Source organism: Dendrobates tinctorius, unplaced genomic scaffold (assembly GCF_039654945.1).
Source record: "Dendrobates tinctorius isolate UK_male_01 unplaced genomic scaffold, ASM3965494v1 ptg000071l, whole genome shotgun sequence".
NCBI lineage: Eukaryota > Metazoa > Chordata > Amphibia > Anura > Dendrobatidae > Dendrobates > Dendrobates tinctorius.
In genome coordinates, this window is record NW_027361739.1 from 12,326,038 (window position 1) to 12,398,126 (window position 72,089).

The window sequence follows — 72,089 nt, forward strand, 5'->3', positions numbered from 1 at the left end:
GTCTGACGGGAAAAACTCTCGTTCTCTGCCTGACCAAGAAAAAGGTTAAGGTGCGCTGTATCCATGGGGTCACTATGGACTATACTGTGGACACAGTCTTTATGAATATGTCCAGAAGTGACGAGTGCTAAGATGGCGGTATAACATTAGACTCGTCGTTTTCATTTGAGAGGAACCAGGACTTTGTGAGCTTTGCAGATCTGGTGGGTTGCTCAGAGGTGGGAGTTCCTGTTAATGAGAGGTATAAGGGAGATGGAGACGTTTCCACTGTTGGGCTAACAGACATTGAGACGGTGACGCTTACTAAAGTGGACGGGTCAGATGTAAGGGCGACCGGAGGACGGGATGCATCGGCCCAACTTACTTACCTGAGTTCCCCGGAAGTATATGACAGTGGACATGACACCCAGTTAGAGAGTACCTTGGGGGTTTGCCATACTGTGTGGTGTGACTGTGACGGGTTATTGCCAGTAACAACCACTAGGACTGAATCTAATGCTGTGCAGACGGAAACTCAGACACAAGGGAATGACAGTTTCCACCAGGTAGAAGCACGTGTCCAAAGCTTGGAGCAAGGGCGCGAAGAGATCTGTCAACAGCTGGCGTCGGAATGTTTGACGGTCGCCAGTATAGAAGTCGCCAACTCCATGCAATTAGAGCGGCTGCGCCACCTAGTGTCCGAGCTCTCGGCAGTCAAGGCCCTGAGACAAACAGCCGAGCACAGAGTGGAGGAGCTGGAGAAGGATGTCTCTGAGCTCAGAGGTCACCTGATAACGTGGCAAGGTGTGAACAAGACCCTTAGCGAAGAGATGGAAGAACTCAGAGGAGTAGTAAAAGGTCTTCTGCGGAAGAAGAGCTTGGACGAAGATGTACAGTGGCCGGGCCCAAGTGATAACAAGACGGAACTGCCAGTACCCATGTTGGCAACAGGTTGTGAAGAGATAAAATCTCATGAAGATTGTGAGCTACGAACTGAAGAAGACAGTCACCCGGTCGGGGCAGATGTCTTGAGGGAAGCTGCCATGGTAAACCAGGAGCCGTCTCTCCATGAAGAGAGTGAGGCTTCGCTCTTTAAGTGCATGGTGGAGGTACCCGAAGATGTGCGAGAAGGATGTGCCAGCGAGGGTGTGCATGAGTCCTTTAAAAAGGCAGTAAAGGCCTATAGTGTGAACTGGGCACCAGAGACGGGCCAGTTGGTAATACTAGCAGAAACGGAAGACAGAGAAGAGGGTAGCAGTCCTGAAAAATATGCATCTGCAACGTCTCCACGCTAAGCAGTGGTTTAGGCACAGTAATGTGAAAGCGGCTCGACACCGAGAGCTAGCAAAGGAAGCAAAGAAACGGCTGGGCTTGGGAGAAGATATAATTCCCGTACCCAAAAGTCTAATTGGGAGAATCATTGGAAGACTTGGGAACGTAATGCAAGACCTTGTAAATATCTCCGGTGTGGCGAGGGTGAGGATCCCTCCGGATGATGAAATCCAGGGTTCAGGTGACGAGGCCATGGTTCCCATCACTGTGGTTGGCTCCATGGAAAGCATGAGAAACTTTTGGATGCTCTTGGAGTATCGCGTGGTGTACCTGCTAGAGATTGAGCAGTTGAGGCTGGACCGACTGCGGATCAATAAAGAGGTACGGAACACCAGGTGGCGGCAGCCTTCAACCCAAGAGGTAAAGACCCGAAGAGGCCCACCAAGAAGTGACGTGGCAAGTGGCAGTTCGACTGGCAGGACGAAGCTGAGAAACCATAACTCTGAGATGTTCAATGGGTCAGACTTAGACCGGACAGTTGGCGTAGTTGTAAGGAGACATGCGACCGCACCAACCGGGAGAGCCGGTCGGGGAACGAAACAGACAGAGAAAGGGTGGAAATTAAACAGTGTCTGATGACGCAGACAGACTTTGATGTAAAGGCCAAAGCCCAAGGCCGATATTCTGACCTCAGGGTCAGGGGAGGCCTAACAGAGATTTGAAGCCGCATGACAGACAAAACAGCCAGAGACGGTTCTTTAGTCTGATAGGGCAAGGTGACATGAGTGCCCGGTCTCGAGGTCCCGGGGTGAAGTCGTATGTTCAACCCCATAAGCTTGAACAGAGGGGGGAGGTATGTGGTGTATTGACCACTGTGTCCGCTAGGGGGCGCTGTGTGGGTGTCCCAGGACGAGTGTATAAGCATTTCCAGGCTGCTAAAAGGAGTAGGATGCTGAATGATTGTAATGTATCTCAAGGTGGGTGGCCTTGGGATGAAGGCTTGATTATGTGCTGATCAGCAGAGCTGATCTTTCATTCCAGTGTGTCAGGGAGAAGCCTTCAGGTGGTTGGTGAGACGGGTGGGATCAACCACCTACAAAACCCACCCAGAGGTGTGTCTAGAACGCCTTTGTAAAGTATGTGTATGAGTGCTTGAAGGACCTGTGATGAGGTCATATCCATGTGATGCGGTGGGCATGACTATGCGCCATATAAGGTGACCAGGGTAGGTCACATGGGGAATGCTTGGACCCGGTTGGTCCGTTGTGGAAGGTCTCATCTGGAAGATGGGGCTGCCGTCCTGACAGGACATTAAGTGGCTGTCTGCAATGGCTGCAAGTATCTGAGAGTTCCCTGGAGAGAATGGACATGTGCAGTGTCGAGAAGCAGCCACGAGGTAACCCTGATGGGGTGAGATAAATGTGAGGCTAGAAAGCCTGCATATTAGAGATAGCAACAGCTCTGGGACTACAGGGATTACAGAGCAGAACTCTGTCATGGACGCTATGCTGTTTGATATGAACTTTCATGTTGCTGGTCATGGTTTATGATGCCTGAATAAACCGCATGCACTGTGTTGTTTTATGGAAAACCTGTGCCCGATATGGTTATTTGGCTGCAAAGCGAGTATCCCCTACCTGCATAATAAGCGCTACCAGAGCGAATCCCTACAATATAGCTATAGATATATGGATAGATATATCTATCTATCCCATATCTATCTATCTATCTATCTATGTGTGTGTAATGGACTGTGGGTTGGACAAATGTAAAAGAGGAGGTTGGACAGAAATGACATCACAAATCTTTTTTTTTTGTTAAATAAACTATCTTTATTTAGCTTACAAAAACGCATACAATCCGTAGGCAAACCCGCACTGAAAAACCGCATCAAATCCACAGCAAAAACGCACCTGCGTTTTCTGCCAAGAGATGCGGATTTTGTGCGGAGAAATCTGCAGTAGAATCCGCAACGTGTGCACATACCCTAACACAGATTTAGACATATTTGCAAACAGGCAGAAATCCTACGGAATTCTCGGATTCCTTCTTCAGGGATTTGCATATCACCTGTGTACAGTTTAGCACAAGTTAACCCTATATATTTTAATTTTAAATCTCCATCTATTTTTTTACGAAGGCAAACACAGATAGCATGTATTTGTCTGTGATACCAGCCGGTACACGGTAGAGTGTGAGGAGCGTACAGCTCTATACGGTGTAGGTATGGAAAAATGAAAATCTACGTCCATTTTTTTCTGTAGTCACACACAGACGCTGTCTCTGTATAGATTTGACCATATTCAAATAGCAGATATAGGATACTGTTTGACAAGCGGACAGCTCAATATGGTGTATTTAAAGGGAAGGTGCCATCCCAAAAATTTTTTTCAGCAATTGAAAAAATGTAAAGAATTAATGTTTACATTTTCTTAAAAAATATTATCATTTGTTTTTAATTTTGTAAAATATGAAAAATAATTTTAAAAAGTTTGGCATTTCCACTTGTTAACACTAGGGGGAGCAGCTACTGAAGTTTGGCACAAAAACCTAGTGTACAACTAGCTCACATTACTGTCCTGCAGTAATCATGGGCGTACAGTGTCCATGATGTTTGATTTTGATATATGATCATGCCCTAAAATGGACACTGTATGGGTGGAATCTGCTGACATGGGTGTGGTGTCACTCCTCTCCTCCCCTACTGGGTGCTTGCTAAGGGAAAAGAGAGGATGACATTTAGGAACACAGTGAGCAGCCACTTTGATGGGGCCTGCAAAGTTATACTGACTGTCTTTTCATGTAAAGTCTGGATCAGAACAGGTCATCAATCAGCAGAAATGTTTCCTGGATTTCTGTGGAGCAGACAAGAAGACGGTCCATCCATGTGTATAAAACACAGCGCTCCATGTACAATCCCTGGCACCGAACAGGGTGCCCCCCACAGACCAGCACACTGCTCTCCTGAAATACTCTGTGCTGCTGTCACCCTGCTCCTTCCACCATACATCTCCCTCTGTGACCCCCCCATAGACCAGCACACTGCTCTCCTGAAATAATCTGTGCTGCTGTCACCCTGCTCCTTCCTCCATATATCAGGCCCCTGTCGCCTCGCTTTCACACATCGCCAGGACAGGATCTGAGGAGAGGAATGGGGTCTTCGGTCACTGAGGATGGCAGGCAGCAAGGATTCTGGGAGCAGGATGACAGCAGCACAGAGTATTTCAGGAGAGCAGTGTTCTGGTCTATGGGGGGCACAGAGAGAGATATATGGTGGAGGGAGCAGGGTGACAGCAGCACAGAGTATTTCAGGAGAGCAGTGTGCTGGTCTATGGGGGGCACAGAGGGAGATATATGGTGGAGGAGCAGGGTGACAGCAGCACAGAGTATTTCAGGAGAGCAGTGCGCTGTTCTATGGAGGGCACAGAGGGAGAAATATGGGGGAGGAGCAGGGAGACAGCAGCACAGAAATCCAGGAAACATTTCTGCTGATTGATGGCCTGTTCTGATCCAGACTTTGCATGCAAAGACCCCATTCCCCTCCTCAGATTCTGTCCTGGCGATGTGTGAAAGCGAGGCGACAGGCACAGTCCGGGGTGACACTGGGAAGCAGGCTGGGGGGGAATGGAGCCATACAGTAACGATAAAAATGAGACCCCTCTCTTCAGCTGCCTCACCAGCCCTCCCCTGACTGCACCTATTACCCCTGACCCGTGTGCAGGTGCTCAGCCAGAACCACCCTAGAATGGGTCCCCTTTTAGTAGATCACAAATAATACCGCCATATACTTCACACACAATACCACCATAGAAAACAAAAAGCAAAAAACACAAATATCCTGAACTAAAGGGTAAAAAATATACTGCAAATAATGCATAAAGGTAATAATAATAATAAGGGTATTTAGTAAACATAATTTTGATCAAAATAATGTACAAGCCATCCCGCCACGTCACGGCAACCCTTGTGGGACAGTCCCTACTCTAGTATTTAAAACCTTTTCACTTGCCATGTGGCGTGAATGTGAATAAGGGTCGAGCGGCTGAACCACTAGTAACAGCTTAGGCCAGACTGGATGGCTTTCCCAGCTCAGAAAGAGGGCGGTCACACCCCTATATGCACTGAATGCACAATGAAATGAATAAAAAACAAATCTGAACTGAGAAAAGTAAGTTAATGTGTATGCACAATGTAAGTGCATATTAACACATGACCATTAACCAGAGAAAACAAAAAGCAAAAAACACAAATATCCTGAACTAAAAGGTAAAAAATATACTGCAAATAATGCATAAAGGTAATAATAATAATAAGGGTATTTAGTAAACATAATTTTGATCAAAATAATGTACAAGCCATCCCGCCACGTCACGGCAACCCTTGTGGGACAGTCCCTACTCTAGTATTTAAAACCTTTTCACTTGCCATGTGGCGTGAATGTGAATAAGGGTCGAGCGGCTGAACCACTAGTAACAGCTTAGGCCAGACTGGATGGCTTTCCCAGCTCAGAAAGAGGGCGGTCACACCCCTATATGCACTGAATGCACAATGAAATGAATAAAAAACAAATCTGAACTGAGAAAAGTAAGTTAATGTGTATGCACAATGTAAGTGCATATTAACACATGACCATTAACCAGAGAAAACAGAAAGCAAAAAACACAAATATCCTGAACTAAAAGGTAAAAAATATACTGCAAATAATGCATAAAGGTAATAATAATAATAAGGGTATTTAGTAAACATAATTTTGATCAAAATAATGTACAAGCCATCCCGCCACGTCACGGCAACCCTTGTGGGACAGTCCCTACTCTAGTATTTAAAACCTTTTCACTTGCCAAGTGGCGTGAATGTGAATAAGGGTCGAGCGGCTGAACCACTAGTAACAGCTTAGGCCAGACTGGATGGCTTTCCCAGCTCAGAAAGAGGGCGGTCACACCCCTATATGCACTGAATGCACAATGAAATGAATAAAAAACAAATCTGAACTGAGAAAAGTAAGTTAATGTGTATGCACAATGTAAGTGCATATTAACACATGACCATTAACCAGAGAAAACAAAAAGCAAAAAACACAAATATCCTGAACTAAAAGGTAAAAAATATACTGCAAATAATGCATAAAGGTAATAATAATAATAAGGGTATTTAGTAAACATAATTTTGATCAAAATAATGTACAAGCCATCCCGCCACGTCACGGCAACCCTTGTGGGACAGTCCCTACTCTAGTATTTAAAACCTTTTCACTTGCCAAGTGGCGTGAATGTGAATAAGGGTTGAGCGGCTGAACCACTAGTAACAGCTTAGGCCAGACTGGATGGCTTTCCCAGCTCAGAAAGAGGGCGGTCACACCCATATATGCACTGAATGCACAATGAAATGAATAAAAAACACGGTTCAGCAGACAGTATCACACAGGAGAGGATGAGATACACGGTTCAGCAGTCAGTATAACACAGGAGAGGATTAGATACACGGCTCAGCAGACAGTATCACACAGGAGAGGATGAGATACACGGTTCAGCAGTCAGTATCACACAGGAGAGGATTAGATACACGGTTCAGCAGTCAGTATTACACAAGAGAGGATTAGATACACGGTTCAGCAGTCAGTATAACACAGGAGAGGATTAGATACACGGTTCAGCAGTCAGTATCACACAGGAGAGGATTAGATACACGGTTCAGCAGTCAGTATCACACAAGAGAGGATTAGATACACGGTTCAGCAGATTAGATACACGGCTCAGCAGGCATTATCACAGGAGAGGATTAGATACACGGCTCAGCAGACTATCACACAGGAGAGGATTAGATACACGGCTCAGCACACAGTATCACACAGGAGAGGATTAGATACACGGCTCAGCAGTCAGTATCACACAGGAGAGGATTAGATACACGGCTCAGCAGTCAGTATCACACAGGAGAGGATTAGATACACGGCTCAGCAGACAGTATAACACAGGATAGGATTAGGTACACGGCTCAGCAGTCAGTATCACACAGGAGAGGATTAGATGCAAGGCTCAGCAGTCAGTATCACACAGGATAGGATTAGATACACGGCTCAGCAGTCAGTATCACACAGGATAGGATTAGATACATGGCTCAGCAGGCAGTATCACAGGAGACAGTATTACAGATATGCCCACACTGGTGTAACTGCCCCCCCCATACACTAGACTATGGGCTGTATATGTCACTGTGACTATAAAAGCAAAGGTGTCAGATTACTGGAGATCACTGGGGCTGTGAGTGAGGAGGCGGAGACAGAGCAGGAGGACAGTGGAGCTGGAGCAGGAAGCACGGTGCAGAAAGTCGAGCTCAGCAGATAGCACTGGGCTACAGTAAAATGGCACCCAGCCACACCTACAGCAGTGAATGGTGCAGCCCACAGGGGCGTGCCCAGTTCACTGCTAATGAGGCTGCATGGTGGGGTCGGGAACCGACCGCAGTCTCCTATGTCCAGGGACGGCCATATTTGCAGACTGTATGAGTCCTCCACAGATCTGCAAATCAAGATGGCAGCGCCTAGTGGCTACATTAAAACATTATTACAAACAAACCATAAATCCTAGTTAGTACAACATTTGCTTTAACAACATGTTTTGTTACTTACTATTTTTTTGCAAATTATATAAAATTGCGGCATCTTTCCTTAAAAAATTAAAATTTCCGTATATGTATTTACAGGACGGAGTCTCACACACACACACGCTGTCTTTGTATAGATTTGACCGCCATACAAACAGCATATATACAATACTGTTTGATAAGCGGACAGCTCTATATGGTGTATGTATGGAAAAATTAAAATCTCCTTCTATCTTTTTACGGAGTCACACACAGATAGCATGTATTTGTCTGTGATACCAGCCGGTACACGGTAGTGTGTGAGGAGCGTACACCTCTATACGGTGTGTGAAAAAATGAACGCTCGCTAACTGTGCAGACAAAAGGAATACAAGTTTTTTTGCTTTGAAAAAAGCAGTCTGCACAGCAGTGCGCACACAGCAGTGCAGCTATCAGGTACCCTTATAAGGCAGCCTAATAACCACCAGCGCTGCTGCACATAAAAGTGTGAAAAAATGAACGCTCGGTAACTGTGCAGACAAAAGGAATACAATTATTTTTGCTTTGAAAAAAGCAGTCTGCACAGCAGTGTGCAAACAGCAATGCAGCTATCAGGGAGCCTTATAAGGCAGCCTAATAACCACCAGCGCTGCTGCACACAAAAATATCCTCACCTGTCACTGCACATTAACTGTTGTGTTGAACAGTGAAAATCGCTATCAGCAGAAGCAGTTTTTTTTTTCCTGCCCAAACACTCTCCCTATTGAGAACGAGCAGCAGCAACCTCTCCCTATGCTAAGATCGGCAGAATTAAGATGGCGGTCGGCGTTCAGGTCTTTTATAGCCACTGTGATGCCACACAAAGCCAGACAATCACTGCAATGCCCTTCTCTAAGATGGTGCTGGCCGCTGCCCATGTCATTGCATTCCCCACAGTGTGCGTCCTTGATCATTGGCTAAGAAAACGCGCTGGAAGCATTATGGGAAACGCGACTTTGGCGCTCGAGTCAGCGACCTCATGGCCGACCTCACGCTATGGTCGGGTTTCGATCGGTTAAACTTGACTTTAGCGAAAGTCAGCGACTTTTGAATTTGACCGACCCGTTTCGCTCAACTCTAATGGTGACGGTTATGTCATAATGGTTGCCATGGTGACGATGATGTCATAATGGGTATATGGGCATGGAACTATGAAATCGAGGATCTGTGATGGGTACATACATGGGCACTGCACTATGGGATGGCGGATATGTATGATGGGTATATGGGCACGGGACTATGGGATGGCGCATGTGTATGATGGGAATATGGGCATGGGACTATGGGATTGAGGATATGTATGATAAGTATATCGGCATGGGACTATAGGATGGTGGATAAGTATGATGGGTATATGGGCACGGGACTATGGGATGGAGGATATGTATGATGGGTATATGGGCACGGGACTATGGGATGGCGCATGTGTATGATGGGAATATGGGCACGGGACTATGGGATTTAGGATATGTATGATGAGTATACGGGCATGGGACTATAGGATGGTGGATAAGTATGATGGGTATATGAGCACGGGACGGCGAATATGTATGATGGGTATATGGGCATGGGACTATAGGATGGTGGATAAGTATGATGGGTATATGGGCACGGGACTATGGGATGGAGGATATGTTTGATGAGTATATGGGCATGGGACTGTAGGATGGTGGATAAGTATGATGGGTATATGGGCACGGGACTATGGGATGGAGGATATGTATGATGGGAATATGGACACTGGAATATGGGATAGAGGATAGTCATTATAATTTGTTATAACTAACCGTAGTTAGTTACTATGCACGGACAGCGCCGGGCTCTTCAGCTAGTTCTATATAAGGGACACAAACCATTTCTTGAGCACTTTCAAAGACTTTACATGGCAACATGATTTCCTTTTGGCTTCCACTGATGTTAAAAGTCTCTACACCAGGATTCTCTATGACGGAGGTATTAATGCAGTCCAAGACATCCTGTTTAACACAAATGCAAATGAATAATTCATGGAATTAGTGAAGCATTATATTTCATGTTTACTGATAATGCTCTTAAATTCAATGATATCATCAGGAGATCAGCACTGCGATAGGTCCCCATCACATGTATTTACGACAATCTTTTATGGCTATTTTTGAAAAGAATTGTATTTCAATCTAATGTAATGCGTTCATCAAATATATTATTTTGTTCATGTTCTGGTACTGACTAACAGTTCAACCAGTTTGTTAATGATTTAAATTACTTAAAACAAATAATATCGAATTTACTAGAAGGGTTAATGATATCATCATAGAATTTTTAGACATTTCAGTCTTTATAATAACAATTAAATCATCACTAAAAACTACAGAAAACTCTTTCTTGCATTAAGAAAGTGCCCATCCTCCACATGTAAAAATCCAATCCATCCAGTGAATTCTTGTGAATACGATGTACAAATAATATTATGGAGAACTTTACAGAACATGACACGGAATTAAAAGAAAGATTAACCAAAATAGGGTACTCAAAAAATGAAGTCACAGATGCTCTGAAGATACGAAGCTCCAGTGGCCTTCCATATTCTAAAGATGAAGAAAGAAGAGAAAATTGCTTTTGGTTATCATTTCAACACAGTCCTTTACATGCAGCTATAAAATCAGCCATTTATAAAAAAAGAAAAAAAAATTGGCACATAATTGATAATTATCCAGATTTTAAAGTAATGGCCTAAAACTATTTAGCCCCATGAATGGATTAAGGCATGGGACAGAACGACAAACAGGTATGGTATATTGTGTATTTTTTTATTTTACTTTTATTACAGGAGATCCAGGCCTTCACTGGGATTAAGCGTAATAATAAAAATGGAAAACTATGTTTTGTTTTATTTCAAATAAATTACTTTATTCTTGCTGTGTGTTTATTTAACATGTAACTATAGGATTAGTAATGTATCAGTGTTTTATAGACGCTTCTCTATTACTAAGCCATGGGTTTGATGTCACCTAACAATAGAAAGGTGACATCAACCCCACAAATATCAACTTCACTTGCCACCGCTACAGGGCCAGCGGGAAAAGCCAGGTAAAGCGCCAGAATTGGTGAATCTAATAGATGTGCCTTTTCTTAGCAACTGTGGGCTGCTGTTTTTAGGCTGGGGGGCCTTTACCCATGGCTCCTTACCAGCCTGAGAATAGCAGCCCTTCAGCTGTGAGCTTTAGCAAGCCTGATTGTCAAAAATGGGAGGGATCCCCACGCCATTTTTTAAAATTATTTATTTAAATAATTAAAAAGCAGTGCAGGTACCTGGTTGGATAAAAAAATAAGGGGGAACCCACGTCTGATTTTTCATTCATTCATTTAGTTATCGCAGGTGGCGGCTCAGGAATACCCTGATCATCCGCTCCTAATGTCACTGTTATTTGCGGCACCAGGTGTCGGATGATGGGAGTAAGAGTCCCAAAAGCCCCCACCTGCTGTCATCTATCTGACTTTAATATAACTCTCATCATTCTCCTCTGCTCGCACCGATCGCCGGCAGAGCATGGGAGAATGATGAGAGCCGTCTTCAGCATCTGCGGCCAGGGAACAGTGCTTACTGTAGTGTTTCTTCTCCGGCGCTGATGCGTAACACATGGATTACATCCAAGTGTGTTCTCCGCGTGCCCGTGCGCGGTACGATTTGCGGCCCGCGCTGCTGGAAAAAAGCGGACATCTCAGAGTGTTTTGCCCACAGTCCGTGGAAACACACTACCATGTGCACAGACCCATTCATTTGAATGGGTCTACCTATGTCAAGTGTCTCCGGTACATGTGAAAACTGTCACCACACGTACCGGACACACTGACGTATGAAAGAGGCCTTATAGAGTGTTCAGCACTGCCCCTATGGTCGTATATCCTGGGAGATCCATTATATACATGACACAGCTGCTCTCCTAATGCAGCCAAGTGATTTCTAACGTCAGACAGATTCATTTCACTTTTTTTCCTTGCATTAATAATATAGTAAGATTACATCCATAGAGAGATAAAGTCATGAAACTACGCATCCTATGGCTCCTGCAGGGTATAATATCACTGTGGACAAAACGCCAGTGAGTATAGAAACCATTGGGGAATGTGGAGATTTTACATACTGTTGTGTGTAGATGAAATGTCACTGTGGCCTCTACACAACACAGGGCTGTTCCTATTTTCACTCATGTGCATCACTGAAGATTTCACCCATCAGCCATAACATAAAAAATACCTGTCTAATATTCTTGGTACTCTGGAGACTCCGATTGTTATTTTAATATGTTTTTCTTCATATATTATTTTAATGAGATTATGTCCAGCAATTTTGCATACTGAATAAAGTAACATTAACCCCTTTCCTACATTAGACGTACTATTCTGTCCATTTGACCTGGAACCTAAGTCCCAAGGACGGAAGAGTACGTCTAGCGCGATCAGCTGCGCTCACGGGGGGAGCGCAGCTGATAGCGGCCGGGTGTCAGCTGATTATCACAGCTGACACCCGTCACTATGTGTCAGGGGCAGTCATGGACCGCCCCCGACACGTTAAGCCCTGGCACACTGCGATCAAACCACGATCGCAGTGTACCGAAGGTTTAGGGAAGCATCGGCAGGGAGGGGGCTCCCTCCGTGCTTCCCTAAGACCCCCACAGCAGCGTGATGTGCAGCGCTGCTGCGGGGGTCTCCTTCCCTGCAGGTCCCCATACCGCCAAACAAAAAGTGCAATAACGTGCGATCAAAAAGACAGATATAAATAACCATGGTACCGCTGAAAACGTCATCTTGTCCCACAAAGAACGAGCTGCGATACAGTATCATCAGCGAAAAAATAAAAAAGTTATAGCTCGCAGAATAAAGCGATGCAAAAATAATTATTTTTTATATAAAATTGTTTTCATTGCATAAAAGCGCCAAAACATAAAAAAGACATAAATGAGATATCGCTGTAACCATACTGACCCGAAGAATAAAACCGCTTTATCAATTTTACCGCATGCTGAACGGTGTAAACGCAGCCCCCAAAAGAAATTCATGAAACACTGGTTTTTGTTCATTCTGCGTCCCAAAAAATCAGAATATAAAGCGATCAAAAAATCTCACGTGCCCAAAAATGGCACCAATAAAAATGTCAACTCGTCCCACAAAAAATAAGACCTCACATGACTCGGTGCGTCAAAATATGGAAAAATTATAGCTCTCAAAATGTGGTGATGCATAAACTATTTTTACAATAAAAAGCGTCTTTTAACATGCGACAAAAATAAAAACCCACCATAAATAGTAAATCAAACCCCCCCATTATCACCCCCTTAGTTAGGGAAAAATAATAAAATAAAAAAAAATGTGTTTATTTCCATTTTCTCATTAGGGCTAGGGTTAGGGGTGTGTTGGGGTTAGGGTTGGAGTTAGAATTGGGGGTTTTCCACTGTTTTGGCACATCAGGGGCTTTCCAAACGCGACATGGCATCCGATCTCAATTCCAGCCAAAAAAGTCAAATGGTGCTGCTTCCCTTTCGAGCACTGCCATGCGCCCAATATAGTGGATTACCCCCACATATGGGGTATCAGCGTACTCAGGACAAATTGCACAATAACTTTTGGGGTCCTGTTACTCTTGAGAAAATTACAATTGGGGGTGAAAAGATCATTTTTGTGGAAAAAATATGATTTTTTAATTGTATGGCTGTACGTTATAAACTTCTGTGAAGCCCTTGGGGGTTCAAAGTGCTCACCACATATCTAGATAAGTTCCTTTGGGGGTCTAGTTTCCAAAATGGGGTCACTTGTGGGGGGTTTCCACTGTTTAGTCACATTAGCAGCTCTCCAAACTTGACATGGCATCAGATCTGAATTCCAGCCAATTTTGCAGTGAAAAAGTCAAACGGCGCTCCTTCCCTTCCGAGCTCTGCCATGCGCCCAAACAGTGGTTCCCCCCCACATATAAGGCATCGGCATACTCAGGACAAATTGCACAATAACTTTTCCAGTCCAATTTCTCCTGTTACCCTTGGTAAAATAAAAAAATTTGAACCTGAAGTAATTTTTTTGTGAGAAAAAGTTAAATGTTCATTTTTTTTTTAAACATTCAAAAAATTCCTGTGAAGTACCTGAAGGGTTAATAAACTTTTTGAATCTGGTTTTGAGCACCTTGACGGGTGCAGTTTTTAGAATGGTGTCACTTTTGGATATTTTCTATCATATAGGCCCCTCAAAGTGACTTCAAATGTGATGTGGTCCGTAAAAATAAAATGGTGTTGTAAAAATGAGAAATCGCTGGTCAACTTTTAACCCTTATAACTTCCTAACAAAAAAAATTTTGGTTCCCAAATTGTGCTGATGTAAAGTAAACATGTGGGAAATGTTACTTATTCAGTTTTTTGAGTGCCATATCTCTGTGATTTAAGAGCATAAAAATTCAAAGTTGGAAAATTGCGAAATTTTCACAATTTTCGCCAAATTTCCATTTTTTTCACAATTAAATGCAAGTTATATGAATGAAATTTCACCACTAACATGAAGTACAATATGTCACGAGAAAACAATGTCAGAATCACCAGGATCCATGGAAGCGTTCCAGAGTTATTACCTCATAAAGGGACAGTGGTCAGAATTGTAAAAATTGGCCCGGGCATTAACATGCAAACCACCTTTGGGAGTAAAGGGGTTAATTTATTTCTTTGTTTATTAATATTTGTATTTAACATAGCCAAAGAGCAGGGATGGGCTATACACGGGGGATCACCACAGACAATTGATTGGCATTTAGATAGACAATTTTTATTAGACATGTATAAACCACACACAGATTAAAAACATTAAAAAGTCACACATGTGACTTAACAAACGCATAACTGGCTCGCAATAGAACCTACACCCTGTAGGTGTACTCCACAGGAGACCTGCCTATATAAACAGCATACCAACTGGTGACCAAGTGTGAAAGATGAACTATAAATGAGCAGGTTATAATGCCCCTCAATCTACATACCCGAAAAGATTCAAAGGATGTTATACCCCCTAAATGGGTTTGATGAAGAAAATACACTTAGTCACCATCGCCCACAGTGCCCATCAAGAAAATAGAACATGCATATAACCATCATCAAATGGGTGCATCCTCAAGTTCAGAATAGAAACAGACAGGCACATGAACACTGGTAGATGGAATCAATATCCATAAGTAATGGTATGGAAAATAACATGAAACTGCAGAGCCCATGTGGAGCGACCTCAGGGAGAAAAAGTGCCCGACGCGTGTCGCCACCCACAGTGGCTTCGTCAGGGTGGCGACACGCGTCGGGCACTTTGATGATGGTTATATGCATTTAGGGGGTATAACATCCTTTGAATCTTTTCGGGTATTTAGATTGAGGGGCATTATAACCTGCTCATTTATAGTTCATCTTTCACACTTGGTCACCAGTTGGTATGCTGTTTATATAGGCAGGTCTCCTGTGGAGTACACCTACAGGGTGTAGATTCTATTGCGAGCCAGTTATGCGTTTGTTAAGTCACATGTGTGACTTTTTAATGTTTTTAATCTGTGTGTGGTTTATACATGTCTAATAAAAATTGTCTATCTAAATGCCAATCAATTGTCTGTGGTGATCCCCCGTGTATAGCCCATCCCTGCTCTTTGGCTATGTTTTGTACTGTTCTTTGAATGGGCTGAGTTGGATCCCACTGTGCTATTTATTGACGGTGGTGCCCCTACTCTTGGTTTGCATAATCTTTGTATTTGTTGCTACATCGGTTCTTGCTTTTTTCTCAGTGTTTACAGTTTTTGAATAGTTAGATGCAAAACACTTAAGGGTCCTTCAGTAGGATCTTAAAAAATGCCAAGTATGTTATTACGAAAAACTAAACTATTCTTATACTAGGTCATTTGATTGTGTCAAACTCAGTCCTGCAGCAGCCGATGACATCATCAGTTACACTCTGGCTGATGATGTCACAATGGTGATGATGTCACAGTGGTGATGATGTCACAATGGCAATGATGTCACAATACTAGGTCACTGTTAGGCTAAGGATTCCAATATCACTTCTCTTACTTTACCTTCAACCATTGGAGAGTGAAGAAGACTTTTGCGCACTTGGCAAATTCGTTATTATTGATATTACCTTATCATGGAACGAAAAAGGAAGTGTGTTGAAAAGAATAAGAGATGTGCTAAAAAGAGATGCACGGAAGAGAGTTTTTCTCAGAGAGGAGAAACTTCTCAGGATATTGTACAGGACGTACCTGTTGAGAAGACAGATGATCCCTGTACAACATCTTCTGGACATCCACCAGAGATAAAGACCCTTAAAAAGGGGAAAAAAAGAGGGAACACATCTCCTGAGAAAGGAGATGAAACTCCAAATAAGAGAAGAAGAAGAAAGGTGGAATCTCAGACCACCAGCCCTTCAGAGCAAGTGACTACCTGTCTTTCCCTGGAGAGTTTAATCTTTACCAGGAAGCTTGGAGAAGGCAGTTTTGGCAAGGTGATGCTGGCGACACATCAACCCAGCGGAGTTCAGCTGGCGGTCAAGATGGTCAGGAAGAGGGAATTGTTGGAGAATGCTAAAGACACCCTCCGCTTAGAGCGAGAGGTCCTGGAAATCACTGAAGACAGCAGATTCTTCACGCACGCCTATGGCACCTTCCAGACAGCGGTAAGAGACTCCTCGCCTTCTAGAAATTCTCTCCTTTATCCTTATCATGTCCAGTTGCTTCCATATTGCAAATTCAATCTTTGCCTGTGCAAATGAAGAGACCTGCTGCATGCTCTGTGTGCCTGTATGCCCTGAGCGCCATTACTGATTAGAGGATTTTGACTTTTCACCCTGGACACCTCTCTGGTGTGTGCAGACACAGAGACATGTCTTCTGAACATACAGTATAGGTCCCAGAGCCATAGTAAATGAGTAAATGTAATCAGGATGTATAAAATCTGCATTATTTACCATCATCTTCCCTCCTCTCGCACAGGACTATGCATTTTATGCCATGGAATATCTGCGTGGTGGCGAGTTAACTGCACTTATCAAATCCAGAGCCCCCCTGCATGTCGGGACGTCCAGGTAAGAGAGCAGCCGCTCTGTGAAATCTTAGAGGAAGAGGTGGGCACCTCACTTAATATTAGACAGTAAATTAACTGGGTGTTACTATGTGCCAACAACAATATGAAGGAAAACAAGAGGCAGAAGCGCAGACAACAGTGCACACACGGGTCAAATATGTATATAAAAAGGTTTTATTAAACACCAATGCCCGACAGACAGAAAATATATATTTAAAACACCATAAAATCACACAAACATGGACAATTCCAACCTGATAAGGTAGAGCATGAGGGCAATCTAATATATAAAGCTCAAAGTGTGTATGCATGTATGTGTGTATGTATGTATGTCCGGGATAGGCATCCGCACCGTCGCAGCTACAGCCACAAAATTTGGCACAGTCACTCGTCTGGACCCCGAGAGCGTCCTAAGCTATGTTGTGAGGCGAAATTTTAACCCCGTGAGTTCCAATTCACCAAACAATTTTGACCCTATCTACATACTGGGGAAAAAGTGTGTGCGCATCAAGCCCCGCCCCTCATTATGAAGTCATAATGCCCTTATTTGCATAATGGGGAAACAGTGTGTGCGTATCAAGCCCCACCCCTCATTATGATGTCATAATAGTTGCCATGGCGACGATGATGTCATCATAGGTTGCAAGCCCCGCCGCCGCTCATTATGATGTCATAATGGTTGACTATGGGATGGCGGATATGTATGATGGGTATATGGGCATGGGACTATGGGATGGCAGATATGTATGATGGGTATATGGGCATGGGACTATGGGATGGAGGATATGTATGATGGGTATATGGGCACAGGACTATGGAATAGAGGATATGTATGATGGGTATATGGGCATGGGACTATGGGATGGAGGATATGTATGATGGGCATATGGGCACGGGCCTATGGGATGGAGGATGTGTGATGGGTATATGGGCATGGGACTATGGGATAGCGGATATGTATGAAGGGTATATGGGCACGGGACTATGGGATGGCGGATATGTATGATGAGTATATGGGCACGGGACTATGGGATGGAGGATATGTATGATGGGTATATGGGCATGGGACTATGAGATGAAGGATGTGTGATGGGTATATGGGCACTGGACTATGGGATGGCGGATATGTATGATGGGTATATGGGCACTGGACTATGGGATGGAGGATATGTATTATGGGTATATGGGCACTCGACTATGGGATGGAGAATATGTATGATGGGTATATGGGCATGGGACTATGGGATGGAGAATATGTATGATGGGTATATGGGAATGGGACTATGGGATGGAGGATATGTATGATGGGTATATGGGCACGGGCCTATGGGATCGTGGATATGCATGATGGGTATATGGGCACGGTACTATGGGATGGAGGATAATTATAATTTGCTATAACTAACCACAGTTAGTTACTATGCCCGGGCAGCGCCGGGCTCTTCAGCTAGTATTAGATAAAAGTGCAGCGGTAAATATATGGCTCACACATTAATCACTGCCAGGGTAGCACAGTTTATATTAAAGCCAAAATATAAATAAATGCTGTGTCAATTTAAAAAGATATTAATGTTGAATTATATAATAGTACAGCAATATTATATCAAATGACTAATGTCCTGAAGTCATTAGCGCCCTTTAGCAGAGATCATGTGCTATACACATATATACAACAGAATAAATACAACCCATGCAATATTGTTTCAAATGATCAGTGAATAGAAAACAAATGAGCCACAGATGGGGCACTCTGTATTATTATACCTGCTCTGATAGCTACAGCATATAGAGAAATCATTTATGTACATAGCCAATATCACATAGATTAGTGCTGTAGCCCTGAAAAACGAGTATATTGAATCTTAAATGATTAATTGCCAGATACACCACAGTATTTCAGAGCAGTAATAATACTATTCCAGCAGCGCCCTCAGCAGTGGCCATATGTTGCATATAGACACATGCATGAAGAATTACAATTAGAAACACACTGCGATCACATAGTTACCCATAGCCCAAGTCATGCCATCAGCTCTGTCCGGTCCGACTCGTGTCGCTGTCCCCACGACAGTTTTGTCAGGGAAGTAGTCTCCAAGTCAGTCCAGGCCCCTTATATGTATTGCAAATGCATTTGCAAATGCTTAGGGACGCGCCAACACCTGTGTGCGGCGCCTCCCAGGCATTTCCGATCAAAGTGAAAGCGAAACTTCAAGATTTTATCTGCGCATGCGCTAGATGCGGTTCAACAGGTCTCAACATGGCGCTGGTGCGTTCCACTATAAGAAAGTGATCTTCATGTGGTAAGGAATCTACTGCTCATGTGCTAGGAGTGGTTCAGCAAGTCTCGACATGACACGGATACATTCCATTATAGGGAAGTGATCTTACTATAATGCTGACTCCACTGCTCATGCGCTCAATGCCATGCATCATGTCATTACCTTAGCAGCAAAGCACTTCTCCGTAAGAAAGTTATAAATAGCAGCATCCATGACAATCCACCCCTTCCTGCCCAGAACTCCATAGGCTCCTCAAGCTGCAATTACATCACTAATACTTAGCCAATTACTCCCTAAAGAAAGAGGACATTCATACATACAGCCTTCGGCTATATCAAGAAAGGCTACATAGCGAAGTACTAGTTTGAGGCTATTACATCCCATTTTTAGGCCATCACATATAGATGTAACACTTATTATATGTTATCACTAAACAATAATACAATTCTCTATAGCAAAATGATAACAGCCTATTTGTATATACGGCCTTAATAAGCTTCGTGGAAAAAAATCTTTTGGCAGCATTTAAATACTACCAAACTATCAATATATCAGTATAGCATAGTATCCCTTTGAACTTATACTATATAGAGACTTCTTAGGTTTTACACTCACAGTATATAATGAATGTTCCTATCTATCTATATTTCTATAGTTAGCCACGAAACATAATAAAAGGCCCATCTAAACAAGAATCTCCGCCTAGAATTTAAATATCTATACGACCAACGTTTTATTTTTGGCTTAGTATAAATTCCAGCAGAAGAACCCTTTCCATAGAAATAAGAGCTCAATCTAGCAGGACAAAGTCCAATACTCCCATGTATAATATAGCCAATAGAACATCTCATGGATTTTTTGGCCCACCGCTTAAATATCACTCCTATGCATCAATATACAATATCAGTCGCATATACCCAACCCCTTACACACATGTAGAAATAAACACATACACACAAAAACGTGTGCATCCGTCTACATATACATGCTGGTCGCGTATCTCCAGCCACAGAAACTCTGACTAGGACTTAGTCCATAAGAAACCCAGTAAAGCACAGCTCTTCATTCAATCTAACTGAATTAAGCTTAAAAATCCATCTCGATGCCTGTCTTAAAAGTTCTCCGTGTCGATCCGTTTTTCTGATGTTGGTCTTAACGTTTTGTAGGCCAACTACCTGTAAACCCTCAGGCTGTGATCACACACAGCGTTTTTTTTCCGCTTTTTTTTGCGGATTTACCAAAAAATTGACTTAAAAAATGCTTAAAAGAAGCATCCCATTCATTTTAATGCATTTTGCACTTTTTGTGCATATTGATGCGTTTTTTTTCAACGAAAAAAACTCTTTGCGGTAAAAAAGGCAGCATGCTCATTAATTTCGCCGAAAATTCCGCATTTCTGGCTATTTTCTATATGGCTGGGGAAACGTGGAAAAAATCGCGTCAAAAACGCACAAAAATTGCGGCAAAAACTCTCAAAAATCGTGGTAAAAACGCGCGGGAAAAAAACGCGCATTTTCTGGGAAGGAGTCCTGTTTTTATGCAGAAATTTTCTGCATACGTGTGCACATAGCCTGAGTCTTACCATTGTGACACTCCAGAAAATGCTATGCCTATAACGCTCTCGGGGTCCAGACGTGTGACTGTGCAAAATTTTGTGGCTGTAGCTGCGACGGTGCAGATGCCAATACATACATAGTGAGGCAGTTTATTGTAGAACCAGAAAACGTTTCAGTCAATATAGACCTTCATCAGTTACTAGTGTGAAAAAAATAAATAAATAAACAAAAATAAATAAAGTATGTACAACAATCACATAAAATGCAATTCGGTCGTGGATATATACAATATTATACAAGAAATACTACAGCAAAAAACAAAAAATATATCTTGGGTGCTCAGATTGAAGGAGAAAAGGATAAGACATACCGTGCTAGTATGTTTGAAAGTAGCTTGAAGGAGGTTGCTTTTTATGTTATTCACTGATATCACCTAAAAAGAAGTGATTGGCGCTGTTAAAGTGTATCCATAAGGTCAATTAGGTGGTGTTACAGAATGGTACATACCAGTAATCAAATGGTCAGAATGCTGCTGTAACGTAGGATAATCTGTAAGGTAAACGTCATGTAGGATGACATAAGACAGCGGTAAAGTATGCTGTATATCAAAGTTGTGAGTGTCGCTATAAATGGCGAGGTAGTTACCTTAATAGTTGAAAGTATCAGCGCAGCTTGTTCCTCCTGGACGTGGGTAAACACCACTTGTCAGTGGAGACAGAGGCGAGCTGAGCTTAAGTGGAGGAAGGGCGGGTCTATGGCCTTGACACCATGCCTCACCAAGCATTAAGTTGAGTGCCAGGTTATCATTTTATCATATATGGTTTGGGAACCTAACTTGGCACCACTACAGTAGTGCACATGGTGTTTTCTACTAAACGTATCTCCTTTACGTGTTTGCACACTGCCTGGTCATGACCACTTCCTCTACCTTCTCTTACAACGTTGATGAGACCTCGAATATCTTGGCTCAATCCAAATTTTCTAGTGAATTTCTTAAGGTACCACCTCGCGAAACAAGGGGTAGAGACCTTGAGCGAGAGCTACGTCACCACACCAACTTAGAACTGCACTGCGCTACTCTCTCTGAGTACCTTCGGGTACAAAGAATCCCACGGGGCCTATGAGTTTCTCTCCGACCAACACTATTTCGGGATACCCCTGAATTTTGCACCAGATATGAGCAAATTCTTAATAAATGTTCGTTTGATTTAATGACCCTCACCATAGAACATCTACAGAAGGCCATTGAAACCAGCACAGAAAAAATCAAGAACATTGAATCACAGCTAGGCTGTCTCTTTTCTCCTTCAATCTGTGCACCCAAGATATATTTTTTGGTCTCTGTTGTAGTATTTCTTGTATAATATTGTATATATCCATGACCGAATTGCATTTTATGTGATTGTTGTACATACTTTATTTATTTTTGTTTATTTATTTATTTTTTTCACACTGTAGTAACTGATGAAGGTCTATATTGACCGAAACGTTTTCTGGTAGTACAATAAACTGCCTCACCAAGCATTAAGTTGAGTGCCAGGTTTTCATTTTATCATATAAGGTTTGGGAACCTAACTTGGCACCACTACAGTAGTGCACACCGTGTTTTCTGCCGATACATACATATACTTTTTCCCCATTATGTAGATAGGGTGCAAAATTGTTTGGTGAATTGGAATGCGTGGGGTTAAAATTTCGCCTCACAACATAGCGTATGACGCTCTCGGGGTCCAGACGTGTGACTTTGCAAAATTTTCTGGCCGTAGCTACGACGGTGCAGATGCCAATCCCGGACATACACACATACATACATACACTTTTTCCCCATTATGTAGATAGGGGTAAAATTGTTTGGTGAATTGGAACGCGCGGTGTAAAAATTTTTCCTCACAACATAGCCTATGATGCTCTCGGGGTCCAGACGTGTGGCTGTGCCAAATTTTGTGGCTGTAGCTGCGACATGCGGATGCCAATCCCGGACATACACACATACACGGTGGCTCAGTGGTTAGCGCTGCAGCCTTGCAGCGCTGGGGTCCTGGGTTCGAATCCCACCAAGGACAACATCTGCAAGGAGTTTGTATGTTCTCCTCGTGTTTGCATGGGTTTCCTCCGGGCACTCCGGTTTCCTCCCACACGCCAAAGACGTACTGATAGGGAATTTAGATTGTGAGCCCCATCGGGGACAGTGATGAAATGTGTGCAAACTGTAAAGCGCTGCGGAATATGTTAGCGCTATATAAAAATAAAGATTATTATTATTATTATATACACACCCACATTGAGCTTTATACTGTATATTAGATTTGAACCGTGTGTGCACTGTTTTCTGTGCTTCCTTCTCTTGTTTTCCTTCGCTCTGTGATATCTGTGGCCGCTGTCTCCCCTCATTGTTATTATAGTGGTTCAGTAGAACAATTAATGCTGATAGGATTTTTTTCTTTCTTATTAGGCTCCTTGCAGCAGAAATCTTGAGTGGAATAGAGTTTCTCCACAGTCGGGGGATTATTCACCGGTAATAAGTCATTTATTTTTTTATACATAGGGAAAGATTTACTATGGGAAATAGTTAAATGTGCCAAAATTGTGGTGTTATTTGTGCCAAAAAATCTGGTGAACATGACGTGCACCCCATTTATGCAGTGCTGTAGACACTTTTTGGGGCTCACTTGAAGAGGGGACAAGGCTTTTATGGAAATGGGAATAGGTTGATAGGAATCCATGTGGCCTACAATGTCACAATGTGCAACACAACTAACCAGATTTTTGAGAAAATTATTGGCTCTAAGTAATGAAAACAATAGTGGTGTAACATCAGACAAAAGTCTCTGAAGATGCTCCTAATTTGTCACACAGCCTCTGTGATGAATTTGGCGCGTTTTCAGACAGCCTGGTTTATGTCTACACAAGATAGGATTAGTGAATCTTCCCCGTGTTTAATGAGTGGTCCTGTGAAGACCCCACAGTAACCCAAGCACTACAGCTGATCTATGTCTGATTCAAAGAACTATTTTTCTTTCTTTTTTTTTTAGGGATTTAAAACCAGACAACATTCTTCTGGACGGTGATGGACACGCTAAGATTGCTGATTTCGGCCTTGCTGCAATGAATGTATTTGGCTCTCAGAAGATCAAAGGCTTTTACGGCACTCCTGGCTATATGGCTCCTGAGGTGACTACTAATATCTCATATTTTATTATCCACCTGCAATTCTCACTTAATGTGGAGCTTGTGGAATCACAGATCTATCACCACGGTGGCCCACATTTACTAACGCTATCTAATAGATGGATGGTGTAAGGGTCCCCATACATATTAGACTAAATTCAGGCGAACCAGCCAACATTAGAGGGATCAGCCAACCGTCTACTGTGTACTGGGGCCCCTCGACGCTACAGACGGGAGGAGAAGGATCTAGCACATTGGATTTCCAATGATCAATCCTTTATTCTTCAGAGTTTGGCAGAGTTTCTCTAAGGCCGGGGTGACACTAAAGTTGAATACCGACGAGTGCTATGCGAGAAAATATCGCATAGCACTCGGACCACTGTTAATCTATGGGGCAGCTCCCATCACCGCTATTTTTCTCGGGCGTATTCAGCGTGCAAAACAAATCACAGCATGCTGCGATTGTATGCGAATATCAGCCGAGTCTCGCCAGTGCAAGTGTACGGGTGCGAGAAAAAATCGGACACCACACTGACCATCAGTGTAGCCAGGACCATTAGTGTAGCCTGCGAGAAATACGCACACATTTTCCTCATTTCAGCCCATTTAATGCAATGGGGAAATCAGTGAGAAATGTAGCCATACGGATGTCACATGGATACTTAGATGCGAGGAAATTGCATCATCGCACTGCAAATGGATTCCACACGGATCACCATACGGAGAACATTCGTGCGATTCTCAGCCGACAGAATTGGTCCGATATTTCATACGGCAAGTGTGACTCCGGCCTAATAGAGAACATTGGAGTCTTGGCCGAACCGTGAGTTCCTGTTAATGGCAGAGGTAGCTATCAACCAAATGATCTTTTGGCCGACATGTAATAAGAATGGGGGCTTAGGCATGGAAAAACACTACCAGTAAACATAGACCACGGTTGTTTTCTCTCTCCCAGGATGCACAATGTACTAACTTACTCTCCTAATCTTATGTTTCCACAGATGATCCATCGAAAGCCCTTTAATTACACGGTCGACCTGTTCGCTTTTGGAGTCATAATCTTCCAAATGGCCACAGGATCTCACCCGTTTTACGATGGTCCTTGTTTTCGAAGGATTGCCCGTTCAGTGGCACATGATAAACCTAACTATCCATACACCATAGATTCTCAGATCAAGGATGTCATAGTGAGAGTGAGTAAATAGACACTTATACCTGGAGACATAGGAAGGATAGCCCAGTCATGAGTTTTGATAATACACCATACATTTCATCACCACTGTGTTGGGTATTTCAGCTTTATCCAATAGAAGGAAGTGGGACAATGCTGGAGCCCCAGGACAGCCTCTCCTATATGTACAGTGTTCTTATCTACAGGCCAATATATACAATAAAGAGACTGTGGAGCTCACCAAAACCTTTTCACACAGCTAATCATCAGAATTATTGTGTATCGGCCCCTGACTGATCGAGTTCTGATGGCCTATCCTGTACTAGTCTATCCTGTATTATCCTATCCTGTACTGTCCTATTGTATCCTATCCTGTACTGTCCTATCCTGTACTGTCCTATCCTGTATTGTCCTATCCTGTACTGTCCTATCCTATCCTGTACTGTCCTATCCTATCCTGTACTGTCCTATCCTGTACTTTCCTAGCCTGCACACTGTCCTATCCCGTACTGTCCTATCCTGTACTGTCCTATCCTGTATTGTCCTATCCTGTACTGTCCTATCCTGTATTGTCCTATCCTGTATTGTCCTATTCTGCACTGTCCTATCCTGTACTGTCCTATCCTGTACTGTCCTATCCTATCCTGTCCTATCCTGTACTGTCCTATCCTATCCTGTATTGTCCTATCCTATCCTGTCCTATTCTGTACTATCCTATCCTGTACTATCCTATCCTATCCTGTCCCATTCTGTACTGTCCTATCTTGTCCTATCCTGTACTGTCCTATCCTATATTGTCCCATTCTGTTCTGTCCTATCTTGTCCTATCCTGTACTGTCCTATCCTATCCTGTACTGTCCTATCCTGTACTTTCCTAGCCTGTACACTGTCCTATCCCGTACTGTCCTATCCTGTACTGTCCTATCCTGTACTGTCCTATCCTGTATTGTCCTATTCTGCACTATCCTATCCTGTACTGTCCTATCCTATCCTGTCCTATCCTGTACTGTCCTATCCTGTACTGTATTGTCCTATCCTATCCTGTCCTATTCTGTACTATCCTATCCTGTACTGTCCTATCCTATCCTGTCCCATTCTGTACTGTCCTATCTTGTCCTATCCTATCCTGTCCTATCCTGTACTGTCCTATCCTATCCTGTATTGTCCTATCCTATCCTGTCCTATTCTGTACTATCCTATCCTGTACTGTCCTATCCTATCCTGTCCCATTCTGTACTGTCCTATCTTGTCCTATCCTGTACTGTCCTATCCTGTACTGTCCTATCCTATCCTGTATTGTCCTATCCTATCCTGTCCTATTCTGTACTGTCCTATCCTGTACTGTCCTATCCTATCCTGTTCCATTCTGTACTGTCCTATCCTATCCTGTCCTCTATTATCCTATCCTGTCCTATCGTATTTGTTTCTTGCAATGGTTGTTTTAATAAATTCATATTTCTATAAGAAAATGGGAAAACAATTCTGTAACTGCTGTTTTTTTCTGAAATTTTTTATATTATTACTTGTGATATAATAATGTTTTTTATATATTTGCAGCTCTTGTGTAAATCACCAAAGAAGAGGCAGGTTCTTTGCAGAAATCTAAAAGGACATCCATTCTTCTGGCCCATAAACTGGGAGGAATTGGAGGCGGGAAGGTCACGTCCACCATTTACAATGAGACCTGTAAGTACACGGCGTTATTTTATTATAATGTCAGCTCCTCGTCTGTGTAATGTGATAATATGTGTAAGAAATACTCAAATAATGAGTAACAATCCTACCTAGTGTAGGCCAGAATGTTTTTATCCTCCTCTGCTGGTAAATGGGTGGAATTACAGTATAGGACAGGATGGACAGGATTTTACATATTGCTCAAATGTGTAATTATTGTCCCCGATTCTTCAGAAGGCCACTTAGTGAATAACTTGGATCCATTAGGCTGCGTTCACACTGTGCTTTTTCTTTGCAAAAGAGCCATAATCTCTTGCCATTTTTAGGGAAAAACCACAACAAAAGTATGATACAGCATCAAAAGCACCCGATGTGTTTGCAATGTGTCAACACAGCTTTATGGTGCAGTAGTAACAGATGTGGATATCACAGATTGCCAGGCAGCACCAGTAGTTGATTTGTTCTCAAGCTGCAGGTAACAATGCATCATGGAGATTAGCGGTAATCTGCACATGGTTACCACGGCTCATCCACAATCTGTAAAGGTGACAGATATAATAAAATACATAATGAACTAACCAGACAGATTTGTCTTCTATAGATCCCGGTTTTGGAAACCAGCAAACAATTTGAATTGCGCCAAGTGATGTCTGGCACTGAAGCTCGGAAACCACCTATAACCCCGGAGGACCAGCGGCTGTTCTGTGGCTTCTCCTACATGAGCAAGAGGTGGAAGAGCATTACAAGCCGCAGCAATAACAACAATGGAAATACAACGTAGTCCCCTCCCCCAATACCTGACTACTGGGTCAGGGAGGCGTGGACCTGGGTGTGGTCTGAAGAAACAGATGTGGTCTGTTGGGATCCCACCCCCGAGTTCTTCCATCTACTCTCTTACATATCAGAGACTATAATCTCCTGCATTCTCTATTGCTGCCCCATACCTCATCTGGCTGGCATGCTGCTTGGAGATGTAGGACCATCATACTACAGGACGGCACGGTGGCGCAGTGATTAGCGCTGTTGGCGAGCAGCATGGTGGTCCTGGGTGTAAATCTGGGTCACCATCTGCACAGAGTTTGTATGTTCTCCCCGTGTCTGTGTGGGTTTTCTCCGGGTACTCCGGTTTCCTCCCACAACTCAAAACATACTGATAGGAGAAAAAATAAATAAAATGATTACTTATTGAACATCATCAGCCTGTATCTCGTGTATTTCTGTATTTATTATCAGTATGTGATATATAGAAAGGTAGCAACACTGCACATTGTCATGACTTTCATAGACTATTACATAAATGGAATCTGTCACCTTTTTAGTGATATCATGTAAAGATATCACCCAATTGTACGTCCCATAAGGACTCTATTAGGATTTTTTATTCCCCCTGACCCAGCACCTTTGATGCATAAATACCGTTGTTATCTTGGTGGAGATGTATGCAAATCGCCGCAGTCCGCTCCGATGGGCGTGGCTTAGGCACCTTCTTCCCCCCCCTCCTCAGCTTGCTGAATGTAATCTTCATCTGTGAATATCACAGATAACGTTGTTTTTCGCGCTTGCGCATTGTAAAGGCCTCCGGCGCCTGCGCAGTATGCTTTGCCCAACTGTGGGCAGAGCATACAATCGCTACTGCGCATGCGCCGGTATTTTTCAGCGCGGTCTATGCCCGGGAAGTCTTCACATGCAGGACACACTTCCGGGGCACAGACCGCCCTAAAAAATACTGGCGCATGCGGAGTACCGATTATATGCTTCGCCCACAGTTGGGCAAAGCATACTGCGCAGGCGCCGGAGGCCTTTTCAATGCGCAAGCATGGAAAACAACGTTATCTGTGATATTCACAGATGAAGATTACGTTCAGCAAGCCGAGGGGGGGGAGAAGGCAACTAAGCCACGCCCATAGGACCAGACCGTGGCGATTTGCATACATCTCCACCAAGATAACAAAGGTATTTATGCATCAAAGGTGCAGGGTCGGGGGGAATAAAAAATCCTAATAGAATCCTTATGGGAAGCACAGATGGGTGATATCTTTACATGATATCACTAAAAAGGGTGACAGATTCCCTTTAACCTCTACATTACATACCTGTAAGAATTAATTGATGTCCACAGTGGCATAAAACAAGGTCCGTATTTTTATACGTTGGGTATGACTCCTGCCTAATAGTCATATCTGGAGGTGGAAAGGTTCCCTTTAATAGGCCCGTTCAGTGGGCCTGTTATAATGAGGAGGCCATTGATTGCCATTGTACCAAGGGCACTATGGACGTCTTTATCCTAATAAGTGGGAAGTAGGGGATGGGGACGGGATGCCAATGGTAGTGATCACAAAGGGATTTTTGGATGTCAGACATAATATTATGGGGCTCTGGGTATCTTGATATCATAGTGTGTATGTGTGCATATATATATATATATATATATATATATGGCCCATTTTGGGGTTTTTGTGTGAAATGATGTCAAATTGGCCCCTTTTCCTCTGTTTTTATGTTGTTCCAATACACACAAAGGAAATGAACACGTGTATAACAAAACATAGGTAATGGGCATCATTTTCTGGGAGAAATACTCACTTGCAATGTGTCAATGACATTCATTAAAATGTCATCTACTTTGCTCCTTCTGTAAAATTCTAATGATCCTTTATCTGGAAATCCAGATGGACAAGTCACAGCTATGTGTGACTATTGCTTACTTGGCCAAGTCTGAAATACATCGAGGGCACGTGATAAAACAGTACCTGCCATCTGCTGACTAGCGGATGATGTACTAATGCTTTTTCTTCCCCTAAATTAAGATAAATCTGCACATAAATGTTATAATTGTTATCTCACTGGAGACTTGCATGTGGAATGACAACTAGTTTTAAGCAGCGACAGCCACTTGGATCTATTAGCTGGTGAGGGTAAGTTAGGACCTAATCATCACGGTGGTGTAGAAAATATTTATAGCACTTACAAGAGCACAAGAGAGGCCGAAATAACCACTCGACTCGAGTGCATGGAGCTCTCCTGGCTAATTTGTGTTCATGCTTCGGCTAATTTGCCGAATTCCTCGTTTCGTACAGACAGTTTACACGCAGGTAATTTTGAAATGGGTAAAATATTCCCTAGAAATTTGAAAATGGAAAAAGTAGTTTTTCAAGTTATGGATTTATGAATCCTCGTAAAAAAATAGATTCTACTGTACAGTTTTATTCTATTTCATTTGTTTAGCAACTAAAATGAAAGGAAATGTCTGCAATATTTATTCTGGCAAGATGAATTATATCTGTCAGAAACCACGACCAAAATCTGTCTACCGGGAGCCCGATTAGGGCAATAAATCCGTCACGCAGAGACCACTTACTTGGCACTTATGATGGAAGACTTTGGTACTTAATGCTTTTAAGACCCGATATTAATGTTAGGCTGGAGTCACACACAACGATTAAAAAAAGGTCTGATTTTAACGGTCCGAAATCGCACAAAGGTATCTTAACCAGTGATCCATTTTTTATGCCATTTTTCTTCATCGATGCGATTTTAATCGCATGTAAGGATCCTTTTGACATCCGTCTGGCGAGATTTTCTCGCAGGATAGCTAAATGGACATATAATGGAGCCCAATGACAGGTTTCCGCACACAAGCGAATTAATAGATCTAGACACCTTAAATACATATATATATTTAAATATTTATATATATTTTATACATGTCATAGAGACACATTTATATATCTATTTCTAATTCATACAGTTCACCATTGCAGAATAGCCGCTGAAACAATTGCCGGCTTTTGTATAATCTTTCTCCTGCCCGACATGAAATGACACATGCTTTACATATAGTTAACCATTTCATTTCATGTTTTTTTGTTATGTCTATCACTACTAATTATATGAGGGTTTGTGGGTAAAATTTTGGAGCTGTAGGGGTTCATTTAAGGGGTTAATTCGTTGTATTAAATTGCGGGGACTTCCTGCAGCCTCAGTGACGTCAGCCGGAGTCCCAGCAATTTAATACAACGAATTAACCCCTTAAATGAACTCCTACAGCTCCAAAATTTTACCCACAAACCCTCATATAATTAGTAGTGATAGACATAACAAAAAAACATGAAATGAAATGGTTAACTATATGTAAAGCATGTGTCATTTCATGTCGGGCAGGAGAAAGATTATACAAAAGCCGGCAATTGTTTCAGCGGCTATTCTGCAATGAAGAACTGTATGAATTAGAAATATATATATAAATGTGTCTCTATGACATGTATAAAATATATATATATATATTTGTGTGTCTAGATCTATTAATTCGTTTCTTTATTTAACCGGTCACTGTGATTTTACTGTATTTGAACAAAATAATTGCCGGCTTTTGGTGCGATTTTACCGCAACTCACACATCGTGTCCGTTTGCAATCCAATTTTTTCTCGCCCCCATAGACTTGCATTGTCGAATCCGATCCGAAAATCGGTGACAATCGCATCATGATGTGAGCTGCCCCATAGAATAACATTGGGACGAATGCAATGCGATTTTTTTATCGCATTGCATTCGTCCGATTTAATCGCTAGTGTGACCCCAGCCTTAGTACCAAATCTGCATTTCTTTATGCTAGGGACCATAAGCCCAAAACACTGATCCTGCTGTCACACTGAGTACCTTATAAGAATACCCCTTGGTTGGATAACATTTTACCGTTAGATGCTGCTGCTGCCTAATAAGTGACACATCGCTGAAATCAGGGTCCCATCCCCAATCTCATGTTACCCTCAGATTACATAGCACAAACCTGCTGACAATTCACTTTACCAGCTGAGTTTCCACAATGCACTGCTCACAGGAAACCAGAAGAATGCATACGTTGGTATTCTGTATGAAGAGAGAATAATCATAATTAAAAAGCCGAATAAGAAACGTTATGCATTAGATGGATGGATAATGCGTCTACTCAAAGGCTAGTTAATATCAATTCCTGTTGCTTAATTATTGTTTTTGATTAATTGATATCTATATATACTGTAGGGATTCTACTCGCTTAGATGTGATGGGAGACAGTCAGGAGGCAGGTTCTCCTAAAGTTCATGCGGTTTATTACGTCATAAACCAAACAGCACGTCACCAAAATAAACAGCCATCAGTTCAGGAGACAAAATAACCTCATCTGTCCTTTCCTTCAGGCTCAGTCCGCGAGCCTCAGCGCACACAGGAGGTGTATAACCCCTCACATACAGCTGCCTGGTTCAGGAGCAGGCCACATTATAAGGGTGTAGCCACACCCACGAACCCAGCAACTGACTGGTCACATGACCTCACCACAGGTCCTTCATACAATAATAATACAGCAATATTTGTTATGCCTTACATTATGGAGACAAGCCATTTATGAGATACATATCTCCCATCGATTACACGACCCTCAGCCCTGCCACAATACAAAAACTATGATTTCCTTGAATTAATCTGTAATTATGTTAATATGTTATATTATTGTTTCCTCTTCCTGTTTGAAAAAGATACAAACCAGACCGGCCTAAATGCATCTGCACTAATACAAGGTGCAGCGGAGCAAAGTAAAATGGCAGCTGCACAGGTGCATAAATACCAAATGAAACAGCCAGCCTACAGTCAGGGATTGGCCGTGTGGTACACCAGTGCAGAAGAATCCGCATGTGGCAGTGTTCACACAGGGAATGCAGGGCTTCTTGTTCACAACCTCTTAGTAACACCACATAGGGGGGCTGCCCAGTGCCAACTAGAATGCATCCCGTGTGAACAGAGGCCACAAGTTTTCTGAACCATTTGGGCCCAACTGCACCCTGAAAGAAATATAAAAAGTGCACAAAAAACATATCAATATATGTAAGGTATTGGTTGATATTAAGGCCTTAATACGGAAGCTGGCAAACTGCGTCAAAGTTCCTTACACTTGCCAGTCCTACTCTAACATGAAAACCTCAAAAAGAGGAAAAATCCTCCAAAAACTTCAGATACAAACCAGACAGGCCTAAATGCATCTGCACTAATACAAGGTGCAGCGGACCCAAGTAAAATGGCAGCTACAAAGGTGCAGAAATACTAACTGAAACAGCCAGCCTACAATCAGGGATTGGCCGTGTGGTACACCAGTGCAGAAGAAATAATCCGCATGTGTCAATGTTGGCCAGCTTCCGTATTAAGGCCTTAATATCAACCAATACCTTACATATATTGATATGTTTTTTGTGCACTTTTTATATTTCTTTCAGGGTGCAGTTGGGCCCAAATGGTTCTGCAAACTTGTGGCCTCTGTTCACACGGGATGCATTGTAGTTGGCACTGGGCAGCCCCCCTATATGGTGTTACTGAGAGGTTGTGAGCCAGAAGCCCTGCATTCCCTGTGTGAACACTGCCACATGCGGATTCTTCTGCGCTGGTGTACCACACGGCCAATCCCTGATTGTAGGCTGGCTGTTTCATTTGGTATTTATGCACCTGTGCAGCTGCCATTTTACTTGGCTCCGCTGCACCTTGCATTAGTGCAGATGCATTTAGGCCTGTCTGGTTTGTATCTGAATTTTTTGGAGGATTTTTTCCTCTTTTTGAGGTTTTCCTGTTTGAAAAAGGAAAACTGTATGTAAAATGCTTTTGTTTAGTAAGAATGATCTTAATAAAAAAAAGAAACGTAAAGCGTCTGTTTCAAAGCCATTACTTTCCTAATCATTTTCTTAAAAGCTGATTGGTTACTAGATTTCACTATTCAACCTGCCTACATTATTAAAGAAGCCCTCCTGCCATCAAAATTTGTATCCTCTTAACATATTGCAGTCATCATATTATATAGCGCTGCGTACTTACAATTTCTCATTTTACCTTTCTACCCATTAAATTCTTCTCTTTTCTCTGCTCTATGTAGAAACAGAAAGTCTCTTGTCCCTGCATTTATAATTCCTCTCTTTAACTCCTGACCCAGCTGCGACCACCTCCCCACTACCAGGTACTTTTGCAGTGACTCATGCAGGAAAAACTGTCCTCCTGTTTCTATATGGAGCTTAGAAGGATTCAGCTGGTCAGTTTTTAATCATATGTCATAGACATAATGAAAAAGAGAAGAATTAGCTTAGTAAAAAGGCAATATGAGCAATTGTAAGTACACAGTGCTATATAATGACTGCAATATGCTAAGAGGATAACACTTTTGATGGGAGGAGGGATTATTTAAATAGATCTCTTAGAACTGATGGTATACTGTAAACTTTAAAAAAATCAAGAATATCAGTTTAATCCTAATCTTTGCTCCTCCGTGTCCCTCCTTCCTGCTGCTGTGATCTCACTCTGCTCAGTAAAAGCTGCAGCTGTCAATCAGGCTAGGTGAGCTGAGATTGCATATACTTTGAGTCATGAGCTATTTGTTTTTCTATAGCTGGACTCATACATTTATCATGTTAATATCTGGATTAGAAAAGAGTGACTATGATGAAATTTAAATTTACAGCATAAAAGAAATAATTTAAAAGTTATATTTGACAGATTTTCTGAAATTCCTTCAGGGAAATTGTACTCGCTTTGTTTCTTTCTTTTCAACCTTTATTTTTTGGCACTGGCTAGACCTCCACAAGATTTCATGACTATAGATAAAGCGGAGCGCCAACCAAGGAGCTTCCTTGAGGAGACAGATGAGGGACAGGGGTATTCCCATCTGCAAAATCCTATCCCAATATGTAGTAGGTGTATTAATAATAATTAAAAATAATATTACCAAATACTGACAATTAGAAATGTAGTACAGTTCTTCTGATTAGCTATGTAGTTTTTCCCATGTGAAGGACATTGCAGTAGCTTAGGTATCCATGGTTATGACCACTAACAACTAACTCACTGTCACTATATGAGTGGTCATACCCATGGATACCGAAGCAACTGCAATGCTCTGCACATGGGGAAAGAGTGAAAACAACATAGTCAATCAGAAGAACTACTGTATACTACATTTCTAATTGTATGTGTTTGCTAATATTATTATAAAACCAACTACATATTGGGACAGGATCTTGGAGATAGAAATGCCCTTTTAAGTATTCTATTTTTCTATTTATTAACCCCTTCTTGACTCTAAAAGGAATATAGCAGAATGGCGTTTGGAAGGACGCCATTTTACTAGATTTGAATGAATTTTCTTTGAATCAATTCACACATCTTTAATCAGGAATATTCAGCCATTTCTATTGTAGGGTTTCAAAGAAAGTACACATGACTCCTCAGGTCTAAGTGGCCTATTTAATAATGTATGCAATTGTCATTGTGAAATCAGGTGACAGATTCGATTTGAAGATACTTGTGATTGATTGGTACAGGCCGATTTTGCTTTCACGCTTCTATAACTGGAACGCCTGGGGTGATGTATATCAGTGGTTTTCAACCAGTGTTCCGCGGCACACTAGTGTGCCGCGACACATGGTCGGGTGTGCCGCGTGTCCGCATGGCTAATTTACATGCAATGCAAATTTGCCATGTGGAGGCAAGCAGGGCGGCGGATCGGAGAGGCAGCAGTCCCGTGTTCCTGTGTCGCTTCCTCCCTGACACAGCAGTCAGCAGCGCGGCTGGATGACATCATCATTCAGCCCCGCGGCTGCTGTGCCAGTGAGAGGAAGCTGCCGGTGAGGAGAGGTGAGGGGTGTGTGTGTGTGTGTGTGTGTCTAGGTGAGAGGTGTGTGTTTGTGTGCGTGTGTAGGTGAGTTGATGGATGTGATGAGAAGCAATGATGGGAGTCATGGAGAAGGCGGTGATGGGGAGAGGGCAATGGAGAAGGCGGTGATGGGGGTGATAAGAAGGCGGTGGTGGGGAGAGGGCAATGATGGGGTTGTCGAAAGGGCAATAATGGGGTGGTGGGGAGAAGGAAATGATGGAGGTAGTGGAATGGGCAATTTCTACATGAAGGGGATAATGATGGGGCATATTACTAAAAGAAGGGGATAATGATGGGGCATATTACTAAAAGAAAGGGATAATTATGTGGCTCATATACTGCAATATAAAGGGGTACAATGAGAAATACTATGGCCATGAGGCTGGAGTACAAGCGCCAGCTCATATACTATATATATGGTATATGCTGATAATTATGTGGCTCATATACGTGGGACTGTATGTATGACTTTACATGGGACTGTATATATATATATGGGAATACATGGGACTGTATGTATGAGGTTACATGGGATTGTATATATGAGGGGGTTATCCTTTTTTATTTAACTTTTTTAAAATAAATAATTTATTGAAAGGACCTCTGCCAGGCATATTTCACTCTTGAGGGCTTAAAAAGCAGCTCTTGTGGTGATAAGAAGCTGATTTAAAACCCCCAAGAGTGAACTCCGTGAGAGCTGTATGTGTGGAATAATAAATGATATTTTGCCGGTCTTCAGCAGTCATGTCCTGCTTGAATTGACTCTAGTGGCGTAGCTCGTAGCACTTTGCAGCCGGCTCTATTCTACTTATAGAGAAAGCTGAGTGCTACGTCACTAGTGTCAATTCAAGCAGGAAATGCAGACCGTAGTAATATAAGTCATTATTACACACATACAGCTCTCACGAAGTTCACTCTTGGGGGTTTTAAATCGGCTTCTTATCACCACAAGAGTTGCTTTTTAAGCCCTCAAGAGTGAAATATGCCTGGCAGAGGTCCTTTAGTTTAAGACTTAAAGTTTAAGTGTGGAAGATAATGTAATACTCTTCTATTTTAGTGTGTGGCTGCGCACACTATCTCAGCAGTGATGGAGAAGTATTTGAGAATGGAAAAGGCAAATGCCGAACAGGACCCTGGACACAATTCTAACCCAGATGAAGGCCCTAGTATGAGAGGTCGACAAAAGAAAAAAGACAAGACCGTGAGCTCAAGGCAATACAGTGAAAGCTATCTTTCATTTGGATTTACTTCCGCTGGGGATGCGACAGCACCAACACCACTGTGCTTGGTGTGTGGTGAGAAGCTTTCCAATAGCGCCATGGTGCCAAGCAAGCTTAAACGCCATCTCCAAACGAAACACCCTTCCGTTCAAAACAAGCCGATGGAGTATTTTGTACGCTTACGTACAAACAATGAGAAAGGGGCAACTTTTTTGAGAAAAAGCACAAAGGTAAATGAGAGAGCCCTCAAAGCTAGCTACCTTGTTGCTGAACTCATAGCTAAATCAAAAAAGTCCCACACTGTGGCAGAAACATTAATACTGCCAGCTTGTAAAGCTATTGTAAATGAGATGCTTGGCCCTGACGCAGCCAAAGAGATAGCTAAAGTGCCTCTCTCTGATAACACAATTGCCAGACGGATTGATGACATGTCTGCGGACATTGAAACTGTTGTTTTGGAAAAGGTGCGCATCAGTAAGAAATTTGCCTTGCAACTTGATGAGTCGACGGATATCAGTGGACATTGTCAGCTGTTGGCCAATGTGCGTTTTGTGGATGGAGAAGCCATTAGAGAAAACTTCCTATTTTGCAAGGCACTGCCAGAAAAATCAAAAGGAGAGGTAATATTCCAGGTCACATCGGAATATCTTGATAAAAGTGGGCTTACATGGGAAAACTGCACAGGTGTCTGCACTGATGGAGCCGCAGCCATGGTCAGGCGCATCAAAGGCTTTGTAAGTAGGGTTAAAGAAAGAAACCCAGATGTTCTTGTTACCCACTGTTTCTTGCACCGTGAGGCCCTCGTTGCAAAGACCTTACCAGCAGATCTAGCTCCTGTGTTGGATGATGTTGTGCGCATAGTGAACTTTGTGAAGACGCGACCTTTGAGATGTCGCTTATTTGCGTCTTTGTGTACAGAAATGGGAGCGGAACATAAAATCTTATTGCTCCACACGGAGGTCAGGCGGCTGTCACGCGGCAAAGTGCTGGCCCGTGTGTATGAGTTGCGAGAGGAACTTAAAATATTTCTGACAAACGAGAGGTCCGATTATTCAAAGCTGCTTGCAAGTGATGAGTGGTGTGCAAAGCTGGCATACCTGGCTGATATATTTCAATATCTGAATGAACTAAACACACGGATGCAAGGCCGAAATGAAAACCTGCTTACAAGCACTGATAAAATGAACGGATTCCGTTTAAAGGTGCAGCTCTGGCAGCAACATGTGCAGGGTGGCAACCTTCAGATGTTCCCGCTCACCGAGAAACTGCATGATGACAACACTGCTGCAATGTGCGAGGTGATTGGCAGACATTTGAAAACTCTTGAGGAGAAGTTATCGTTTTATTTCTCTTCAACCTTCACAGAATGCCTTGACTGGGTTAGGGACCCATACAGCTCATTATCCGTTGCTGGAAAGGACATGACTTTAAAGGAGCAAGAGGAACTCATTGAACTGAAGCAAGACCGCGGTTTAAAGCTAAAGTTTGCTGATCTTCCTTTGCACAGTTTTTGGTTATCTGTTGCCAAGGAGTTCCCCATTCTGGCCAACAAAGCTATTTTGACATTGCTCCCATTTTCGACCACATATCTATGTGAGCTGAGCTTCTCAAGCTTGACTGCGATAAAAACTAAAAACAGGGAGAGACTGAGAACTGTTGAGGAAGAGCTTCGTGTGTGTCTTTCCACCATTCCTGCCAGGATATCCCTTTTGTGTTTATCGAAACAGGCCCAGGTTTCACACTGAGTGAGTAAAAATACATTTAGTATCTATATTATTAACTATATGTATAATATGTACTGTTTTAGTGTCATTTTGTGCCATTTTGGTTGGTGGTGTGCCCCGGGATTTTTTACGTATAAAAAGTGTGCCGCGGCTCAAAAAAGGTTGAAAATCACTGATGTATATCATGTGTATGTGGTGATGACTACATCACTGACTTTTGGCTTTCATGAAAACCGACTTTTCCAAAAGTCGGGTCGAGCAAAACCGGCCGACTGTAGGGAAAAGTCGGGGTCGTCCCGAAACACGAAACCCAATGTAAGTCAATGGAGAATTAAAGTCGGCAGTGAGAGGAGGACAGGAAACACACCAACAGTGCCCATTTGAATGCCAAAAGCATAAATTCTTGTTACTAAAGTTTGTCAACCTTAATTAACTTCATAATACTAGTTACGCACTGAAAAATGGGGGTTATTTGTCTAAAGTTGTGGGGGGGTAGGGCTGGCTCCAGGTTTTCATGTGCCCTGGTCCAAAGAGCGCCCCTTTAACACATAGCACAACTCATGATGCTCCGATACGGCAGAGAAATAGCGGTATAGTTCAATGAAAAATACTTCACTTCTTACATCTCATGACTGATATCCATTTTAAATTCTCCAATACCTCCAAAAATGGACAGTATATAACTCCAATCAGTTTTATGGCCAGCGCTTAGTGCGCTTATGCCCATATATTTCTCCATCTGGAATCATTATTCCCATATAATGTTTCAAACCGTATATGATGAGCTCCACATAATGCTACAGTATATGTTGGTCCCCATGGATGAAGCTCCACTGTCTTATGGGCCCAAATAATGCTCCATATATAATGGGCCCCATTTCTACTGCTCTAGTGTATAATGGGCCCTGTAAATGCTACTCCAGTGTCTGATGTCCACCTTTGGAATGGTCCAGTGTATGGTGGGCCCCATATATCATTCACCAGAGTATAGTGCTCCCCAAAAATTGCTGTCCCAACATTGAAAACAATTACATAAGTCTCCTTGCTAGGGAATCCCTGCACTACTCTGAACTCCTTGTCGTCCCTATCTTTCATCTCACTGCACTTGGCTGTTTAGGCCCTCCCACCGGCAGAGACACTTTTGCGTACTATGCGGTGCCCTGTGCCAATGCCATCGCCCATGAGTATGCCCCCCCACCTGCTCAAGGAACCTGCACTTTCATCTGCACCTTCCTCTTTGTCACCGTGTAAGGTGGTATAGTATGCGGGAAGGGGAACCTGAGTTTCCTCTGGGTCAGATTCTGGCTGTGTAGAGTGCGAGGGGAATGTAGTGGTCTGGGTCAATGTACCAGCAGCATCATCCAGCAGTGGCTGGGCCTCAGTGCACTTGTGGCGTCCCCAAGAGTACGATCGCCACTGTGGCATTGCCTTCCTCCTAGGGAGTGTGTTGTCAAGCTTGGGAGCAATGAAGGATCTCTCTAGCAGTGAAACCAACACACAACACATTTCCCACTCCAGGCCAGCAGGGAGACCTCTGAACCTGACTGCTGAGGAGCTGCTCTCTGTGGTCGGGAGGAGGTAAGTTAGGGCACTCTGTGCAGAGAAGGGGAAGTGTGTGGACGTCAGAAGGGGAGCTGGAGGATGAGCAGAGTTAAGGCTCATTCCTAGCTGGAGCGCATGGTACCGATTCCGGTCTCCGAGTTTGTAGGGACACTGATGCTCCTGCAGAAGAAACCGGGGGAAGTAGCAGGTATAAATGCTCTGCACCCAACTAAGGCTCGGAGGCCTGAGCATCAACGTGTGCGAGGCAGAAGGAAAAGGCTACAGCTGTCTGCCATACAAGTAAAGTCTGAGGAACATCTGTTAGACAGGAGGCGTTTCAGTGAACCACGGTCCTGTGAGTGCTTCCCCCACAAGCGCTAGAAAGGAGACGTTCAGGAAGGTACATGTTGGCGGAGTGTTGGAAGGGAGCTTTCCATTCTGGTCCCGGAGGTTGGCAGAGGTCCTGACCCGGAGTACACAGCACCGAGGCAGGCATCTGTGTAACCTGCAGACTGTGAGTAAAGCTTTGGAACTGCACACTCTGGTGTCCTACAGTTATTCCAGCACCGCTACATCTGGGTACCAGCACCTACACCGCCTGTGCCTTTCCCCATCACTACATCTACACTTCCCTGGGACTCCAGCTCCACCTGTGGGGAGCTTCACCATCTTTGCTGTAGAACACCATCAGTCCCAGAGGATCTGCATGCAGCGTCGGCCTAACATCTATGTTGCCGAACACCACAGGTGGCGTCAAACTATCTATATAAACTCTTTACCATTATACCACGCCATTTACATGGGCGCCCAGGGCCACCGTCCAGGTCACCGCTGCTGTGACACATCCCACTGACACCGGCCCGGTACCGAGTACCCCACAGCCCTGGGAGGGCGACCCATATGCCGATTGCTGATCGGGCGGCGTTATTCCAGCGAACCTCCAAACAGCATCCCTGAAGGCAAAGTTTTTGGTTTCCGGGGGCAGTATGATTGCAAAGCTGAACCTTAAAGGAATGTCGAAAAGGGCACCACCAGGAGTGGAGCCTGTGGCTTAATTGGACTGCACCCGGGAAACCACTACCATACAAGCTACAGAAAAGATGGACAGATTGCAAGCTTTGTCGATTCTGTGTGTGGTGTGGTATGTCCGTTTGTAGTTTTTCTATCGATTTCTCAGCTTTATTTAACGACCGAGACTCCGGCATGGCCCCGCGGTATGCGTCAAGCTTACTAGAGGGATATGCGAGGCTGTGGCACGTGAGATCGAGCAATAACAGGTCTAGCATTCCAGTACATGTCCGGGGCTGCATGCACGCTACACTGAAAGGACCAGCTTTTGTCGCTTACAGGTGCAGATAACCTGCTGAACTCCGTTAGTGATGGGGATCTGGGATTCAGATTATTCCCCGCGAACGATGATTTCCCAGTAAGTTCAGGTCAACCGCAATTCCGGAGTTAGGCCTAACCGTCATTCCTGAAAAAATTACGTGTCCAAACCACAGGTGCTGTAGCTTGCTTAACAGCTCGGCAGCCGTTCTCAGGCCCAGTATGGATTCGACAACATTGTAGAAAGTTGATAAAGGGTACAGTTTCACCGGATAACACGTATATATGTAGCCTAGTTTACACATTAAAAATATATGTCTATAGATCAGGAGGCAGACTCAGATGTTCTCAGGCCCAGTATGGATTTGACCAGATTGTACAAAGTTGAGAAAGGGTACTTTATCACTGGATAGCAGGTATATATAGCATAGTTTAAACATGTAAAATCTCCGTGTTCTCAGTATGGATTACACAGAAATCTAAAAAGTGGAAAAAAGGAAATGCATTTGAGGCGTACACAACTATATACTTTTGGTGTTATTTTTAAATCTTCATATATATTTCTGTCTCAGTAATACAGTCCAGCCTCTCCGCAATAAGAAATGAGATGCATACAATTAGTGACATAAAGGCTATTGATTGCAGAAATCTAGGAATTATTATTCACGGGAAAAACTTCCGTCACAATTCTCATAGGCAATGCTGACCCTCAATTAATTTGTGTTTTGAGACAATGAAAACATTTTTTGTGAATAAAGTCTTGCTGTATCGCACTTCCGTTGATTCCATCACTGTTACTCATCTCAATCCAATTTTTATCACAGGGAGCGATGTAAACATGGTGCTCACTGGCTATCATGATCTGTCACGTAACTTTGGAGTGCAAAAGACAGAAGCCACAGGCAGTAGGCGATTCTATTTGATTGGCATGAGAGGGCACATTTTGAAATGTGCGCCGGAATGTCACGCGTTTGTGAGTAGGAAAACTGTGAAAGCTGATGATAAACCACCATTGCATGTAATTGTGAGTCGACGTCCATAAGAAATGGAAGCCACTGATCATCTGGAGCTAGAGCCCGGCCAGCAGGACAGGGCATAGCTACATCTTAACCATCATCTTTTAGTTCAATCAATTTGTAGTGGCAGTCCCAGTGAAGGATTTGACAGCCCAGACTACACAGCGGAGGAGCAGGGAGAGGTAAACATTGCAAATGCTGGGGCCCTGCCCAAGCAAGGGGGGCACACTCGTGGGCATCGATACTGGCACTGGGCCCCTCATAGTACGGCGGTGTGTCTGACGCGGGTGTGCACCACCACTGTCAGAGACACTTGATTGCACTATGAGGGACCCTATGCAAGTGCCCGCACCCAAGAGTCGGCCTACCCACCTGTCCAGGGCAACGGCACTTGCACGGTTTTGTGCGCTAGGTGGTGACCCCGGCCATGGGGGGGGCCGCCCACTTAGGGAGGTTTACAAAGTGGCATATGTAGATGTGGGTCATTCAGCTGCTGCAAAAGGCGAAATAGGTCAGGTTCGCGGAATAGGAGAAAGACCAAAGCAAGCCATTTTTCTGGCAACCTATGTGTCATCAAGGGAAGGTGGGACAAAATCCTTGGAAACCCATGCATGGTTCATTTTAATGAAGGTTAGATCATCCACATTTTGGGTTGACAGAAGGGTCCTTTTTTCTGTCAGGATTGATCCAGCTGCACTGAAGACTCTTTCCGATAGCACACTTGCAGCTGGGCAAGCGAGCTCCTGTAAGGCATATTGTGCCAATTCAGGCCAGATGTCCAGTTCAGCGGCCCAATAGTCAAAGGGGAATGACCTGTGCGGGAGAACATTGATATGGGAGGAGAAGTAGTTGTTAACCATAGTTGACAACTGCTGTCTCCTGTCACTTTACATCGATGCTGTATTAACAGTTGTGTGAGCGGTCCGTGAAAAATCAGTCCACAACATTGTCATGAAACCCCTGTCTCCAACACCAATTCTGCTGTGTGCACCACGAACGCCTCTGCCAAGCTGCCCTCCGGCCGGACGGCTCGTGCGAGAACCATCACTGTGTGTGCTGGGAATGCCTCAACCAACCGGTTAACCAGAGTTGCTTGTTTAGTAGCCAATATTAGGTCAAGGTTCTCCTGTGGCATGATGTTTTGTAATTTGCCTTTATAGCATGGATCCAGGATGCTGGCCAACCAGTAGTCGTAATCGTTCATCATTTTGGCAATGCGTGGGTCCCTTTTTAGGATCTGCAAGGCATAATCTGACATGTGGGCAAATGTTCCCGGTGTCAATGATGCACTGCGAGTGCTGGGTGGAGGAGCACTTTCTGGCAAATCCACATCCCTCCAGTCACGCATAAACCCTGTACCAGACCTTACCACTAGTGTTGAGCATTCCGATACCGCAAGTATCGGGTATCGGCCGATACTTGCTGTATCGGAATTCCGATACCGACTTCCGATATTTTTTCAATATCGGAAGTCGGCATCGGAATCGGAAGTTCAAAGTTGATTGACAGCCTGACGTCATCATGATGCGCGGTGTGTGCGCATCATGATGCGCCGTCATTTCGGGCCTTCCGGGGGTCTCTGCCGGCCTGCCGGGGGGCTGTGTGGACTGCCCGGGGTCTGTACCGGCCTGCCGGGGGGCTGTGCCGGCCTGCCGGTGGTCTGTGCACCCTGTGGGGGTCTGTGCCGGCCTGCCGGGGGGCTGTGCCGGCCTGCCGGGGGGCTGTGCTGATGTCCGGGGGTCTGTGCAAGCATCGTCCGATGGGACTACAAGTCCCATCTGGCGATGCCTGCTACCATGACAGTGATTGACACATTAGCCAATGATGGGACAGTAGTAGTCCCATCATCCGGCTAATGTGTTAAATGTTAAAAAAAAAAAAAAAAAAAAATACTACATACATACTACATGCATGCTACATACATACTACATGCTACATACATACTACATACATACTACATGCATGCTACATACATACTACATGCTACATACATGCTACATGCATGCTACATACATACTACATGCTACATACATACTACATATATACTACAAAAAAAAAAAAGTCCCTAGTCTCACTTTATGCCATTGCTGTGTGGGAAATTCCCACGCAGCAATGGCATAAAGTGAGACTAGGGACTTTTTTTTTTTTAAGTGGCGGAGGAATACAGTGCGGAAGGATACCTACCTTCCGTCATTGGATTCCTGCAGCCCGTAGAGAACGGCAGCAACAGCTGATGCTGCAGTTCTCTACCCAAGATCGTCGTGGGACACACTCGTGGACTGCTTCGGATCGTGGGTGAGTATTTTTGTGGTTTGTTATGTTAATATTTATTCCGTAAAAGACAATGGCTTCGGGGAACAATGTGACAAGTATTGGTAAGTATGTTACTCTATGTTATATGTACTGTATGTCTATGTATGTATTGTATGAATGTATTGTATGTAGTATGTATGTAGTATATATGTGGTATGTATGTAGCATGTAGTATGTATGTAGTATGTATGTAGCATGCATGTAGCATGCAGTATGTATGTAGCATGCATGTAGTATATATGTAGTATGTATGTAGCATGTAGTATGTATGTAGCATGCATGTAGTATATATGTAGTATGTATGTAGCATGTAGTATGTATGTAGCATGCATGTAGTATGTATGTAGTATGTATGTAGTATATATGTAGTATGTATGTAGCATGTAGTATGTATGTAGCATGCATGTAGTATATATGTAGTATGTATGTAGCATGTAGTATGTATGTAGCATGCATGTAGTATGTATGTAGTATATATGTAGTATGTATGTAGCATGTAGTATGTATGTAGCATGCATGTAGTATATATGTAGTATGTATGTAGCATGTAGTATGTATGTAGCATGCATGTAGTATGTATGTAGTATGTATGTAGTATATATGTAGTATGTAGCATGCATGTAGTATATATGTAGTATGTATGTAGCATGTAGTATGTATGTAGTATGTATGTAGCATGTAGTATGTATGTAGCATGCATGTAGTATATATGTAGTATGTATGTAGTATGTATGTAGTATGTATGTAGTATATATGTGTTATGTATGTAGTATGTATGTAGTATATATGTGGTATGTATGTAGTATGTATGTAGTATGTATGTAGTATGTATGTAGCATGTAGTATGTATGTAGCATGCATGTAGTATGTATGTAGTATTTTTTTTTTTTTAAACATTTAACACATTAGCCGGATGATGGGACTACTACTGTCCCATCATTGGCTAATGTGTCAATCACTGTCATGGTAGCAGGCATCGCCAGATGGGACTTGTAGTCCCATCGGACGATGCTTGCACAGGCCCCCGGACATCAGCACAGCCCCCCGGCAGGCCGGCACAGCCCCCCGGCAGGCCGGTACAGACCCCCACAGGGTGCACAGACCACCGGCAGGCCGGCACAGCCCCCCGGCAGGCCGGTACAGACCCCCACAGGGTGCACAGCCCCCCGGCAGGCCGGCACAGCCCCCCGGCAGGCCGGCACAGCCCACCGGAGCCTGCACAGCCCCCCTGGCAGGCCGGCACAGCCCCCCGGCCGGCACAGACCACCGGAGCCTGCACAGACCCCCTGGCAGGCCGGCACAGCCCCCCGAAAGGCCCGTACAGACCCCAGAGAGGCTGTACAAGGGAAAAACAGGATTTTTCTTATTCCGATACCGGAAGTCCCATAGACTTGAATGGGACTTCCGGTATCGGAATCGGCGATACCGATACTTTTTTTTAAGATCGGCCGATCCATTCCGATCCGATACTTTGAAGTATCGGACGGTATCGCTCAACTCTACTTGCCACACCAACATTTTCACTTGCCCCACGAGATGCATCCTCCTCCCCTAAGTAATCATCCCCATCATCATCCTCCTCCTCTTCTTCCTCCACCTCGTCCAGGAGAGGTCCCTGAGCAGACAATTCCCTGAGCAGACAACGGCTGAATGTCATCAAGGATTCCCTCCACCTCTTCCTCCTCGTCAACATTGGCTGCAGACGCCTGCTCCTTAAGGTGCGTCAAAGTTTGCATGAGCAGACGCATAAGTGGGATGCTCATGCTTAGGATTGCGTCGTCTGCGCTTACAAGCCGTGTGCATTCCTCAAAGCACTGAAGGACTTTACAGAGGTCTTTCAGCTTCGACCACTGCACACCTGTCAACTCTATGTCTGCTCTCAAAGTGCCTGGCCGTGTATCCTCCCACAAATGCATTATGGCCTGCCTCTGCTCGCACAGCCGCTCCACCATGTGCAGGGTGGAGTTCCACATTGTTGTAATGTCGATAATGAGGCGGTGGCTGGGAAGGTGGATCAATCGCTGCAGCTTCTGCATACGAATGGAGTGTACAGGCGACCGGCAGATGTGCGCGCACAGTCTTCGCACCTTCTGGATCAGGGCTGTTAACTCTGGATAATTATTGAGGAAGCACTGCACCACCAGGTTCAAGGTGTGAGCCAAGCAAGGTATGTGGCTGAGTTTTGAAAGGGCTATGGCTGCCACAAAATTACGGCCGTTATCACTAACTACTTTGCCTGCCTCAAGATGTACACTGCCCAGCCATGACTCAGTTTGTCGCTGAAAGTATTCGGCCAGCACCTCGGCGGTGTGTCTGTTGCCCCAACATATCATCTGCAACACAGCCTGCTGATGCTTTCCACTAGCTGCTCGATAGGGGGACACCTCGTGTACAACAGTGGCAGCTGCAGATGGAGTGCTCATACGACTGCGCTCTGTGGACGAGCTTTCGCTTCTGGAGGAGGAGGAGGGTCGAACGCCTACAGCCAACTGTTTCCTATACTGTGGGCTAGGCAGCACTGTCCCACCACCGCTGTCCCCTGTGGACCCTGCATCCACCACAATAAACCCAGTGCACAGTGATGGACACGTAACGGCCCTGGCCATGCCGACTGGACCATGCATCAGTTGTGAGGTGCACCTTTCCACTCACTGACTGCTTGAGTGCATGGACAATGCGGTCTTTCACATGATGGTGGAGGGCTGGGATGGCTTTGCGAGAGAAGAAGTGGCGACTGGGTAGGTCATAGCGTGGTACTGCATAGGCCATGAGTTCGCGGAAAGCTGCGCTTTCCACCAACCGATAGGGCATCATCTCTAACGAGATTAGTTTGGCAATGTGGGCGTTCAAACCCAGTGTACGCAGATGAGAAACTGAGTACTTTCTTGACCTACTCATATTGTCTGGGAGGGTGAGCTGGACTTGAGAGCTGCATATGTTGGAAGTAGCGGTAGACAGGGCGGACTGAGAGAGGGTTGATGATGGTGATGGAGTTGGTGTTCTTTCTGATGGCCTAGATTCAGTCTTTCATTGATACAGCAGTGGGATTCCCTGACTGCTGTGGCCTTGCAACGACACCTCAATATTTGCTGCTGTGCTAACCAGTGGGTTTACAGTGGGGGAAACAATGTAGCGTTGCTGACTACCTTCTTTGTGATCAGTTGCACATGTGGTACTTGAGGTTTGGTGTTGTGTCCACGCTTGCAAGTGCATGCTGGTTAAATGTCTAAGCATGCAACTGGTATTCACATTTTTCAGATTTTTCCCTCGGCTAAAGGTCTTTGCGCACTTCTTACAGATATCCTTGGCCTGATCATGAGGATTTTGTTCAAAAAAGTGCCACACTGCACTCTTCCTACTTTGGCAGACATTTTGCGGCCTAGCACGCTGTGATATTTTGACCCTCTGGACAAGCTGTCCAGCAACTCTTTTGATTTTTGGAACCTGTATTTGGAGTGCTCCGGGCCTGCCAGATAACAGCTGTTGCGATGTTGATGTCTGCTGTGGATGCTCCTCCTCCTCATTTGAGCTATTGGAAGCAGCACCCTCTTCCCCCAATGGATGCCAATCTGGGTCAACAACTGGGTCATCCATCACCTCCTCTTCAATGTCATGTGCACCTTCCTCTGTGTCACCGTGTATGGTGGTATAGTGTGCGGGAAGGGGCACCTGAGTCTCATCAGGGTCAGAATCTGGCTCTGTACACTGCGAGGACAATGTAGTGCTCTGAGTGAATGTACCAGCAGAATCATCTATCAGTGGCTGTGCATCAGTGCACTCCATGTCAGATTCATCTTGGCCTGGGTAATTCACCATTTCACTTGATAATCCAGGCATGGTATGTGAAAACAGCTCCATGGAGTAATCAGTAGTATGGCCTGCGTCATCCTTCAATCTTGGTTGGGGTGAAGGACACAAGGAAAGGTGTGGTTCATGAACATGAGCCTCCAATGACGACTCAGTGCTTTTATTTTTTACAACTTCAGAAGAGGAGGCGATAGAGCTGGAGGCTGAGTCAGCAATGTAAGACAAAACTTTTTCCTGAAGCTCTGGCTTTAAAAGCGGTTTGCCAACTCCTAGAAAACTAAGCCTTCGAGGCCTTGTGGAGCCAGACGATGACGCAGGCTCAACACCTCCTGCATTCGGTTCTATTTTGCTTTTGCTACTACCATCATATCCACCACCAACACCATCATTACCAGCTGCCAACCCCCGCCCAATTCCACGGCCTCTTCCACCAGCCTTCCTCATTTTTGGTAGAAATGTAGGCAAAATCCAACAAACTATATAGTAATGTAAAACAAGGTACAAGGTGTCTATAGGACAGGGGAGATTTTGAATTTCTGCACACACTTGCGGACACTGGACACTTTTGGATTGAGTGAGGCCCACTGAATATCACAGCGCTATGTCACAGGCTCGATGTCACAGGTGTGAAAAATGTCACTAGAGAATAACGGAGATTTTGCATTTCTGCACACACTTGTGGACACTGGACACTTTTGGATTGTGTGAGGCCCACTGAATATCACAGCGCTATGTCACAGGCTCGATGTCGCAGTTGTGAAAAATGTCACTAGAGGATAACGGAGATTTTGAATTTCTGCACACACTTGCGGACACTGGACACTTTTGGATTGTGTGAGGCCCACTGAATATCACAGCGCTATGTCACAGGCTCGATGTCGCAGGTGTGAAAAATGTCACTAGAGGATAACGGAGATTTTGAATTTCTGCACACACTTGTGGACACTGGACACTTTTGGATTGTGTGAGGCCCACTGAATATCACAGCGCTATGTCACAGGCTCGATGCCGCAGGTGTGAAAAATGTCACTAGAGGATAACGGAGATTTTGAATTTCTGCATACACTTGTGGACACTGGAGACTTTTGGATTGTGTGAGGCCCACTGAATATCACAGCGCTATGTCACAGGCTCGATGTCGCAGGTATGAAAAATGTCACTAGAGGATAACGGAGATTTTGAATTTCTGCACACACTTGTGGACACTGGACACTTTTGGATTGTGTGAGGCCCACTGAATATCACAGCGCTATGTCACAGGCTCGATGTCGCAGGTGTGAAAAATGTCACTAGAGGATAACGGAGATTTTGAATTTCTGCACACACTTGTGGACACTGGACACTTTTGGATTGTGTGAGGCCCACTGAATATCACAGCGCTATGTCACAGGCTCGATGTCGCAGGTGTGAAAAATGTCACTAGAGGATAACGGAGATTTTGAATTTCTGCATACACTTGTGGACACTGGAGACTTTTGGATTGTGTGAGGCCCACTGAATATCACAGCGCTATGTCACAGGCTCGATGTCGCAGGTATGAAAAATGTCACTAGAGGATAACGGAGATTTTGAATTTCTGCACACACTTGTGGACACTGGACACTTTTGGATTGTGTGAGGCCCACTGAATATCACAGCGCTATGTCACAGGCTCGATGTCGCAGGTGTGAAAAATGTCACTAGAGGATAACGGAGATTTTGAATTTCTGCACACACTTGTGGACACTGGACACTTTTGGATTGTGTGAGGCCCACTGAATATCACAGCGCTATGTCACAGGCTCGATGTCACAGGTGTGAAAAATGTCACTAGAGGATAACGGAGATTTTGAATTTCTGCACACACTTGTGGACACTGGACACTTTTGGATTGTGTGACGCCCACTGAATATCACAGTGCTATGTCACAGGCTTAATGTCGCAGGTGTGAAAAATATGACTAGAGGATAACGGAGTTTTGAATTTCAGCACACACTTGTGGACACTGGACACTGTTGGATTGTGTGAGGCCCAGTGAATATCACAGAGCTATGTCACAGGCAGAAATTGGCTAGTGTATGACAAACTACAAGGTGTATATAGAATTGGGCAGAATAGGAATCTCCCTAGAGTGTAGGTCTGTAAGAACGGAACATGTCCTCGACTTATCCTTACAGAGCGACACACAGATAGCTTCACTGTGGCCGTGATAACAGCCGTTACACGGTACTGAGAGAGGAGCGTGCACGTACATGGCTGTCCGGTGTACGTAAAATTGTCAAGCTCTGTGTTTTTTAAGTATACGGACTGACACACGCTGTCTCTCTATAGTTTTGAATGTGATCAAACAGCAAATATATTTAACTGTTTGAAAGCTAGACAAAACTAGAAGGTGCAGGTCTGTAAGAACGGAATATGTCCTCGACTTATTCTTACAGAGTGACACACAGATAGCTTCACTGTGGCTGTGATAACAGCCATTACACGGTACTGTGTGAGGAGTGTGCACCGCTGTATGGTGTGAAAAAATGCACGCTCAGTACCTCACCAGGACAAAAAAAAATTGGGATTGCTTTTAAAAAAGCAGTTTGCAGAGCAGTGGGTAAACAGCAATGCAGCCGTCAGGAAGCCTTAGAAGGCAGCCTAACAACCAACACTGTTGATCCAGCAAAATTTAGCCTCCACTTGCACTGCACACACAGTGACTGCTGCTGTGTTGTACAGGCAAAATCGCTAGCAGCAGAAGCAGTTTTTGGTGTCTTCTTCCCTGCCTAACGCTCTCCATACAGAATGAGCAGAAGCAGCAGCTCTCCCTATTCTGAGATCAGCATGAGTAACATGGCGGTCGGCGTGCACGCCCTTTTATACCCCCTTGTGACGCCCACCAAAGCAAGCCAATCACTTGCATGCCCTTCTGAAAGATGGTGGTGACCCCTGCCTATGTTATCACGTTGCCCACAGTGTCCGTGGATCCTGATTGGCTGAAAAAGAGCGCAAAACAAACTTTTGAAGCGCGACTTTGGCGCTTAAGTCATAGAATCATAGAATCATAGAATCATAGAATCGTAGAGTTGGAAGGGACCTCCTGGGCCATCTGGTCCAACCCCCTGCTCAAAGCAGGATTCGCTATATCATCCCAGTCAGATGTCTGTCCAGCCTCTGTTTGAAGACTTCCATTGAAGGAGAACTCACCACTTCTCGTGGCAGCTTGTTCCACTCATTGATCACTCTAACTGTCAAAAAGTTTTTTCTAATATCTTATCTGTGTCTCCTCCCCTTCAGTTTCATCCCATTGCTTCTAGTCTTTCCTTGTGCAAATGAGAATAAAGTTGATCCTTCTACAATGTGACAGCCCTTTAGATATTTATAGACAGCTATTAAGTCTCCTCTCAGTCTTCTCTTTTGCAAACTAAACATTCCCAAATCCTGCAACCTTTCCTCATAAGACAGGGTTTGCAGACCGGTCACCATTCTGGTCGCTCTTTTCTGAACTTGCTCCAGTTTGTTGATGTCTTTTTTAAAATGTGGTGCCCAAAACTGGACACAATATTCCAGATGAGGTCTCAGCAAAGAGGAGTGGAGGGAAATAATGACTTCACGTGATCTAGACTGTATGCTTCTGTTAAAAACATCCTAGAATTGCATTTGCCTTTTTTGCTGCTGCATCACACTGTTGACTCATATTCAGTCTGTGATCTATTAGTATACCCAAGTCTTTTTCACATGTGCTGTCACTTAGCCCTATTCCTCCCATTCTGTATATGCTTTTTTCATTTTTATTGCCCAGATGTAGTACTTTGCATTTCTCCCTGTTAAAAAACATTCTGTTAGTTGCTGCCCACTTCTCCAGTTTATTTAAATCTTTTTGAATCCTCTCTCTCTCTTCTCTAGTATTAGCTATCCCTCCTAGCTTTGTGTCATCAGCAAATTTAATCAGTTTACCCTCAATTCCTTCATCTAAATCGTTGATAAAGATGTTGAACAATACAGGGCCCAGGACAGAGCCCTGTGGTACCCCACTTGAGACATTCTTCCAACTGGATGTGCAGCCATTTACGACCACTCTTTGGGTCCGATCACTAAGCCAGTTATGAATCCACCTAACAGTTGCCTTGTCCATTCCATACTTAGTCATTTTTTCAATAAGGATTGTATGAGAGACTTTGTCAAATGCTTTGCTGAAGTCAAGATATACTATATCTACAGCATTTCCTTGATCCACCCAATCAGTGATACCATCATAGAAGGAAATTAAGTTAGTCTGACATGACTTATTACTAGTTACAAACCTATGCTGACTCTGTTTAATCACTTCATTCTTATCCAGGTATTGACATACATGTTGTTTAATAATTTGTTCAAAGATCTTTCCTGGTATAGAAGTCAGACTCACCGGCCTATAGTTGCCTGGATCCACCTTCTTCCCATCTGCAGAGACTTTGAAGACTTAGGCAAGAAAGTGAAAGAACTGGGAGCACAGGTGGTCTTCTCTTCCATCCTCCCAGTGGATAGCCATGGAACAAGGAGATGGAATAAGATTCTGCAGGTGAACAACTGGTACGCCGATGGTGCCGTCAGCAATGATTTGGATTTCTGGATCACGGAGTGAATTACTTATACGATGGACTACTTGCTAGAGATGGGGTGCACCTTACGAAGACTGGAAAGCATGTATTTGGAAGTCGCCTTGCTACACTTGTAAGGAGAGCTTTAAACTAGAACAGCGTGGGAAGGGAAGCAAAAGACCAGAAAAAGCCATACACCTGACAAATGCTATTGAGAACTCTGCTATTAGAAGTGGAAAGGAAGAACAAAGACAAAAGAATCTAATTAATAAAAATATTGGATAAAGAGAAACCAATCACAAACTAAAATGTTTCTATACTAATGCACAAAGCATGGGCAACAAACAAGGAGAATTGGAACTACTAACACAGGAAAAGAAATATGATGTCATTGGAATCACTGAAACTTGGTGGGACAATACACATGATTGGAATACAAGACTAGAAGGATACAAATTATTTGCAAGAAACAGACTTGATAAACGAGGAGGAGGTGTCGCATTGTATGTTAGAAATGCATATATCTGCACAGAGATTGAAGCTTCAGAGACTGGGAGTTCTGTGGAAACTGTTTGGGTAAGAATACAAGGACAGAACAATGGAAAGGACACCATTGTAGGCATTTACTACAGGCCGCCTGTGCAAGCTGAAGATATGGATGAACTCTTTATGCATCAAATGACCAAGTTCTCCAAAAAATATGACATAGTTGTCATGGGAGATTTCAAGTATCCAGACATTTGTTGGGAATCTCTCTCAGGCAAAACTAACAGGTCAAGGAAATTCTTATCCTCTCTTGCTGACAACTTTATCTTCCAAAAGGTAGGGGAGAAAAAAGGGGAACTGCTACCTTGGATCTAATCCTTATAAACAGGGAGGAAATGGTTGAGGAGGTAAAAGTCGCTGGGACCCTAGGAGGTAGCGACCATGCTATTTTAGAATTTTGGATAACTAGAGGCGGAAGACCTGTGAAGACTCAGACGTCAAGGTTAGATTTCAGAAAGGCAGATTTTAAGGGATTCAGAAAGAGAATTGGAGGGATCCAATGGCTGGATATCCTTTCATTTCAATTGGATATCATTTCAAGGTCGCCGACCTTGTGGCCGACCTCATCCTAGGGTCGGTTTTCGTTTCATGACACCCGACTTTGCCAAAAGTCGGCGACTTTTGAAATTTTTCGACCCGTTTCGCTCAACTCTAGTGATGACAGTGCTCTTGGTTCACTCCAATCTGCATATTGCTTATGTCAGAAGTAAGGCAGCACATCTAATCAGTCTCATTACCATCACTTTGTTTGTGTGCATGCTATTATTGATGATTTTCATTTTAGGATTATATGTTACTAATTGCGAAAATTGTTCTTGTTCTGGTGTTCACTCATAGCATGCTCTAGTGACTGTAAAAGATCACTTCAGATACTCCAACACACATCTTGTTAAATCTAAACAACTCCTTGGACCAAAGATTTATCCTTAAGGACCCTTTTACACAGGCCCATAACCAGCTGAACAAGCATGTATATGCTCTCATTCAGGACCCTTGTGTAAGGAGGTAGACTTGCTGCCCACACCCCACATTGAAGATATGTGTTCTGATATAATGCATTGCACTGTTTAAATGTGATTTTCACTGTTTGACAATTACACCTAGTTGGGGAATACAAAGAGTTAATAGTTGGGACCATCACAGAATGGGAGGGGCTATTCCTGGTACTGGGTCAGATAGGGCCCAGCATTCTGCAGTGTAAGACCTAAGGTCTGACAGTTGGCAGACTGACATGCTATAGTGAGCTGTGTGCAAAGAGGGAAGACATCAGATAATACATCGAAAGGACCAAATAAGTGTCACGGTCATGCAGGCCGGGGTTCTTGGTAGCCATGCAGGCAGTATATCAGGGATATCACAGTGGCGATGACCCAGCACCGTGGCCCTGACCGGACAAGTGAAAGGGGAGTATTTACAGGGGATAATAGTTTATGGTTTTAACGTGACATCAGCTGAGGTGTCTGGCCAGGGATGGTCAGCGCTGCATGTGGGTTCCCCAGAGAATAGATGGTAATGCAGCAAGGTGGATCCCTCCCCTCAGCAGGGATGTGGGTTGTAGTGAGCAGTGCAGCTGAAAGAAGCGAAGAGGTGAAGGAATTCATTCTTTACCTTTACTGATGATGGATGGCAAGTTGAATCCAGGGGTGCTGGTCACAGGACCTGGGTCCAGCCAGCCTGGAAGCAGCTGGAGTCCACTCTACTAAATGGGTAGAATAAGTCTTCCTTTCTATTCCCATCTGTTTGGAGATTCAACAGCTTATGAGCTGATCTGTGCTCCCTTCTTGTCTGCTCTGCAGCCACTCCATCCAGCATGCATTGCAAGCTCTTTGTACGCTGTTCTCTCAGTCCCAACTCTGAGCCTTCTGTAATGGAGTACTGTTGGTGCTGCAAAGGTGGCCAGAGAACCTGCAGTCCCTCGGTATCCAGATTTTGCTCTCAGGATTTGCAATCCCTGGTAGCCAAGGACTCTGGTGTCCTGCTCTCGGTGTAATCCTAAGGTGAACCTTCAATATCTCCAACCCTGGAACTCCTGTCTCCACGTGCGTCTTCCTCCCTTCCCTTCCTCACACTACACTGTCCTCTCTCTCCTGCCCCCCAGCCAGAAGAGGCAATCTCCCTCAAAACTAGGTGCTTGTGCTTCCTCTTCTGGACAGAGTTAAGGCTTATTTGTGGATGCATGGTTTACCTAGTGTAGGGAGCTCCATTTACTTCCAGACGTGATACCACCATCAGCTAGGGAGGCGATACCATTGTGGTGCCAGACTGCAGGGGCACCACATTCCCCCTAGTGAATCACAGTACGTCTCCGACGGTAAAGACATAAAATACAAGTTATTACCACTTAAAACATGTTCATAATAACAAATAACATTGCATAAAAAGATTAAAAAAATTATAAAAATGTTGAATAATAAGTTGGTGATCACAGCCCCAAACCACCTTTTAATTTGAGGTATCGTCCCTGGGCGTGGCTAAAGGGCACGAAGATCATATCTGCATATTCTCTTCGGCCACGCCAGCAGTTTTTGAGGTCTCCTGAAAGTGCAAACTTTGGTCAAGGTGCAAGAGTTCCTGAATTGCACTTTGTTATCCTCCCCTGAAAACCAACAGGAAAGGCATCTAAGGCTGAGTGCAGATGTACTTTTTGGCCCTGCGGATTTTTCCGCGCAGAATGGAAGAAATCCGCAGATCAAATGACCTGCATTTTTCCTGCGGATTTCTACCATTTTTCCTGCAGTTTTCTTGCGGTTTTCCACTGCGGTTTGGTGACAGGGAAGATGGAAAACGGCACAAAAGAAGTAACATGCTGCGGATTTTGTACCGTAGGAAAACCGCGCGGAAAAATCCGCAGCGTCTGCACAGCGTTTTTTTTTTTCATTGATTTTAAGACTACTGTACATCACAATGCGGATATGCAACGTTTCTGCATGGTAAAATCCGCTGCGGATCCGCTGCAAATCTGCTGCAAATCTGCATCGTGTGCACACAGCCTTATGGGTGCAACTATTCACAGGTTTGTCCTCGTCACCACATAGTCCTATGACCATACATGTCCATTCGTATTCAACTCCAGTCAGGCTTATAAGTTCTTACAATAGTTTTTGTAGCCAACTAAGTATAGTGGTTACTGGGTCTCACATTAGTCCATGTGGGTCCAAATCCATTAGACAATTTTAAACAATGCTACATTAAAGCATATTGTACTTTTACATAGTTTCAAGCTCTAGGGAAGTACTTTAAAAGTCGAATTTATAGTGACTAGGGGTATGTCCTTGTGTACTACTCTGGGATCTACGCAATACTGGGATACCTGCTGACAGTACTATGGTAGGATTTATATAATACAGGAATACTGGATGATTTTATGCCACTTTTTGAACCTACCTAGGGTACGATAAGCTTATTGCTGGCAAGGGATGAGTTCTCTTGAGCTGAAAGCAGGCGAAGCATCTGTAGCTAGGGTTAACTGCTCTTCTTCTCTCTTCAACTGCGGGAACGTTAGAACTGGCACTAGAGTTGAGCGAAACGGGTCAAAAAAATTCAAAAGTCGCCGACTTCCGCCAAAGTTGGGTTTCATGAAACGAAACCCGACCTTAGCATGAGGTCGGCCACGAGGTTGGCGACTTTAGCACCAAAGTCGCGTTTCAACAGATGCTTTAGCGCTCTTTTTCAGCCAATCAGAAAGAACGGACACTGTGGGCAACGTGATGACATAGGCAGCGGTCACCACCATCTTGGAGAAGGGCATGCAAGTGATTGGCTTGCTTTGTGGGGCGTCACAGGGGGTATAAAAGGGCGGGGACGCCGACCGCCATGTTACTCATGCTGATCTCAGAATAGGGAGAGCTGCTTCAGCTGCTGATTCTGTAGGGAGAGCGTTAGGCCTCTTTCACACATCAGGTTTTCGCCGTCAGGCGCGATCCGGCGCTTTTGACAGAAACCGGATCCGGCGAAATGCAATGCCGGATCCGGTTCCCCCCCCATTGACTTGCATTTGCGTCGGATCGCGCCGTATGGCCATGCGTTTCATCCGGTTTTCGCCGGATCCGGCAATGTGTCGCGATCCGGCGTCTGGAAAAAACAGCTACTGTAACGTTTTTTGTCTCCGGCGAAAAAGCCGGACACGCCGGATCCGGCACGTCCGGCTTTTTCACACAATGAAAGCCTATGAGCGCCGCAATGCGCCTGATACGGCGAAAGCCGGATCCGGTGGCCGGATCCGTTTTTTTTGGTCTGAGCATGCTCAGTAGCTCTGCCCACAAGACATATATAAAAGCAAGACAGTGGGACCCACAGCCACACCCAACATGCCACCCAAGAAAGCAAGCAAGCGAAGCAGGAGAAGGCAGGAGACCACTGCAGCACCATCAGCACCACCACCACCCCAAATGGAGCAGCAAATGGAACATGCTGAGGAGGGGAGGCCAGCAGCAGATGAGAGACGGTAATTATCAAATCCCCCATTCCTCCAAACTAGGGCTATTGAATATCAAGATATTCATTGGCCCTTTGTTTCTCTTTATTCAACAGCCGCCCAATAGATGCAGCAGCAGCAACAATGGCAGCAGCTGGAACACCACCCACAGGCATGGAGTGTGGCCACCAGGAAGACAGCACATCATCTTCTGGGAGCCCTCCCTCGCATCGTCAGCGTTTGACGGTAAGTTTTTATTTCCAAAATCCATCATCTCTGTAATATATGTCTATTCATTGCCTTTTATTTCAAAACAGGATTCACAAGATGAAGAGGAGCTCCCAGAAGAAGAAGGAAGGGGTGGACAGACACCTGGAGTGGGCTCACAATTGGTAAGTTTTTTGCATCAAACGCAGAAACACAACATCACACTACACACAACACATAGAAAACAATGTTCTGCAGACCACACACAGCAAACAAATGCCTACATCCAAAGACATAACATTTTTTGTTTTCTTCTCTAGTCTTCCCAATCTGGTGCTCGGCCAAGAGGTCCTCGCAGTGCCTCCCAGGGTCGTCGGCGACAGCAACGCGGCGGTCACCAGCGTGTAAGTATAAATATTTTTGCTTTGTTTTTTTGCACTTTTTATTTCATTTCTTTTGTGGAGGCTAATTATGTTATTTTTGTCTTTTTCTTTAACAGCCTTCACAGCGTGCTCCCGACTCTGACGGTGAGGATGGAGGACTCGATGTGGACCACCTCATCGATCTCGTCAGAGAAAGGGAGCCGCTCTGGAATATGGCTGACCGCCGCCACGCTGACCTTATCGTTACCCGACGACTCTGGGAGGAAATCTGTTCGCTCCTTGTGGGCCGCTGGGAGGACCTCGATGTTCGGGCCCAGATTAAAGAGCGTAAGTATATACAGTACCGGTTGCTTGATGTAAACCAGTGTTTCCCGAACTCCAGTCCTCGTGGTCCCCACGGATCATGTGTTCAGGATTTCTATTTACTATGGAAATCCTGAAAACATGACCCCTGGGGACCATGAGGACTGGAGTTTGGGAAACACTAATGTTGTATACTAACCACTTTGTCCTTTCTCGTTTCAGGGAACAGAATTGTGAATCGGTGGCGGTCTGTGAGGGATCGTTTCAAGAAGGAGTTCAATAAAGAGATGCGGGCCCCGAGTGGATCTGGAGGACGCAGGAGCAAGTACAAGTACGCAGAAGCCCTGTCGTTCCTCCGGGAAACAATGGTCACTAGAAGGTAAATATTACACACCACATGTGAAAAAAAATGTTAGATGTAAAAATTTTTTTTCAGCCAGGGCCATACCATGTCAGTATTTTAATTGTTTTTTTTTCTCTTTATTCCACAGCACGGTGAGCAGCACTCGGGAGCCTGCACGATTGGACCCTTCTGAGGCGATCCCTGAGGAGACCGGCACCGAGGGACACTTCGACAGCCCCGGTACATCTGCACCTTCCCAGCCTTCCCACACATTCGACCCATCTGTCCCATCCACCAGCACAGGAGCATCGTGGCCGCCTACATTACATGAAGCTGCTGGTGAGGAGATCGCTTTCCCTTTACCCCACCCTTCTGCCCCTGCCACCTCTAGTACACCTGCGGGTACTGGGCGGCAGCGGCAGAGGGGTCAGGAAAAGACTTATGCGCCAGAGTTCTTGCATCTGAATGCATCTTTCCAGAACTGTCTAAAAGTCTTGTCAGAGCAAATCTCCGCAGGCTATCAGCAGATCAACTCCAGCATTCTGGAGGTGAAGACACTTCTGCAAACCATGCATTCAGAAGCAAGATCTTCGCCAAACCACACCTTTTTCAGGTCTGTTGTGGAGCGCATGGAAACGCTCTCTCCTGCCCAGCAGATGCATGTAATGCATTCATGCCACGCTGCTCTCCAGCAAGTTACCTCCCAACCTCCTCCTCCCACCACAGTAGTTCCTCCACCTGCACCCCCTCCAGCCACTTTCCATCCTCCCCCTCCTATTACATCTACACCTCCTCCAGCCACTTTCCATCCTCCCCCTCCTATTACATCTACACCCCCTCCAGCCACTTTCCATCCTCCCCCTCCTATTACATACCATCCACCTCCCCAGCACCATCCACCTCCCCAGCACCATCCACCTCCCCAGCACCAGCAACCTCCCCAGTACCAGCAACCTCCCCAGTACCAGCAACCTCCCCAGTACCTGCAAACTCCCCAGTACCAGCAACCTCCCCAGTACCAGACATCTCCCCACTTCCAGCAACCTGCCCCGTACCAGACATCTCCCCACTTCCAGCAACCTGCCCCGTACCAGACATCTCCCCACTTCCAGCAACCTGCCCCATACCAAACTCCTTCCCCATACAACTTTCCATCAACATCATCTGCTCCTACAGTCCCTGCCCAACCCTCCACTCCACCACCCACCACCTCTTCTGCTTCCCACATGTCCACCCATTCTGTAGTTTTTTCCACACCTTCACCTCTAACTGTTCCTTTCCCACCACGATCCCAGTCCTCTCTCCACACTCCCAGTGTCGAAGTGTCCCGCAGCCCCTACAGCAGTATTTCCACCACACACTACACAGATTTATAATGTGTGTATTTAAATAAAAATGACCAGTTTTATGGTTTCAGTTTTATAGTTTCAAAGCTTTATTAAACAAGTTTATTAAAATTTTAAAAAAGTTTACTAAAAAAAACATTTTTCAATAAAAGTTAAATTATTTTACACTGGTTGTCTGTCATTTCTTTCTGCGGCGAAAAAGGTTAAATACAGGGTATTTAAAAGGTGAAATGGTATTCAAAACTAGGTATATAACTGTGGGTAAATTTTAGCTTTTTGCCACAGTTGTGTTCCTGGTTGTGTTTGAAGCAAAGTATTTCACCTAAAAAGTTGTGTTTATTGTTGGTGATTTCCTAACAATGTACACAACTTTTGTTAAAAGGTGAAATACTTTGCATAAAACACAACCAGGTACACACCTGTGGCCTAAAGCTAAAAATAGAGACCATGGCAAGATAGCCAACTTTGGTTGGCAAAGGTATATACTGTTGGTACAGAAGGTACACAAGTTTGGTTGGGCACAAATCTTTCACACTCTGTCATCCTGCCAGTGTACTCTGCCTTGAGGTGACATAAAGTATAGTGCAAAATTGTCCCTCATTACTGAAACCGTCACAGAACTTCTAGTGGTAATGTCATGGTAATCTTGCAAGGTGGTTTCTTCAGAGGTGTCCTCAATGGAAATGGGTTCCTTGCAGATAACAAAATTGTGGAGTACCACGCACGCTTTGATCACCTCGTCCACAGTTTCTGTCTTGAGGTTGATCGCAGTCAATAGGACCCGCCATTTGGCTGTCAGAATACCAAAGGTACATTCAAGCATTCTTCTTGCTCTTGTGAGGCGGTAATTAAAAATGCGTGTTGGTCTTGTCAATCCTCTGCTAGAGTACGGTTTCAAAAGGTGTTCTGACAGCTGGAAGGCTTCATCCCCTACACAGACAAATGGCATAGGTGGACCAGATGTTTGCGGCAGCGGTCTAGGTGGTGGGAACTGGAAGGTGTTTCCATACAGTTTACGCCCCATGGCAGACAGTTTGAAAACTTGAGAGTCATTGGAGCGGCCATAGGCCCCAATATCAACCGCAATAAATTTGTATTCCGCGTCAGCGATGGCCATGAGGACAATTGAAAAATATTTCTTGTAATTGAAATATTCCGATCCCGATCCAGCTGGCTTTACAATGCGGATATGTTTCCCGTCCACAGCGCCCAAGCAGTTTGGAAACTGACATATCTGTTGAAACTTGTCAGCAATTTCAATCCACCTCTCTGTTGTGGGCTCTGGTAAAAACTCTTCAGCTAAGGAGTCCCACAGTGCACGGCATGTGTACTTCACAATTCCAGATATGGTGGAAATCCCGAGTCTGTACTGGAAATGCATTGACGAAAGGGATTCTCCAGTTGCAAGAAATCTGTGGGGAATTAAAAAACAATAAATTAGTTTTAAATCACAGCATTACATACCAAAACTGACCTATAACACTTGGAGATACAAACTACCACCAACAAGATTGCAGTGAAAGTGTGTTCTGATGCGAGCATATCCAATAAATGTGGCTTACCTTAAAGTCACCATCAGAAGCTCTGCGGGTGAAACAGAGAAGCGGCAATAGGTGTCCGCTTTTCTTATGAGGTGTGCAATGCGCTCCACCAAGTAATCAAAATTCTCCATTTTCATCCTAACATATCCAAAAAATTTATCCGGGTTTCGTCGAAGGTCCATGCAGAGTGTAGAATAGACCCCACGCGTCATTCTCTTGGCTGTGATGGGGTGGATCCACAAACGTCGTCTACGATGCCTGATGCGCTGCTGTCTCGCTCTCTCCTTCTCCAGAACAATCACCCTCAAACGATTTGCCGCCGCTATAAAATCCACCAAATTCTTCAAAATATTTCCAATGACAACATCCATCTTCGCCAGTAACTTGCTCTTCTCTCCAACCTGCACTTTCTCCTCTACAACCTGTCAAAGAAGGGCTGTAGGAACATGCTATATATAGTTTTCCAGTAGCCAATCCCGTTCGGAAGGCCACAAGGGTCAATTTTAAAAACCGGATCCGGCGTAATCCGTCGAAAAACGGATAGAAAAACGGATGAACCGGATGAGATGGATCCGGTTTTGTCTGTCAAGAAAAAGACGGATCCAGCAGAAAACCGGATCCGTCACATCCGGTTTTACGAAACATTTGCCGGATCCGGCGTTCCGGCACGACGCCGGATCGCGCTTGACGCCGAAAACCTGATGTGTGAAAGTAGCCTTAGGAAGGCAAAAAGAAAAAAAAACTGCTTCTGCTGCTAGCGCTTTTCACTTTAGTTACTGTGCAGTGAAAGGTGAAGATTTTTGCTTTTGTGCAGCAGCGCTGGTGGTGATTAGCCTTCTTTTAAGGTTAGCTGCATTGCTGTGTGCACACTGGTGTTCACACTGCTTTTTTATAAGCAATCCAAATTGTATTGTTTTGTCCTGGTGAGGTAGTGAGAGTTCATTTTTTCACACACCGTACAGCGGTGTACGCTCCTCACACAGTACCATGTAACGGCTGTTATCACGGCCAAATTGAAGCTATCTACGTGTGTGACTCTGTAAGGAAAAGTCGAGGAGTTTGTCCGTTCTTACAGACCTACACCTTATAGTTTTGTCCGTTTTTCAAACAGTTTAGTATATTTGCTGTTTGATTACATTCCAAACTAGAGAGAGACAGCGTGTGTCAGTCCGTATACAAAAACACGGAGATTGACAATTTTACATACACCGTACAGCGGTGTACGTGCACGCTCCTCTCTCAGTACCGTGTAACGGCTGTTATCACGGCCAAATTGAAGCTATCTAAGTGTGTGACTCTGTAAGGAAAAGCCGAGGAGTTTGTCCGTTCTTACAGACCTACACTCTAGGGAGATTCCAATTCTGCCCAATTCTATATACACCTTGTAGTTTGTCATACACTAGGCAATTTCTGCCTGTCACATTGCGGTGTAATATAAACAGGGCCTGACAGAATCCAGCTGTGTCCTGAAGTCTAGAGAGATTCCAATTCTCCACAGTCCTCTATACACCTTTCTTACACCATCCAGAATCTGCCTGTCACATTGCGGTGTAATATAAACAGGGCCTGACAGAATCCAACTGTGTCCTGAAGTCTAGAGAGATTCAAATTCTCCACACTCCTATATACACCTTGTACCTTGTTTTACAGTACCATATAATTGGTGGTTTTTTGGGTGCATTTTCCCCTAAAATGAGGAAGTGTGGTGGAAGAGTCCGTGGAAGTGGGCGGGGGTTGGCAGCTAGTAATGATGGTGTTGGTGGTGGATCTGCTGGTAGTGGCAAAAGCAAAATAGCACTTAATGCAGGAGGGGTTGAGCCTGCGTCATCGTCTGGCTCCACAAGGCCTCGAAGGCTCCCTTTTCTGGGAGTAGATAAACTGCTTTTAAAGCCGGTGCTTCAAGAACAGGTTTTGGCTTACATTGCTGACTCAGCCTCCAGCTCTATCGCTTCCTCTTCTGAAGTTTTAAAAAATAAAAGCACTGAGTCATCATTGGAGGCTCATGGTCATGAACCACACCTTTCCTTGTGTCCTTCACCCCTACCAAAATTGAAGGATGCGGCAGGCCACACTACAGATTACTCCATGGAGCTGTTTTCACATACCATGCCTGGGTTATCAAGTCAAATCGTGAATTACCCAGGCCAAGATGAATCTGACATGGAGTGCACTGATGCACAGCCACTGATAGATGATTCTGCTGGTACATTCACTCAGAGCACTACATTGTCCTCGCAGTGTACTGAGGCAGAATCTGACCCTGATGAAACTCAGGTGCCCCTTCCCGCATACTATACCACCATACACGGTGACACAGAGGAAGGTGCACATGACATTGAAGAGGAGGTGATGGATGACCCAATTGTTGACCCAGATTGCCATCCATTGGGGGAAGAGGGTGCCGCTGCCAATATCTCAGATGAGGAGGAGGAGCATCAACAGCTGTTATCTGGCAGGCCCGGAGCAGTCCAAAAACAGGTTACTAAAACCAAAAAAGAGTTGCAGGACAGTTTGGCCAGACGGTCAAAATAACACAGCGTGCAAGGCCTCAAAATGTCTTCCATAGTAGGAAGAGTGCCGTGTGGCACTTTTTTGAACAAAATCCTAATGATCAGGCAAAGGTTATATGTAAGAAGTGCGCAAAGACCTTTAGCCGAGGGAAAAATCTGAGAAATTTGAATACCAGTTGCATGATAAGACATGTAACCACCATGCACTTGCTAGCGTGGACGGACTACCAAAACTCATGTACCTCATGTGCAACTGCTCCCAAAGAAGGTAGTCAGCAACACTACATTGTTTTCCCCACTGTAAGCCCACCGGTTAGCACACCACCAGCAGCAAATGTTGAGTTGTCGTCGCAAGGGCAAATCAGTCAGGGAATCACACTGTTATTGCAACGAAAGACTGAATCTAGGATATCAGAAAGAACACCAACTCCATCACCATCATCAACCCTCTCTCAGTCCACCATGTCCACCGCTAGTTCGACCATATGCAGCTCTCAAGTCCAGCTCACCCTACCAGAGACTATGAGTAGGACAAGAAAGTACTCATCCTCTCATCTGCGTACACTGGGTTTGAACCCCCACATTGCCAAACTAATCTTGTTAGAGATGATGCCCTATCGGTTGGTTGAAAGCGCAGCTTTTCGCAAACTCATGGCCTACGCAGTACCACGCTATGACCTACCCAGTCGCCACTTCTTTTCTCACAAAGCCATCCCAGCCCTCCACCTTCATGTGAAAGACCGCATTGTACATGCATTCAAGCATTAAGTGAGTGGAAAGGTGCATCTCACAACTGATGCATGGTCCAGTAGGCATGGCCAGTGTTGTTATGTGTCCATCACTGCGCACTGGGTTAATGTGGTGGATGCAGGGTTCACAGGGGACAGCGGTGTTGGGACAGTGCTGCCTAGCCCACGGTATAGGAAACAGTTGGCTGTAAGCGTTCGACCCTCCTCCTCCTCCAGAAGCGAAAGCTCATCCGCAGAACGCAGTCGCACGAGCACTCCATCCACAGCTGCCAGTGTTGCACACGAGGTGTCCCCCTATCGATCAGCTAGTGGAAAGCGTCAGCAGACTGTTTTGAAGATGATGTGTTTGGGCGACCGACACACCGCGGAGGTACTGGCCGACTACTTTCAGCGACAAACTGAGTCATGGCTGGGCAGTCTACATCTTGAGGCAGGCAAGGTAGTTAGTGATAACGGCCGGAATGATGTGGCAGCCATAGCTCTTTCTCGACTCTAGACATAACTAGTGGGTATTGGCAGGTTCCTGTTGCAGAGGCCGACAAAGAGAAGACTGCTTTCACCACATCAATGGGGCTATGGGAATTCAATTGTATGGCATTCGGGTCGTGCAACACACCTGGAACCTTCCAGAGACTCATGGAGTGCTGCCTCGGGCAGAAGAACTTTGAGACTGTGCTGTTGTATCTGGATGATGTGATTGTTTATTCCAGGACATATGAAGGTCACCTGAAACACCCGGCAGGAGTCTTCAAAGCATTGTTCAACTTCAGCTTGAAGGTAAAACCATCGAAGGGTCATCTCCTGAAGCCCAAAGTGCAGTACTTAGATCACGTCGTGAGTGCAGAAGGAGTGGCACCGGATCCAGTGAAGGTGACGGTCATCAGAGACTGGCAAGTACCCACTACCATCTGTGAGGTTTGACAATTCTTGGGGTTAGTTGGCTATTAAAGACGCTTCATCAAAGGCTTCACAAAAATGGCTGCTCCCCTTCAAGACCTGCTAGTGGGCCACTCCAAAAAGTCCAGGACAGAGTGTGCAGATTGAGTGGAATGCCAAATTGAAAGAGTTCTTCAACAACCTTAAGCAAGCTCTCACCGGAGAAGAGATCTTGGCTTACCCAGACTATGGTCAGTCATTCATCCTCTACATTGATACCAGCAACGTTCTTTTGCTTACTTGCTGTGTGTGGTGATTGAAGATATTCAGCAGGAACTCAAGAATCCAAATTCTATCGGGCCTGCGGAGCCGTAGAAGGGCGCTGTGCTCTAGTGTGCGCTGGGTGCTCTGCTGATCATTTTCCTGTCCACTCATTGTAGTGATGTGCGGTTCGCGAACGACCTGGCACAAAGAGCCGTCTCCCTGCTGTGAACGATGGGAGCCGGCACCCCAGTGACAGCCACTAAAATCCCTGAATGGCTCTCACTGGGTGTAAAATCACGGTGTTCAGCAGATGTAGCTCCGCCCACCCAAATAAAACTCCGCCCACTCAGCAAATCCTAGAAAGTGGGGTTTATGCGATACATGGGTGGGGTTTTGGGCGCCTGAACACGGATGCAATAGGGATGCATTTAGGATCCAAAAAGAGCCGGCTCTTTTTGGTGAGCGGAGCCGTGAGAGCTGGATCTCCAAAAAGAGCCAGACTGCCCATCACTAATTCATTGTGTTATTTGGCAAGATGGAGATTGGAAGAACAAGGGGCTGGACAAGGAAGTGACATCATTTTTTTTTTCTCCAGTCCAGTTTGAAAAACTTTAATAGGTCTCCATTCCTTCAAAAACCGCAGGCAAAACCGCAGCAAAACCGCAGCAATCAGAGACCTGCGGTTTCTGCCAAGAGCTGTGGTTTTTGTGCAGAAAAAATCCGCAGGCAAATCTGCACTGTGTGCACATAGCCCAATAGTCATGGATGCAGAGGAGCTGTGTCACAACTGTTGGCTTGTTAAATGCTGCTGTCAAACTCTGACAGTGGCCTAAACAGCGTAGCGCTATAGGAGCAAATCCTTTTATGCACCCATCGGTGCATGCCTGAGTTACAGTTTTTTTTTTTCGTAATTTTACTGCATTTTTGTTTCTCCAGTGTTCCATTAGACTATGTGGTAATATAAATGGTGTAATTCAAAAGTAAAGCAGTCATACATCTATGTGTACAGAAAAATAAAAAAGTTATGACTCATGGTAGAAAGGGAGGAAAAGATTAGAGCACAAAAATGGAAATTGGTCACTTTTGAGGCAGTGGATAAGGGATTAAACAATTGTGATGGTGAAATTATGAATACATAGAAAATTGCTAAAAAAAAAACCCTGACACTTCAGTTCATTGTGTGACCACAAGGGGACGCCAGCTACAGTAAATGTCATAGATCCAATGATTACTCCCCCAACTGTGCATGAATTTTACTCAGCAAAGTTTCCCATAGCATTATTGATGGAGTGCAGCAAGAAACTTTTCGATCAAGAAAGTTTCTTTACAGCACTAAGCCGCATTTGATTTCTTGAGCCCTGAGTGCATGCTGTGCGGTTCTATACCGGAGGCATCTCTCCAGGAAGGCACATAGGGTAACACAAGTTGTATGCCGCTCTGCCTGCAAGGATTTCATTGCCTCTTCTAATCCTCACATTGTGTAAAGGAATTATCTAATCAATACTCTTTGCTGGATACTATGAGACAAAACCAAGGCGTGCCCAATGGGAACATTCTGCAGACCATCGCAGATGACAGATCAATGTGTTCATCAATCTCCAACAACTTCAATAGGAATATGAGAAAACTTATCTTTGAGGTGTAGAGCCCACAGAATATGTCCGACAAGCTGTGCTGTTTTAATTATAGGAAAAATGAAAAGTTTTTTCACAAAAACTTTGTAAAACATTTCTTTAGAATCCAATAAGATGTGAAGGAATTGAAGGGGATGTGCAGTAAAAATAAAAAAAAAATTATCAGAATGGGTTAAAAATATTCTTTTCTCATGTTACTACTCACTACTGTCTCTTTGCTTCCTGCTGTTACAATGAAACTCCGACACGCACATCTGACCACTGCAGCCGATCACTCGCTACAACAGAGGGGGATCAAGAGCTATATCAGGAGTAGTCAGGGATCAGTTAGATTTATTTTAACCCATTCTGAAATGTTTTAAAAAACTAAAAAAATCATGGCTGGATAACCGCTTTAAATTAATCATCTTGACAATCTGTAAGTTGAATTTTCTCTCTGTGTATTCCAGTGCTTTAAAAAGTTTCTTCAAAGAAGAGAAGTTATCACTTATCCACGGGCTAGGTGATAACTTGTAGATCGCCAAGGGTCTGATCACTGCACTTTTATCCCCCGTTATGATGGAGTGGCTGAGCGAATGCGGTGGGTGACACCATAAATGTCTGAAATAGGAATATGCCTAATAGCTTCCATGTGATGATGTTATTAATACAGGTACTTTGGTTATTATTATGGGGGGGCTATGCTGTGAGGTTGTTCTGGCAACCTAGCCACCATGCAGAAAGGTTGAAGGATCTCTGAAGGCCAATGATAATTGACTTGATTTGCACATATAAGATAAATTAATAAGTAATTTGCCAATAAATTTGTCTCAGTTAAAAATCCATTGAACCTCCTGTTGCTCCGTGCAATTACTACATCATGAAATAAGCCCAGCAGGAAGGAGAACATGCTGTAATCTCCTCGCCCCAACACCATAGACAGCCTTTCATCTGTGATCTGTCCTTTCTGTCATCTTTTAGATATCTTCTAAACTAGATAATATTTATTTTAAGATCAGAGCAGGAAATTTACATAGTATAGACATAAATACAGAAAATTCAAGTTCATTTAGATAATTTTGCTGATTTATTTCTAAAATTAAAAGAGCTGGAATCTTCTTAAATGGAATCGGTCATCTCATTTTTCCACTATGAGATGCAGCCACACCTTCAGGGGATTATCTACAGCATTCTGTAATGCTGTAGATAAGCTTCCGATGTAACCTGAAAGATAAGAAAAATGAGTTATATTATACTCACCCGGGGGGCGGTCCGGTCCGATGGGTGTTGCGGTCCGGGTCCGGCGCCTCCCGTCTTCTAGCGATGACGTCCTCCTCCTTGCTTCTGCCGCAGCTTCTGCGCAGGCGTAATTCTCTGCCCTGTTGAGGGCAGAGTAAAGTACTGCAGTGTGCAGGTGCCGGACCTCTCTGACCTTTCCCGGCGCCTGAGCACTGCAGTACTTTACTCTGCCCTCAACAGGGCAGAGAATTAAGCCTGCGCAGAAGCCGTGACAGAAGCAAGGAGGAGGACGTCATCGCTAGAAGATGAGAGGACTCGGACCGCGACATCCATCGGACCGGACCCCCTCCCGGGTGAGTATAATATAATTCGTATTTTCTTATCTTTCAGGTTATATCGGGGGCTTATCTACAGCATTACAGAATGCTGTAGATAATCCCCTGATGGCGGTGGCCGCATCTCATAGCAGAAAAATGAGGTGACAGATTCCCTTTAAATGGTACAGTCTGGATACTTCTGCAACCAATTTTGTTGCATTAACCAAGGATATCTAAAATTAAAAATATAGCAATTTTGTAAATGGTCTAGAATAAAACATCTAAGGCCACATGCACATGATGAGCTTTTGGTGAGTTTTTGATGTTACTTGCATTTTTTTAAAAATACGCAGCGTAAAATCCTCACCCAAAACTCATTGTGAGATCGTAGACTAAAGCCAGGTGCAGACGTTTAGGATTTAGTCAGTTTTCTACCTCAGTATTTGTAAGTCAAATACTAGGAGTGAAACAAGCAGAGGAAAAATATAAGACTATGTTAACATGTTGCGTTTTTGCAGCGGTTTTTTTTTCAGTGATTATTTATGCAAATTGTTAGCTGTGTTTCACAGCACTAGCAAAGACAATGAGATTTCAGAAATCTCATGGAAATACTTTGTTTTTTTGTTTCTGACTGTTTTGTCATAAGAGCTTGGTTTTTGCAAAATGCAGCATGTCACTTGTTTCAGCATTTTTTCAGCATCTTTAACCCATCAAAGGCAAATAGCGCAAAAACGCTGCAAAAATGCTGCAAAAACTAAATAAAAAGCACACGTGTAGGAAGATGGACCGGGCTGGTGCTACCTCTCTTGCACCGGTTCCGAAACTGTGGGGGCTGTCACCATTGTTGTCGGGGGGGAAAATCTTTCTGACCTGGACAGACCTTTGCACTTGACAGTAGGGGGCATGTCAGGGATAAAAGGGACGGTGTGCAGGAAAGCGAGGCACTTGGCGGGAAGACAGAGTGCGCAGCAGGAGAAGGTTGATTCACTTTCCTTGGAGCGACGCGATAGCTCAGGCCAGGACTGTAGTTCCCCAGCCTATGCGCACACTGACGGTGAACACCAAGAAGCTGTTTGTCTCTGCGAGGAGGATGCCGCCGCCAGGAGTGCAGGCAGATGAAAGATTTTTTTTTCTTCTGTCTCTCTCTCTCTCTCTCTCTCTCTCGGGAGGGGGGGCATGGAAGGGTGCACATAATGGGGGGGGACCTGGATGTGTGCACATAATGGGGGGCCTGGATGGATGCACATAACGGGGAGGGCCTGGATGGGTGCACATAACGGGGGGCCTGGATGGATGCACATAATGGGGGGGGCCCTGGATGTATGCCCATACAGGGGATGGGGGGCTGGATGGATGCTCATACAGGGGATGGGGGGGCTGGATGGATGCCCATAGAGGGGCCTGGATGGATGCATATAATGGGGGGGCATGGATGGGTGCACATAATGGGGGGGCCTGGATGGGTGCACATAACGGGGGGGCTGGATGTGTGCACATAACGGGGGGGCCTGGATGGATGCACATAACGGGGGGGCTTGGATGGATGCACATAAAGGGGGGGCCTGGATGGATGCACATAATGGGGGGGCCCTAGATGTATGCCCATACAGAGGATGGGGGTGCTGGATGGATGCCCATACAGAGGATGTGGGGGGCTGGATGGATGCTCATACAGGGGATGGGGGGCTGGAAGGATGCACATACAGGGGGGCCTGGATGGATGCCCATACAGGGTATGGGGGGTTGGATAGATGCCCATACAGGAATGGGGGACCTGGAAGGATGCAGATGGAGGGGTGCTGGAAGGATGCACATACAGGGGATGGAGGAGGGCTGGAAGGATGCACATACAGGGGAGGGGGGCCTGGATGCAGGCACATACAGGGGAGGGGGGAGCCCTGGATGGATGGACATACAGGGAGACCCAGGATGGATACACGTGCGGGAGGGAGCTAGGATGGATACACATGGGGGCCAGGGGTAGGACTAGGGGCCAGGATGGATACACACACGGGGGGGGGCAGGACTAGAGGCCTGGATGGATACCCATTCGGGGGGGCAAGATGGATACATATGGGGGGCCAGGATAGATACTGCATATGGGGGCAGGATAAGAGACGAGGATAGATATATGAGGGAGCCAGGATGCATATGTGGGGGCAAGGATGGATTTATGGGGACAGGACAAGGGACCAGGATGCATATATATGGTGGGTCAGGATGCATATATGGATCGGCTAGGATGGATATATGGGGGGAGGAGGCCAGGATGGATATATGGGGGAGGGGCAGGACAAGGGACCAGGATGCATATATATGGGGGGCCTGGATGCATATATATGGGGGCCTGGATGGATATATGGGGGAGGGGGCCAGGATGGATATATGGGGGAGGGGCAGGACAAGGGACCAGTATGCATATATATAGGGGGGCCTGGATGCATATAAATGGCAAGCCAGGATGCATTTATGGGGCATCCAGGATGGATATATGG

General features: G+C 44.6%; 1 protein-coding gene and 1 long non-coding RNA gene across 2 annotated transcripts; one reads left to right on the forward strand and one right to left on the reverse strand.

Moving 5' to 3' along the window:
• Nucleotides 1-9,879: 9,879 nt before the first annotated feature.
• LOC141096120 (uncharacterized) lies at nt 9,880-32,009 on the reverse strand. The gene is made up of 5 exons (XR_012233590.1): nt 31,946-32,009; nt 31,579-31,658; nt 27,736-27,941; nt 27,371-27,505; nt 9,880-10,439 (listed from the first exon to the last, which is right to left on the reverse strand). It is a non-coding gene; the product is annotated as an uncharacterized lncRNA (long non-coding RNA).
• Nucleotides 32,010-36,538: 4,529 nt separating this feature from the next.
• Nucleotides 36,539-38,416, forward strand: LOC141096107 (SCAN domain-containing protein 3-like). Its single transcript, XM_073582521.1, has one exon. The coding sequence runs from the start codon at nt 36,539-36,541 to the stop codon at nt 38,414-38,416; it is 1,878 nt and encodes a 625-aa protein (XP_073438622.1).
• The last annotated feature ends 33,673 nt before the right edge of the window (nt 38,417-72,089 follow it).

Bases quoted from the DNA above. Each gene is read 5' to 3' on its own strand.
- LOC141096107 (XM_073582521.1), top strand. From the start codon at position 36,539: ATGGAGAAGTATTTGAGAATGGAAAAGGCAAATGCCGAACAGGACCCT.